The sequence below is a fragment of the Oryzias latipes genome, chromosome 3, assembly GCF_002234675.1.
Source record: "Oryzias latipes chromosome 3, ASM223467v1".
Lineage (NCBI taxonomy): Eukaryota > Metazoa > Chordata > Actinopteri > Beloniformes > Adrianichthyidae > Oryzias > Oryzias latipes.
In genome coordinates this window covers 20,578,742-20,650,830 of record NC_019861.2, presented here as the reverse complement: position 1 = coordinate 20,650,830, position 72,089 = coordinate 20,578,742, and positions in this window count along the sequence as shown.

Below are 72,089 nucleotides of genomic sequence, written 5' to 3'. Positions count from 1 at the left end.
TTTCATATTACCTTACTACTCATTTAGTACTATATGCGATGGATACCTCATGCCACTATCACATATTTTCTGTCTACTTAGTATCTCAGTGTCCCCTTTATCTTCTTTCCCTCTTTTCCCATTCAGCCTTTAAGCATTCAACCCCCAGAGGCTAGTCCTTTTGACAGTTCTTTCATCATCTGTTACTGCTGATTTTAATGGCATCCTTTAGCTCACTTAAAAGACTGATTATAATATTGTGCAGGCTGATTGACAGTTGACCTTCACACCACTTTATGAAGAGACAGCCAGGTACAGTAGATAACTGCAATTGCTTCCACGACAGCATATTAATAAAACCTGATGGAATTACAAGGAATCTTCAGACCTTGTGCAGGACAGCAGTTAAACGCAGAATGCTTTTCTTCCACTTGACCAAGGCAGTTTACACACAGTGTTCAGATTTCTTAGGATTGAAGGGGCTTTTATCACCTGATATGCCTAAAGTTTGAGGGGTAATGGATGTGAAGCGAAGTTATCTTGACCAATTGGGACTTATAACTGACGTAATAATACAAAATGAGGAAAGGAGAGAAACGGTTCCGGTCATTTATCATATAGTCTGTCACTGCTGAAAAATAAAGTATTATACTTTTTGTATATTTCCTTGATATATCTTTGGCCTTTTTACAATGAGGTATTTTTTACTGCAAATAAATATTGCCCAGTAATAATTTCTATTTGAACATTGTTTAAATCACTTATTTTTAAAGGACAAGTGTTTTCCTTAGAATTTAGAGTAGCCTATTCCAACTTTAAAGACCCATGCTAAGGAGAAATGTGTTGTTGGTGTTTTTAACATATTCTTGTTGCCTTTTTCATGGTGGCGGACACAAAGAAAATTAAGCTTAAAATTGCATGTCTGATCATTTCTTTCTTCAAATTGTTGTGAATCAGGAGCAGATTAAAAAATGCAGTTGGAAAAGCTTGTAGATGTGATGTAAGACCTACAATGACAAGCCACAATTCTGAATGCACTTCTAGACAACATGTACGTTTTCTATTTTGTTGACTGAGCTGGTATCTGGCTCAAAACTGTACGCCAATATTGCTCACCAATTTTGTTGCTAATGTTAGGTTGGAGGTGTGAGGGGCTGTAAGCTACCAGGAACATGTGTTAATAAAGCGATGATGGAAAATGAGGGCAGGCTTACTCCACAACAACAATTCTACCCACAATTCAGAGGCAAATTTCAAATAAACTCCTGCCGCTCTGCAGAAACTATGTTCTAGAAACGACACAGGTTTTTTTTATATTTTGGCTAAAAATGACATAATCATAACTAAAAACCCACTGGAATTCCTTTGAAAATAGATCAAAAGATGATCACAGTGGGACTTTAACTATCATTGTAAAATAGGATTCTATTTGACTAATGTTTAATACCCAAAAATAATTCATTCATTTTTTGGTTGTTTTCTGTTGTCTTATAAAAAGCATAGAGCATTTGAGTTTCATTCATAACTTATGTATAGTTATTGACACACAATTTCTTGCATCTGATTTACTGTAAATTCTTACATTATTCACATGACCCTAATGATGATATATGTAAGATAATGCAGATGTCTTTTTGTAAACTGGCATCACTGTCTTTACCTGAAGTAGACCTGTGAGGAATAATTAATTGTATTGGCATATCAACTTTTGTGATTCCTTGCCCTAACGATGGAGGCCGTATTTTCAGATTGCTTGCTCTCATTTTAAATTGAATCGGTTAGTTCAAGTCCAAGAGGTTCGTTTTTCCGGGAAATGATTTTAATTGCATAGCTTAAAGGGAGGCTACACCAAATGATTAATACTTACCCAGATTTAGCACCAGTTCATAGCTTACAAATGCTATAATATGAAGCACCTCACTTTCATCATTTCAGAGGACTAGCAAACTAAAGTCTCTGGACTTGGGCCCTTCTTGAATTAAACAGGGGTGCTGCCATATTGGATAACTAGTGCTGCCATCTATGGGATAAAGCTAAACCCATGCAAGAGAGGCCCAAGTCCAAGAATTTTGCACCTAATAACATTTTAAATGTCAAGCATAGTCAATACATTACAACGGACTTGGGACTTTTTTGCCATAATCAGATAGCTTTGCCCTTGAAGACCATAAAACAAATAATACCTGTATTTTGAAAAATTGTGAACTTTTGCCCCTTTTGAACGAACCGATTCAATTACATTTGTATATTTTCAGCATCAGAAAATTTTCGGAAACGAGTGAGAATATGAGGGCTTTGTTTATTAAAAAGGAACTAACATTGTGGTACAGCAACTAAAGCATGGAAGAGAGAAAAAATGTCAACATTACCTAATACTGAGCTGCTTAAAAGAGGCTCTGCATGTGTACTGATACCAGCAAGCTGTACAATGTCTACATCTTATGACAGGCTCAGAAATACACTGACACACTGGAATTACTTAACCTCTCCTGCTTCGTTATTTGCATCCACAGTCTCATCCTGGGAGAATTCTCCCCCAAACCTTCCTCTCGCCCATGTCAGCTCTTCTGGCCCTGGCTGCCAACCCTCCTTCCTATACTCCACCAGTTTCCTCTCATTAGAAGTGCACAGTGAAGGTAAGTGATGCCAAACGAACTCCTCGTTATCCCCCCCTCCCACAGAGTTAGAAGATGCTTTTGGAAGAACTACAGCGACATCTGCATGTGCCATGATTACAAAGCGTCGCACTCATACCCACTCAACTCGCCAGGCTTCCCCTGCCAGCCTACTACCCATCTGTGCAGCCCCTCCTCCTTGCCCCTGTGGCAATCTTTTCTCAAATTACCAAATATGGCTAATTGTGTGAGGCGTGGAGCTTATTTCATTTGAATAGTCCAGCTTCAGGGGATTGGGGGGTATAGGATGTGGAATGATGGGTGGGAGGGCTAGTGGTATACCTTCCATCAGGGAGGAATTAGATGAGGATATCTCGAAAAAGGGGTGCGGGGGGGTCTCCACAATTACAACCACTAATCTTTTTAAATCACAATTATTTCGGTGACTTTTTTTTACAGTGGCACGTGTCACAGGTCAACTTTTTTAATTTCCTTCTGTAAAATACTTAACTTTGATTTGCTTGTAACTATTAAAATGTAATATTATTCTCAATATTTTGAGAACATTGTTGAAAATACCTTACATTAGAGAAGGCCTCTTTTGTCCCTGAATTTTACATATTTTTAATTTCGATTTTAAATGTTTGATTCCAACAACACTTTCCAGTTATGTGTTTTAGTTACAGCTGAAAGTTGCTGCATGTCCTGTATATAGATAGATAGATAGATAGATAGATAGATAGATAGATAGATAGATAGATAGATAGATAGATAGATAGATAGATAGATAGATAGATAGATAGATAGATAGATAGATAGATAGATAGATAGATAGATAGATAGATAGATAGATAGATAGATAGATAGATAGATAGATAGATAGATAGATATAACTGAGGAGTTTGATTTAGTTTTTTTTTAAGTGTGGATCACACAAAAGTTAATTTCATATGTTAAAGGTTTTGAAAAGTAAATACCGAGACTATTTTAATGACTTAAAAATGTAATCTTCACTTGTAGTTGCTGTGCAACGTTTGCTCGATTACCACTAATAATAAGTTGTTTATACAAGCAAGTTCTTGTATTTATAATGAAGTATTTCATGAGCTACAATTAGGAAGTAATAGCGATATTTTCCGCTTTTAAAAAAACAAATTCCCATAAGCCTTTGCTAAATAAACATTCAACGAATGCCTCTTGTACCCTTTTTTAAAAGAGCTTAATTATAACGTTTTCAATAGGCTGAGAGCGCTGACTTTTTTCATTTAATTAAAATGAAAATAAACGAATTGGCATGTTGCCTAAATCATGCATGCAGCTTTCAAGATAGTCATCGGATAATGAGTCGGGATTTTTTTCTCCTAAAATTAGGCGCTTTTTGTTTCCAGTCCCCCACACTCTGCTGCCATTTGCTAGTATGCCTTAGCCGGTTAATGATATGCAAATGAAATATGCATAAAACCACAGTGCTGTTGGATGATTAAGCACAGGAGACATTAGCCAGTGCCTGCCAGAGTGTCTGTTGTCTTCATTCCGCTTCGAAACAGGCACCAAAATCAGTCTTTGAAATATTCATGTCGCTAATGCACTAATCAGTATAGGAGCAGAATAATATCCAGTTTGATAGAAATTAGATCCCAGGAAGGTTTCTTCTCAGCCCGGTTTTGTAAGATCCAGAACCAGGAAAAGTAGATGTCTTCATATGCCAGAGTTTGAGCTATAGAGAGCAGGCAAAGAGCAAAGAAACTAGATTTTCCAAGAAAGGATTCTCATCAGGTGAAATGCAGAAGCTTTTCTCTCCTTGTTTGTGAGTGCTGTGGTATTATTTGACTACTGGCATACAACGAAGGAAGAAAAATATCTCCCTTCTTGCCTTCTCCCGCTCTTTTCTACTCTCTCTCTCTTTCACTCTGTCAAATACACACACATGTACTCCACCCTTCTATTACATCCTGCTTTCTCATGCGAGCCCTCTTTTTTGTAATCCATTTCTGTAATGAAGATACTCCACAATTAGCATTCCCCATGGAATCAAAGGCTGATCATCCCGAGTTGATTAGTCCCGAAAGATTCGAATATCCACCTGTGTCGCTGTGGTGATTATGGAAAAAAAAAATATACGCTGCTAATTACGCCGTTAATCAAATTTGTTGTAATAGCGATCTTTGCGTTTGAAATGCCCGAAAAGATGCCATCTTTGGGGTCTTGTCTCCTCAGTGGTAAACCTGTGACAGTCACACATTGGCGGTGCCAGTGTTGTGATGCTTGTACAATGCTGTTATAATCCCTCTCTTTGATGACTTCTTTAATTATTCAGCTTGAACAACCATGCTTCTTGCCAGAAGAAATCCAGGAAAAAAATGGTTTAATTACTGGATGCCGTTAGATGAATATCCGCGCGTTGCTAATTTGAGATTTAATTAAAAGAGCAGGCGAAATTAGTGAAATCCATTGTGTCTTTTGCAGCGATGCCCCTCTTTGGCTCCCTGCCCGATGCCCGCAGACCTCAGCTGAACCACAGAAACATCCTTTTTACCCAGAGAGTACCCCGAACAGCTGTTCAAACTGGTTAGTAAGCCTGCCTTGCATCTGTTTATGATAGTTTAGCGCAGGAGGGAAAATCCTTGAAGGGTGGAGTTTGTTCAGTTCTTTTGGACGGTTGGCAGGAAGGGGGCAAAAAAAGGCGAAGCGGTGTGGGATGAAAAGGATGCAGTGATTTCCCATGGCCTCACTACCCCCAATGTGGTGGTGAGTAGGCCAGCCCCTTCCCCTTATTGTCTCCTGAACTTTGGTTTCCTCCTCTCTCCTGTGCTCCCTGTGCCCATTCCACTAAGTTAGTAATGTGCCAACTCTCTCACTCGCCTGTGATGTTCCAGATTCTCTTTAAGCTTATGGAAAATAATGACCACAATGATCACTTTGAACAGACATATATAACTCAAATGCCAGCATTTTTCTATGCTTGTCAATGATTAACTATTGGAGATGTAAAGTTTTTTTTCTTTAACTGAACTTGTCAGAAACCAATTCAAAGTAAAACCAAAGGCTTCATTAGTTTTGATCAACTAAGTTTAAATCAGAAAAGTACTTGTTTTAATCTGTATGCTGATTTTAATTTCTTACGGCAGCTTGTTCCATACATTTATGTGCTGATTCATTTTTCTTTCGTCTATTACTTTGCAAACTAGTCCCCCCCCCCCCCCCCTTTCTGCTGCTATAGGCATGCACTTTAACATTTGGCAGACTGGTGGCGTCTGCTGCAGTGGCAGACATTCAGTGTGACTACCAACTAGCTTGATAAGGATGGGCAGTTGGTAAAAATATAAAGCAAAGGGGAGGGAACTGGCACACAAAGGCGCTCACTCAATTCCCACCCTTTAGTAACAGTTTTATATTCTTTCGCTTTGCCTTGTATGTAAATATAGTGTTGTACTCTAATCCCTTTTATGTATTGTTTTGGTGGAAAACATTAATTATTCTTTTGATTGAGCTGAGTGCACTAATTAAGATCGAGCAATATTGCTTAATTAGTAATGTCTTGCGAGCCTCTCTCCCCCACCCGTTAAGTCTTTTTCCTTTGTTTTTGTCAGTCGATACAGAGCGGGTATCCAGTGATGCTGATTTGGTTAAAATCTGGTAAATCCCCCTAGTCCTTTGCCAGCTCTCATGTCATATTGCCACCAGATTCCCGCTGGCACATCTCTTGGTACTGGCCACTGCAGAGTTATTGTTCCGTTGCCGTCCTCCAACCAGTGGGTTTTGCCCGTGTCCGTAAAAGCCAACTGTGATATCGCATTGTCATTTTCCGAGAGTAGAACCAGCTTACAAATGGATTGGCACCGCGACTCCTGCCCAGATGGCTGATTGCCTTGTTCGGAGAGCTGTGTGCCAAATGGTTGGTGAAAGAATGGAAAGAGCCAGTGGGAGGAGCTTTTCCTTGTGCCACCGCCACAATCTCACCACCAACAAAAGTGTTTCCAGTGGCTGTTGTTATTGCTCCTAAATGTCGTAAACGTAAAGTTGACTCCGTTTTCCAATCTTCTATGCATCCTGTCCTTATTTGAAGAGTCATTTCTTATCTCCCTTCTTTTGTTTTTGATGTGCCGTTGACTGTAGACATTAAAAACTCGTCGGTTTCACTCTCATGGTGGCTGCCCAAAAAAATGCCAGCTCCCAAACTTCTTCCAGGTTTAGTTCATCAGGTCCTGATGGTTAGATGTTCAATAGTCCTCCAAAGCGCCAACAAGGAAAGCACAAGTTTGTTTTTTGAATATCCATATCTTTGTTTTGATGAAGCAGCTATCACAAAATACAAAACAAAAATATTAGAAGAAGCAAAATAAAAGAGAAAAACACAAATCCATTGACGATCCAAAAATGATGGCAGTAGCTGCCTGTTTCCCAGGCTACAACTAACTACATACCCTAGAGAGCGAACATAAGTACGCCTTGGTCCTAGCACTGAATGGATGGCACTGTGCCAACTTCTCTCTGCCATCAACCGCATTCGCTCCTTGTTTCCCTTGTTTGCCCATCCCCTTTCTATCTCTCTCTTACTCACCCTCCTCCTCTCCCTTTGCTTTTTCTTCACCATGCCCAGTACACCCACCTTTACTCGCCCTCTTTCTTTCTGCTAGGTTTTCATTAATTAACATTGGTATCAGTAGATTTTAAATCTAGTGACTTTTCACCACAGCTTTAAATGGGATTTTACTTGTTCATGCTGAGCAATACAACCTTTCATCTGCATCAATTTGACTTTTCATGGCTGATCCCACTTCAAAATAACATTCTGGCATTTTAGATATAATTAAAGGTGTTTTTTAGTTCCCTATTCATTCCAACAAATGACTGTGTGTAACACTCCTCCTTGTCTTGTTTTTCCACAACTGCATTTAAAAAAAAAGCATCTAAGCCATTTTATTCCCTGCCAATTAGGTGGAACATGAATGACAATCAAAAAAAAAAAATGTAGGAACATTCAAATTTTTAAAATAAAGCTCAGTCTCCCACTTTTTGTCTCCGTCCTCACTTCTTTCCTACATTTTGTGAAAATGTATTTCCATGTACGTGTGTGTCTGATTACCTAAACAAAAAAAAAGTTTGTAGTGAACATGTAATGAAACATTTCATAAATTACTTTGCCACCTTCTGTTTTACCAATATCATTTTCTTCTGATTAGTATACAGTTGATTTCCTTTTCAAATCATGAGACAAAGCTTAAACAGTTGCTTAAAATGTTATTTTCCTATCCAAATTACCCTTTACTCCTAACTAAAAATAGATCGTTTCAAGAGGATAGAATTGACTAATTGTGTTTGCCTTAAATGATAATTGTAGTTGAATGATTATATGTAATTTCTGTTTTAGTTATGTATTTTTACATGTACATTTTATGCTATGTTAATAATGTTTGCCTTAGTTGCTAAATTTAGTTTTGGTACAAATTTGCACCAGCTTTGGTTGAAAGGATGAAGCATTAAAGACTGCATGGGGTTCAAACCTGCCTTCGCTTTTTGTTTTTACGATCTTTGTTCATTATTAAATAAAAACAGCAACTGGACAATTGAGGCAACGAGCAGAATTCATTATGTAAAGTGGCCAGGATTTGCATAATGTCTTATGGCAAGAATATGCAAATGAGCCACATAATTTATGAGCGCCTGTGTCTCAGTGTTCCCACAACTTACAAAGAGTTTTTTTTTTTTTCTCTATTTCTCCTCCTATCCAAACTAGCAATTCAGGCACCAGCCTGACTGAATAGACCCACATGTAGCAAGCACACCCATAAAAGAGGTTACTGGCTGGGTACTCTGGCTGGGTGGAGAAGCTCGATAACCAATAGAAAATAGGGACTAAGGGAGAGAAGATGTTTTATACAGAGGGGAAAAATGTAATGGTTTGATAGATTCTTCTGTAAAGCCACAGAAACAGATAATAATGTATTAATTCAACAAATATCAAGGCAACAAAGGGAAAGTAGATTTTGCCAAGGTGGAGCAAGTGTTTTCTGACTTTTCTTTTTCTCTCCTGTTAAGTTAGCTTTTATTTTCTCTGATGTTTTTTTTAAGTGAGCCTCTGTTTTTTCTTGGCATTGGAATTAGCAGCTTTTTTTTCTCGAGGAGTATTTTCTGATGAATCCTTTGGATGATAGCAATTGGCTGGGATAGAGAGAAGAGAAGAACACCGAAGGAGTGAGAGACTAACAGATACCACAAGTGCCATGGGATGCCATCACACACTCCACTCGAGTCCAAAGCAGAACAGCCAAGGTGTATCTATGGAGTTTGGGACCCTTCAAGTCAGATTTAAATTTCATTGCGATCGTTTCTGAATTTTGTTCAGAAACAGAATTTTTTTTACATTTCTTTTATGGGTCTTGTCTAATGATTAGCCTGTCTTGCATATTTAATGTGAAGCTAATGACAAAAAAGACCATTTGATTCCACCTGGGCAAAAGCCACAGAGGACAGCGTTCTCTACGGGACTTTTAACCAAAACAATTTAAGTAGTTATTTTCTGTTTGTTTTTAATCATTCATGTATTGGAAAACTGAATCCATCTTTACAACCCATAATATTTGGTTACTGCTCTATATTGTAAAGTCAAGACCACTTGACTGCTACCAAAGACACTGCATGTCTGGGGATAAGACTCAGAGTGACACGTGTACTTGGCTACTATGTTTAAATGTCTGCATTTGCCTTTAAGTGTGTGCAAGTAGGAAATGACACAATAAGACAATGATTTCTCCATTATGTCAGCACATGGTAGCTTAACACTTTCAGATACACAGTATTACCACCTCTATGTTTGTGTTTCTGTCTAATATTACTCCGCCAGGAGAAAATGGAGCTTAGAGTGAAACATATTTATCTGAAAAGAACCTTGTTTTGGATTATAAACTTTTTTGAGATGTAATAATAGTAGGAATATGTCAACATTCACCTTTAGTTTTCACTGTATTTATGAAGCAACAGTTTTACCATGAATGAAAATCAACATTTTTCAAAACTGAATGACATTGAAATGTAAAAGTTCATCCTTAAAATGTTTTGGAAGATAAATGAGTAAGAAAAAAACATAAATAGTATTGCAAGACAATGTTGACACTTAAATATTGACAGTAAAATGAAGTCATTCTTCTTAAATAAAGTTATATAAAACAAGCAACAAACGGAAATTTAAAATAAAAAATTAAAATGAAACGAAGACAAGCATTACATTCAGCTTTTACTTTTTTTGGCTACAGTTTAAATTAGGGTTTTTTTCTTACTAAAGTTATTGTTTAAAAATAAATAAAAACTCGTCTGAAATCTATCTTCAGGAACAATCCTTTCTATTTCAAAATAATTGAATTTGTTTCATATTTACAAAAATTGTCCTCAATAAATGAAACTTTAACAGCCAGAATATATTTATATAATCAATGCCACATGTAGTAACTAATCATACAAACAGTTGTTAAGGAATATAAAAATGTTTTTTTTTTATTTATTAAAAGTTTTTTTTTAATCATATGTATAATGGACAACTAGTTAGTGTGGGCTACTTCAAACATGTTCGAGGAAGTTTAGACTGGACCTAAAACAAGTTAATATTTTTTTTTAATCTAAGTTATATTAGACGAAGAGAAAACAAAACTGACTTTTTTCTGCTTTAATTAATTTCTGACATATTAACAAAACGATTTTTTTAGGCTCATTTCAAGTAGGTTTATGGCATGCCTTTGAACTTTCGTGATTAAGTTAATTTTCATAGTAAAGAAGGACTATGCAATTTATCTGATCACTCTTCATAACATTTTGGAGTTTATGCAAATTGCTATTATAAAAACTTGAGCAGCAACTTTTCCAATTTCCAATATTCATGTAATTCTTAAAACTTTTGGCCATGACTGTACTATAGACATGGTTCTGCAGAATGTACTCTCTATGTGACCAAAGAAAATAAAAGGATGTTTAAGTTCTATTCTTATTCTAGGGCTGCACGGTGGCGCAGTGGTTAGAGCTCTTGCCTCACAGCAAGAAGGCCCCCAGAACATCAATGGGGGACTTTTCTGTGTGGAGTTTGCATGTTCTCCCAGTGCATGCATGGGTTCTCTCTGGGGTCTCCGGCTTCCTCCCACCATCCAAAAACATGCTTCATAGGTTAATTGGTTAATCTAAATTGTCCCAAGGTGTGAGTGTGAGAGTGAATGGGTGTGTGATTGAGGACATTCTACCCTGCGACAGACTGGCGAACTGTCCAGGGTGTTGCCTGCCTTTGCCCACAAGTGGCCAGGATAGGCTCCGGCAGCCCCGTGACCCCGAAAGGGAAAAACGGAATAGAAAATGAACGTGTTTCTGAAAAGAAATGTTCTTTTTTCTTTGGACGCTTAGGTAGAGAAAATCCTCTGGTTCTGCTGTTTTCTGTGGATTGCTCTTATGTGGGTACTTTTTAACCTCCACAGGAACTACAATGGAGGGAGACTCCCGTGGTATAGAGTAAACCTGATGCAGAAAGGTGTAGAAATCCTCAAAGCCTGCATAAAATTGGTTTAGAGCAATTACATTTCAGCTGAGTAAACAGTCTGCTTCTATTTAATACCCTAAGATAGACTTTGTGACAATCACTAACGGGTTGCTGGAAAAGATATTCTGCACTGCAAGAACATAATGAAAATGTTTCTGAATCTTTAGTCTTTCTTTTCAGAAACGGCTTAAAAATAGATCAATTTAAATCAAATCAGTCTTAAATCAAAGAATGGGTAAGGATGATGTCCAAAATAGTTTTACTTGTTTGATTTATTGTTTCCTTGGTTTAAGTTTGTTTTCTGTTTTCAGATTTTGTGTTCTCCTCAGTCAGTCTGACCTGATTTCATTTGGCAATCATCCACAGCTGGTTCTTGTTTAGATAATTAGCCCTCAGTCTATTTAAGTTTGTGGTTTCCTTGGCATTGATTTGTCAAACTTTTTGTTAGTTTGTGCACTCTTTGCTGCTTATTAATTTTTTTTTTTTTTTTGGCCCAGTTAAGTTTTAATTTTAAACTCTCCAGTCTTCTACATTTGGGCTTTCCACCACCAGTCATTACAAAATGTCACATTGATTTATCAAATCCACATCAAAACCATTTCTTTATTGCGTAAGATTTTCTCATTTTATTCATAAAAAGTGCTTTGCTTACATCAAATCACTAGAATCACTGGGTTTTTAACAACCTTTTAAAGATTGATTTTTGAATGTAAATTTAAAAGCAAACTGACTAGTTTTACACCACGACATGAATTAAGTTGTTTAGATTTTTTATTTTGACAGTAATACCCAGCCCCATTTTCTTTGCAATTACCCCAATGAATCTGATAAATTATCAGGTTTAAATGTATGATTCTGAATGGACTTTAAGGAAAAAGCTGATATTTTTAACTGGTATGGGGGTATCTGATGACTGCAAATGTGCACCTATACTATACTGTTTCCTTAAAAAAACAGCTAGTCTGGACACTCAGTCCTTCAAAATAGTAGCATAACTACGAGCATTACTCAGTCATGCAGGAAAGGATCCCTCACATGTGCTGGCCTGTTGATTTGAACCACTAAACTAGGACTTGCATGAGCGAGACATGTTATGGAGAGACCCATCATGCCTTTTTTCTATGGCTCAAAAGGAGGGGTGCAACTAGGCTCTGTAGATGTTGCATCTGTTTGAGCCCAACTAGTTTTTCAGATTGCCACAAAAATGTTGTAGTGGAACTTCAGCAATATAGCTTTCAAGTGTGCATGGTGAAAAGCCCCTTGAACTGCTAAAATAATCTGGGTGTTTAGTTTTCAGTAGAATTTCTGTGTTAATCTAGCTTCATGAGTGCTGTAATGGGGTTAGCAGGATGGGTCAGTGGTGAGATTTGAAAACTATTGGTGCCCTTCTGAGGCAGACGCTCCAGGTGAAACTGAACATTGAAGAAGTTCTGCAGGCTTTGACCATTGACTGTTAACTACGTCACAGTTTATGCACCAAACACTGTGGAGAAAGAGACTGCCATCTCTTTCTTTCCCTGACACAGGCGGTATGAGGTCCAAAAGGGGTTAGCCCATCGGTCTGGAATGTCGTATCTCACTTGCTGTTTTGCCATGATTTTGTTTGGGAGTAAATGCAACATGTCCCTGTGTCCCTGAGTTGAAGATCAATCTTACTGTTCAGTGAGCAAACATTTGCAACAAAGAGTGAAAGGCTAGTGGGTTTGTTGTTAGCCTTTTAACTTGGCAGCAAGGCAAACAGCCCGACTCCATGCACTGCCTCGTCCTGCCACACTGCCAGTGTCTTTATCATTCTCATTCTTCTCAGTTCCTCTCACTGTTGCTGACAGCGGGAGACCAATACTGCTACGTGTTTTCATTTCAGAGTAGAAGTACATGAGTACAAAATAAAACTAAAAGAAATTGAAACACTGAATGCTTGAGCTGCCCTGTAATTATATTTTTATGAGAATTGTAGGAGTTTTTTTGTTTACACATGTTCTACTTTTACATGCAATTGTGTATATTTCATACTTCACAGCCATTTGCTCCTTTCTTAACAGATGCTTCCAAAGCACCCCCATCTCCTGCTTGATGAAGCAGGCTAGAGCCAGAGGGTAAATATGCCCACTTCCACTTATCTCTTTCCTGACTGTCTTTATTCAGCCTGCCATGTCAGTGAAAGCATCCACATTTGTGTACTCACACATGCATACAAATCTCTAATGTGTCTAAACCTGGATTAACATAGTCCAAAGGGGCCCCAGGATTGCATCCGGTAGTTATGTTAACTTCTGCATCCTGAACGTTCTGAAAGGGGAATGAGCATGTTGCTGCATAATTCAGATTGGTTGTAGCAAGTAATTAAGGCGTTGAAGTCCTTTCATGATTTATTTGCTTTAGAACTTCTAAATTTAACTGGAAGAAACCAAATTAGCATTTGCTGTAAGTGAAGAGAGCATTGCATTATGTTGAATAACCTTTGCGATCTGCTTGGCAGAAACGGCTAGTTTAAAGATACAATAGCTGTCCTGTGCCTCAAATTAAAGACGTTTAAAAAAAAAGAAGCACTTTTTTTTTTTTAATTAAAAGACAGATTTGAGATCTGATACTTTTTTTGGAGACATCCTTTTAGCATTTATTCTAAAAACCCTGATCAACAGACTTTTAACTCTTTATTACATATTCATAAAAAATGTATTAATGCATTCACCATGTATTTTATGCAAACTCTGTTTTTGTTTATTCAGACTTTAATGACATGACCTTTCAGTACACCTCTGAGAAGCAAAATCAAGCTACTGTACAGGCTTATGCTCTAATATGACTTCTCTTTAGTACTGTACTTGTTAAAAAATGACATGTGTATATTACCATGTTTGATCTAGTCAGAGTGACATTGAAAAATGTCATAGAAAACACCAGATGGGGCATGTTTTCATGTGACTAATTGGGAGGCACAACATGTCTGAAAGGGCATCATGTTGCAAAGAAAATGGGTTATGTTTTCTGTCACTTCTTCTAAGGTAAGGTATGGTTTAAGTTGCTACAATGATGTCATTATTTTTTATATTGATTTAAATACAATAAAATAGCTACAAAATAAAGGCATGAACCAAAAACATCAAAACTGTTTTAAAAAAAATGATGGCAATCCAAATAAAACAAAAATAAATAAATTGATACATGCCTGAACGCTTTAGTTGCATGACTTGAAAAAAACAACACAATTTTGGCAAGATGTTGTCAGGAGTTGCCTAAAATTTATTGAACAACAGTCCATGAAGTAAAGCTGCACTTAATTGGATCTTTTAACAGCATCAATTTTCTGTCTAAACCTGTATTAGAGATGTTTGAGTGATTTTTCATGTACCAATGTGCTCGTCTAGCTGTGGTTTTATGTGCGAGATAGGAGAGAGGGGAAGTATTTGTTAGGTTTATGTTGATTTTAAGCACAAAACAATGTAAAGGTTTAGAGTAAGTTGTCTAAAATCCTTTCAGTGTAAGTTCTATTCATTTCTCATTTATTTCTTCCGTTAGGTCACCCTATAAACTCAAAGTCCTCAGCTTACCTCTTCTGTCTTGAGCCGTGTGTGTAGCATGCGCTGGTGGCTAAAGGTGCTTGTTAAAGTCCATAACTTATCTCACGTTAGAAGCTAATGGGAAGAATACTGGCTGCAGTGAAAAATAAATTACATTTTTCCCCCTCTCCTTTCCCGCCCTCATAACCTATCACGTAATATAGAAGCGCTGAGTGTATGCATTACAGATCTTAAGCATCAAAATTTATCTGTGCTGCACAACGCTGACTGATGCATTTGGAAATAATGTACTGGAGTTGGGCATTACAGGAACCTGTGCAACTAATGGACAGCGTTTGCCTGTGGCTGGCAATGTATATCATTCGGCTAGACAAGCTCATCAAAAACAGCAGTTCTTTACAGGCCTTCATACATAGACCAGTCATTCCGACTTTTTTTTTGAAAATTTACTCCCTTCCATTGAAAATATGTTCATCTTTTTATTGCATCATGTAGCTTTAGTTCTAATTAAATTTTTTCACTTTTTTATGTAAAAATGACGGTGGCCGACAGGGCTCACACATACAAAAGAAAAAACGCAACAGCGTTATCCGAAGCACAACAAAATTACCCGCAACACAATGACATAACCGCAGCAATAGCATTAACCTCAGCACAACAGAAATTAGGACTTTTTTTCCTACCGGTGGGAAAAAAAATTTCAGTTTCAAACTATTCGGTGCGACGGAGTTTTAGAATTCTGAGAAAAAAGTCAGAATTTTCTATGTCCTTTTTTTTTCTTTCTCCATGGCTCTAATCCTCTACCGTAAGTAAGTGTACAGAAAAAAAAACTTGTGATTTTACGCGATTAAAGTGGAGGTGAGCATACAGTGCAGCAGCAAGTGAACGCCGCGCAGCAGAGCAGACCGACTAAACTTGGTTGAACAGGTGAGCTGAATGTTTATTGATAACGTTCCTAATGTTTGGAAGCTCATTTGTTTGATTTACGATTTATTAATGTCTTATTTATTGATGGGTGGTTTGCAGGATCTCTGCAGCCCGATGAAGCTGTCGCCGACGATGTCGGTATTTCTGCACCTGTCCACAATCCTTTCTTCTTCTATAAGACAAGATCTCTACGTCTGTGTGATGCTTCCATCTGAGGAGGAACATTTTTTGGGATTGTCAACGTTTTAATGCTAAATAACAGACTATTTTCATTCATCTTTGTTCCTTTCTGTTGAAACGGGACGTTTCATCTGGAGGAAGGGGCGTATGTAACACTGTTTACTTCCGCATTGGTGTTCGGATGACAGGTTCATGACGTAATGTGACAAATGAACTTCAGGATATGTGAATGAAAAGGAGAATAAAGGCTGCAGCAGTCCTCTACACCCAAACGTTTCTCTGAGCTCCTTATCATATGAAACTCCGCTTTACCGACACCGAACCCCGGACAGCCAGCTCCACTCAAAATAATCTGATTTTGAGTCGCCAAAAGGTTCAGAATCTCTGTTTTTTAAACCTATCCGAAAATAAAGCTTCACAAAAGGCTCCACATATTTCAATCTTCTAGCTTGGCTCCAAAAAAAGGAAAATTTTGGTGTTTTTTCCTCATTAATCTGACTTTTTTTCTAGTAAATTTACGAGATTTTAAGTCGTAAATTTAGCACAAGGCTAGGCTGAGGACAGCGGTGCTGGTATTTTCACAGCCAATGGCGACATTGTCAAGAAATACAAGGATTACCAACATAATTATTTCTTGTGACTGTAAAAATACAACAAATAATTTAAAAAGCAACATCTTTTAGATTCTTGGACAAATCTGTCCTTTATTAGGACGGGCAAACAAAAATACTAGACAATCCTTACTGCATATGAAATGTTTTCACACAATCCAGCTGTTCATTATAATGTGCTCTATTTTAGGTAACACCTATTTACTGTTTATTAGAGAAAAACATTCCAGTCAAGCACTGAAGTATGAGGACAAGGTCACGGCATTCTATTAAGGATTTTTACTGAGCATCAGAATAGGAAGCTTTGAATAAGATCCCAAGATGAAAATTAATGCTAAAAATTAGCTAACATTGTTTCCACATATGACAAGATACACAAAGATTTGTCGTTTTTCCCCTTAATTAAACATTTGAAAGTATTGGGCAAACTCCCTCGTTTGTCTGTCTTTGATTCTGTCTGAATGCATCCCTTCATGTTTTAATTTTAATGGTCTTTATGTTTTAGTTATGGCACCAGATAACAGCTGCCTGTCTAGTGCGACTTACGGAACAAGGGATGGCCAGATAAAAACTACCTACATTAAGGTCAAAGTTTCAGAAAATTAACAGCACTGTGGATCCCCAGCAGGCAGCAGAAAGACCGAGTTATAAGAGCATAATAGAAAGGGAGAAGGCGGCTTATGGGATCCAGGAGACAGGTTTTCAGTATATTTTTAAAAGAAATTGGTGTGAAAAAATAATGATGCTTACTTTGAAATGCATTAGTAATAAAGATAAGAATTTGTCTTAGGATACAATACAGGATTTAAAATTCCTTATTTGTGATGAACAATACGGATTTGGAGTAGAAGATAGGTCAAAGGGGGAAACAGGAGTGAGTGTGGAATGAATAATGTGTCCGTTGAAAATAGATAATTTTTCTCCCTATGCGCTTTTCTTTCAAATGCGTATTGCATGGAATAAAGGAGAAAGTTTTCATTGTAAGGATTTTACTGTAATTGATAGGTTCTTCTTAGAATAATTTATAAACACACTTAAATTAAATAAACACTTTTTCTGAAAGCACTTAAAGGATTTTTTTTTTTTAAGTTTTGATGTTTATAGAAACTGCACAATAATTTCTAATTGGGTATGCGAAACAACGTCCAGTCAAATAAAAATCCCCCAAATAACTATGCTGTGATTCTCTATTTTCAAAAATTTCTTATAACAAGCTATGGTCCGTCAGAGCAACTGTCCTGAAGGATCATCTTTTTGTCTTAAAGACCCACTCAAAACGTGTGTTTCTGGTGTTTTTTAACATGTTCTTGTGGCATGGAGGACATGAAATTAAGAAAAAAATTCTATTTCTGAGAATTTCTCTATTCAAAGCAGACAGGAAAAAAAATGCAGCTGGAAAAAGCTTGTATGTGTGACGTAGACGCTACTACAGCAAGCCGCAAGCTTCCTGCTGAGCTCCATTCTGATGAATCCACTTGTAGGAAAACAGATCCATATACAATTTGTTGTTCTTGTCTGAGCAGATCTATGGCTTAACACGGTACGGCTGGATAGCATTATCGGTCACCATTTGTGTTGCTGCTGTAATTTCAGGTTTGGGTTGAGGGGGGACTATAAACTAGCAGGAGAGCATACAAACAAAGGGATGATAGGAAATGCGGGCAGGCTTACTCCACGCCAACGTTCCTGGCCTCACCTCTGAGTTGAGGGCAACATTCCTGCCCTTTACTTAGAGGTGAATTTCCACTGAACTCCTGCACTCTGCAGAAACTGTCCTAGCTAAAAGTGGTAAAATCATAATTAAAAGACCACTGGGAACATTTTACAATAGATCGAAAGGTGATCAAAGTGGGACTTTACAGTTATGTCAGCCCTGCTTACTGCTGATCACCAGGGTCAGGTGGGTTCAGTGAATCAGAATCAATCGCCCAATGTGATTATAGGTTATGAAAGTAAATATTCAGAACCATGTCATGCTTGAAAGCCCATGAACAAACCTGCAACCTTAATATGTATATTACAACAGTAATCCATTGATTGATTATTTGATAATTGAACACATAATTACTGAAATAGCAAATGTTATGAATGATAAATGGCTCATCATAAACCTGGATGCTTTTTATTCTAGATTCAGTTATTCAAAGGAATTCAGAAAAAAGATTCTTCATGATCTACTAAATCTTCCTACTCTAATTGTGGTTTTTGTCATTGCAATATTTTTTGTTTTTCCGTCGATAAGAATGCTTTTCAATGACTACATTCATGACTTTTTATTTTTTTATTTTTTGTTCTTAGTTAAAAGAGTTAATGAGAGGATAAGTTCTGGACAACTCACTGACATGTCTGTCTTTTTGAAGACAACTTTGACTTGTCATGCTTCAGAATGAAATTTTTTAAATTCCACAAAACTGAAGCAGCTGTATAGCATCACCATTTCACGTTGATGGATTTGATAAACGATTTGTTGGTAGCTAAACCCAGAGGCCGGACAGACAGATGGCTATTGCCTAAAAGCCTACCATTAAAAGGTTGATTGTGCCGGTGTCAGAATAGAAATGTCCCATATCTAGCCCAATTTCCCATAATTGCATCATTTCATACTGAAATGCACAATTCAGCCGTGCAGTCATCATGGTCCCACTCTGTGTTGTACTTTATTTACTGTACAGCTATCATTTCTAATCTGCCCAACTATTCTGGCATTCCTTAAACTGGACCTGTCAGACCCCCCCCCCCCCCCCCATTCACACACACCAAAGTGCTCTTCCCTTTTTGTAATGGATATCAATAATATATTTCAATTTCAGAGCAGAGAATGATCCCAACTATAACATTTCTATTTCCCTGTATTTACTCTCTTGCTGGACATGCTACAGTCCCTGATCCCCAGTGGATGTCCTCAAGGAGCTTCTGCTTTGATGTGAATCATCACTGAACCCCATCATTTCCCTCAGTCACCCTGTCGGGACCTTTTGATGTTTTCTGTGTGCATTCCCAGATGGAATTTCTAATACGACGTCATTATCATATTGATTTTTGCTGAATGACAATAGTGACCTCTGACAATTAGCCTTGAGTGTTTGTTTTGAAGAGGAAGTATTTTCCAGTGTTGAATGAAGGTCTAGTGGATTTGGAAGCTTAGACAAAGAAACGTTTAATTTCAACTGCCAAAAAAACAAGGTAGTTGTGTATCTTCAACTAAGGGAGCAAGTGACATAAAGAATAAATCAAATACAGACAAGAACATTTGTTTTTTTGACATAATTTTGTCTAAAGTTGGAGGGGAATAAACCTGGTTACAGATTATAACTCCCTCATCTAGAAGTGCATTTTTCTAAGATGTAAAATTTAAATTATAGCCTTCAATAATGAAGCTTTTGAGCTTGACTTATTAAGGATCACCTGCACCATTGCATCTTTTGTGAGTTTTGCTTTCCAGGGTTTGTTTATTTTTAAACAAAACCTTTTTTTTTTACCTATATGAATTTCTTTCATGACTACGAGAGAACAAAGGGAGCCTGCTTTTTGCATTCTTTTTATTCCAAGTCTTGAAAGTCATTTGTGATTAGCATGCAAATGATTGGCACTGAAACCTGCAAAGATCAAGGCGATGTAAACAGGGGTTCTGGGTTCTCAAATAACCTTTGACAAAAGGAGCGTTGTGCATCTGTTAAAGTCGTGATTTTGGGAGTAATTTGTGAAAGATGAAGGCAGACGACTTTACTTTAGTGCTTTAGAGTCATACATCTGCCTGTATCTCATAAAAGTAATTACTCAAAAGACTCGGTGTTTTTTATCTTTTGTGTGTTACTATAGGATCTACATACTTTCTCCCTAGCTGTACTTGATGTTGTTTCCATCTCCTTGAGTTCTATGCTGTCACAAAGGAGGCCTTCTGGTTTTGACACAATGAAGAAACATCAAAGAAGCTACTCAGTGCTGAGCTTTAGGGAGAACTGGAATACCCAGTTAAGCAGTGTAGTAGATCCGCTGCAGATAATACCAGGTCAAAGATAACGAGCACTGTATAATGGCCATATCGAGAAACTCAAATGTGGATAATTATATCCTGGAAATACTGTTTTACTGAGTTATCTGTGTGAGGAGTTGTAGCATTTTTGTTTTGTTGTCTTGGTTTCCTTTGACTGTTTGTGCTTCCAGCATTGATGACCTCCACTATGACAGTTCTTGACAATTAGAGGAAAACCAGGAAATTTAAGAAAAGCAGGGAGGATTTGTCTAGTTTTGAGTCAAATGAAAACACGTTTTAATTAATATTAAGTAGCTCTCCACGGGTTATGTGCATTCTTTTAGTTTGTATGAAAAATGTAACCTTCAAAGTTATCGTCTTTTTGTTTATTTTGTACAGTAGTAGTTATTTCCACGCAATGAATCTATTGGTAATAATAGCAATTATATTTCCTTGAAGGCTTATGGAGAATGAAAATCTGTTTCCAAAGAAACAAACACAAAAAAATAGTATTTTAAAAGCTGTGAGATTATTTGAAGTGTTCTGTTGAAACAGTATTGTTTTTCCCTATTTCTATCAACTATGAAAGGTTCTTTTTATACTTGTATGTATTAATGTTCCACTTATCTCATTATTGGACAGACGTAATGGCTGTAGCTCTGCATCAGGGCTTTCACAAAGACCACTTGTCAAATGGGTTTCTAAAAGTGGTGCATGTTGGACCCAGCATTGGAGCCAAGGCCAGGCTGAATAACAGTCTGTCTTTCTAAACTCTCAGCCTTTGGGCTTCACAGAAGACCCACTATCTCTTGACATCCGCACACATCTGGCAGCCAGCCCAGCGACTGTGACACTTAATTACCTCTAATGAATTGTAATATTTTAATCACCTCCTTATTCTAAATAATTAAAACATAATTTCTGAATTGGTTTGAATGCAATTATACCAACAACCAAAAGGTCAAGAATTCAGTGTAAACAGATCAGTCTTTTTTTTCCTTTTTTCTCATTTTTGTTTTCATTAGGAAAGTGTATGAAAATGATGGGACATCTATTTTTATGTGCTTATTAAATTTGCAAGGTCAGACACATGGTGCAGTGTGCAGTAGTAACTGCTGAGACCTCAATTAGATGAGGTTCTTCCTGTGATAAGCTGCTCTGTATTAAGCCACTGTGCCCTTGAAATCAATGCAATTAGCTTGAGCTGTCCTGACTAACATAGCTGTTCTAAAGTTTTAGAAATATCAAATATAAGGAAGGAATACTGTTTGGCTTAATACATGCTCAGAAATGTTTGACTTTGTCAACAAGTAAAGGGCAATTATGTAAAATGTGACGGGATTCCTCCCATACTCTTGTCCTTTTGGCTCCATCTTCCCTTCTCCTTCCTCTCGATGATGGTAATACATTGGAAAGGAGAACCAAAGTCACACTACATTAGTTTGGTGGTGACTGTTGCTGCAGAGAGCCATTACTCTTCCCTGACAGTATCAAAGGGAGCGACAACCGGGCTGCAGCTAGCCCTGTATTTTCTCTTTCACCAAGCGCCACTCACAGGAAATTGCCTCATACTTCAGTAGACAGGAGTTGGAACGGCAGCGACACCCATGCATGTCACTCTGTGGGCTCAGGGCTTGGGTGGGAGTGGGGCTCTGGTGTCACATACAAAGAGTGCCAGGGGAGCAATGGAGAAGCACTGCTTCGGGTTAGAAAAGCAAAGCGGTTCAGTTGAATGGGAGATGTATATATGCACTGAAGACAACTGTTAATAGGACCTGACTCTCCCCTAAATAAAAACTACTTCTAAAAGTTGTGTTACTACACAAAACATTTCACTTCTGCTCATGTTTATTTGCGATGAACTTACACAGCTCCATGTCTCACGTACTTTGGGCTCGTCACCTTCTTCTGTTTTTACTATTTATTCTAAACATCAGCAATATGTTCATTATTATGGAAATGACTGTAAAGAGATGTGAATTTGCATTAGATTGTTTGAATCTAAATCTATTTTTATACTATTATACATGGTATTTTTTATAATTTTTTCACGGTATATTTATTTTTTTATTAAGTAGATGCATAGGATTGTACCTAAGTCACTGTATACAACACCAGTTTTTAGGTCTGAGTTCTATTATATACAATACTGTTACTTGAATCCTACTTTAGGCCACTCTGCCCGGCTCTTTCAAAAACATCTGGCAACATAAGTCATGTTTAAAGAAAAAACAAATCCTGTTCCACTTTTGAAGGAAACTATCAGCAGTTGCTTCCTGATTATCATTTTTCTGCATTGTGGAGGACTGTTGAATGCAAGATGCAAAGTCAGCAGCTGAATTTCTCTGAAGCCAAGGTAGATTTTTTTTTACCTTGAAGGGTGAAAAAGAATGTGCGATTCAATGTGTGGGGAGCACCAGACTATATGTAGTTTGTCACAATAATATTAGGTATGAGAAAAAAGAACCTCTTTCAAAGTTTTAGTTGGGGGTGGAAATTTGTTGATGCCATTCCAGCTTCTCGCACATCTTATCACTGCACACCCATCATTCTGTGCAGATGTCTTGAGAGGACAAGTGTTATTGCTATTATAAAGCAGCCTTTGTTGTGATTGTGTGTACTTGCTGTGCCCTTCTACTTGTTTCTTCTCTCTTTTCATTTGTGCTGGGCTGGGGGGGGAATGGTGCAGCCAGCCGCCTCTGCGGCTGTGTGATTAGAATTGGAGGGAGGGAGAGTGCTTCTCAGCAGGACTCTGTGTTTTATATTCATCAAAAGAGCTGCCTTTGATTTGCTCCCTCTTTGACATGTGACAGCATGGACTGCAGCACCACACTGCTGCTAAGGAAATTGTGCACTTACCTACCCCTCTTGCACACCACCCCAACCACCCCACCCTTTTCTCCCTGCAGGTCCTTTGCTGCCAGCCATGCCCCCCTCCCCCCGTTCTGACTGTTAAAGACCCTCCCCCATCCCTTTTCGTCTACTCCTTGGGCAATTGCACCAGCTTATTAATTTCTTAATTATTATCGATATCACACTTGCCAAGGTCATTTTTGCTTATGCTGAGGCCCGGCTCCAGTCTTGAACCTGTTAAAAAGAAACGCAAAACATTGAGTCTTTTAGCAGAGATTCATGCTGTAACAATGAAAAACAAGAAACTGATCACATTAATACCCACAACAGTTGGTTCGGAGCCTTACAGCTTTTTGCGTTTTGCCTGAAACTATCACAGATTGCTTTGAATGCATTGTAATCAACGTCCTTAACTACTGAGTGCTGTCAGACAGTTCAGTGTATGACCTCCAGCTCTGTCATTGTTGTAAGGAATTTGTGATTTCCCCTGTGTTGACACAAGAGCCCCCTCTTTGACCACCCTCAGCCATCACATCAGTCAATCCTTCCTAGTCTGTGATAACTCATGCTGCAATCACATACACATTCATACATATACCTTCCCCATCACCGTTCAAACACTGTTCCATTTTCACTTTTCTGTGCGGACACAAGTGCACACACAGACATGCATTCAAGTTATATTTGAACAGGACTGCTCTGTGCCTGGGAGACCGGGCTGGTTATTAACAGAATAAATTATTTAAGAAATTTCCAACCCTGCAAACACTGGTAGGGAGAGACAAGATGCAAGATAGGGGGAAAGAGAGAGTGTCTGTGTGTGTGTTGTGCATGTTAAATTCATGATGCATAAAATGAGGCAATTCACTTGCCTGATTCCTTATTCCTGCACCAATGTTGCTAACATGATTGAAAATGCCCAATTATAAATTCTGGAGAAGAGATCAGGTTTGTGCTATCTATGAAGCAATTCATGTTTATTCCAGCAAATACTTACAGTAGAGCTGACATTATTGCTGTAGCTATCATGGGATGTTCATTCACTCGTTCAGATTTTCACGTGTAGCACAACATTGTGTTATGCATTATGTATACGTCATAAACACTGCAATGACATGTTTTTCTCCAGTTTTGTAAAATATATGTTAATTTTCCTCTCTGCTTTACGTATTGTGATAGCCTTGAGATCAAAAAACATATTTAAAATGTTGTTTTATTTTTTAAGTGTAACAAAAATTGTATCCATCCAGGGTTAAAATTGAGAATATCAAAGCTGAGAAGAACATACATAATATTTTGCCATGTGTTATATTTCACTTGATAAAAATTAGCTGAAAGTGCAGGTAGAAGGATGAAAACATTCATGTGCCTTTGCCCTTTCAAAGAAATTAATAGGAAAATGAGCACCCAGCTAATTATACAATTAAATGGTCAATCAACAGTTTTGGCGCTTTGGCTGCTCTGGAACGTTTAAGTACCTGTTAGGATAATTCTGGAGAGAAAAATGTCGCTGTCATGAAAGTAAATTGAAATTGAAAATATCCTTCCTGAAGCAAACATACTTCCAGAAAAACCATTGTTGTAAACACAAAAAAAACCTTATGGCATAACTTGCAGTATTTATTTTGCAAGCTACCAAGCTAAACAAAGAAAAGGAAGGGTTTCATTTTATTAATAATGAGCTTTGAATAAGGACATTTTCTAAACTGTTTATGCTGAGCGTTTTTGTTACCATGTGCTTTTGTTGGTTTAGTTTTAGCTTGAAAAATGTTTATGCTGTGTTCTATTTTGTGATTTATTTAATGGTTTTTATCAAATTATAAGATCAGAGAAGAAAAATGTGTTTATTTTGATAATTAAACTATGAAAACTTTCAGGACTGAAAAGTTTCTCTGTTATGAACCGTAAACTTCAATTCAACAGTCGAGCAACTCCTAAAGGTTTTTGTTCCTCACCACTGGGAATGCCCACCAAAAATAATATGGCATCAGAGTAAAAGCCACTGGCTGTGCATGAATAACAGGGTGTGAGGGTCACAACACCTTTCAGTGTGTGCATACATCAGTTTGATTTTACTGTCAGCTTTGATGGAGTTTGATTGGAGTTTGATGCTGCACTCTCACAGTTTGATAGCTCCACTCACCAGAGGACACCTAACTGTTCAAGGTGAACATTGTGTAGCCCTGTCTACATGCATGCATCTTATCACTGTCTCTCTAATGGTTCCTCACTTAGCTCTAAGGCATCTTCTCCAGCACTCAAGCCAGCATCTCCTTCTGTCACTTTAAATGTTCACTTGCCTCAATAGGCAGGCATGGGCGTTTGGCTCTGTCTCTTCTGTATCACTTGACATAAAGGACTTGCATGAGAAACTAGAAGAGTTTAGAAGAAAATAAAAGTAGAAAAAGAGTGTATAAGGATGCAATCCTACACTTTGTGTCAAAAATGGCACATCTTGCCTCCTGTAGTCTGTATAGCCATGGTGTAACTTACCAGTGTTAAGCTAACACCTAGCTTTGGGACTCTTTAAACTTATGAATCTCAAGCCCCAGTGTAACAAAAAACCCATAATCCAAAGCGGCTAAGTGTCTATGAATTTAAAATTCAACACTTTTTTTTCTGAACAAAGTAGTCTTGCTTTTTTTTTTGTTCTTCTCATTTCAATGTCAGCCTGGCTCCACAGGTCCACTGAGACCCCAAGGAGATTCTGTCAGTTTTCTTTCCCATCTCCACGACTCAAAAACGGATACAAAAAAGTATTTTATTTTGCCACATTGCTACAGATTCAATGATGTCATGCTACAGAACAGTGAAAATGTTGACTTAGAAATTCATTTAGTTGACCCTGAGATGCTGGACAGACATAATTTCATAAAAAATATATAGTCTATACACAGCCAGTCATTAATGAAACCTTTCAAGATAAGTCGTATTTCTAAGCGATATGCAATCTATCTGTAGGAGTGTCAAAAGTCGAACAAAAAAGCCCCTCAAGAAGTCTGTTTTTGCAACTGAGTTGACTTTTTTCTTCACTATCTGACAGATCCACTTATCAGTGTAACTGCAGTGAAGAAAATCCTGTCAGGAGAAATGTGCGGAAGGGGTGCTTTCTTTGCTTTCTTTTCTTAAGGACATACTGTGTTTTATTTATTGTGTTTGCGTATTGTGAAGTCAGGTTTTATTCATTTATTTATTCATTTTCAGTGCATCGCTATCATGTCAGTCATTGGTTTATCAGCGTGCTTCTCCATTGTCAGTTTGCCTGCTGCTGAAGTCAAGAGTTGTTGATGGGCTCTTGACACAGCTGAGCCTTGGCAACTCGCCTCCTTTGTTCTCTCAAGAAAAGATGCCAAATCAATGCAAGGTACTCAATGGGAAAATGCTTTAAAGTTCGCTTTGTATCCGTTAAAGCAAAAACATATTTGTGCACTTGGTACAGTGAAAGTATTTTGTTTCCGGATAGAATAGAAAACGAAACAACAAATTCCAGATAGATTTAGAACCTTACATTCAATAGAGCGCACCATAGCAGATCTTACAAAAAACATCTGCCCAAAGGAAAATGCTTAAGAAAAGGATAATTCTTTTATGCTCAACAGTCTGTTCCCACATTGCTGCAGCTCTGGAAAAGCTCACGCCAAGCACTTTTGTTAGTAGTGGTCAGCTTTTGGCCTTTCTGTGTGAATGAATGGTGAGAATGCTGACCGGTTGGCTGCGATTCTGTCACACCTGTGGATGGAGACTGAGCACACAGGGAAATGAAAAGGCTGTCTCATGGGATGGAGAAATGGCCAGAAAGGTTAAACTAAGATGGAGAAGAATTCAGACTTTTCTTTTCATGAAACAGGATTTTTTGTGGACTAGTACTTCTCCCACCAACACAAATCAGGTCTTTAGATGTCCCTCTGCATAACAGAGATTAACTATAGTTACAGGGTCAAACAATCATTTTCAAATGTCAGGGACTTGTGTGCATTTTGCCGCTTTCCGACAGTAGCTGTGTTAAAAAGACAAAAAAACTTGACATTATGTGACATGTGTCAAAAAGTTGTTTACGGTGAACCAACTAATAATGTTGTAGTGCAACGTACAAATTAATTAGATAGTATATCCACCTCAAAAGGAAGATTGTCATAGAAAATTTTTAAAACATTTTTTTTTAATCAAAGTAATAGTCACCTTAAGGATAACAGTTTAAAAAAAAAAAGTGTAACATCTTGCGCAAAAGGCTACATAAAACTATCATGGTAATTACCTTCAATTTACCTTCAGAATTCCTTAAATTTTGATTTGGACAAACTTATTTATATCAATTGAGGGCAGTTATGTGTGTAGATGCGAGTCTGTTAGTTGTTTTTGTTATGACAATCTCTTTGACCATTTACACAGTTAACTAAATTCTAGCGAATTCTGAACATTCAACCCTTTACTACCTTAAAAATGTTATGCATATTGGTGCAAAGCTGCTTTTCTCTGCATCAGAATAACTTGGTTTATGTTAACTGTGCAAACTCTGCGTAAAGTTTTACACATCAGTGCAAAGAATGTTAGAATTACTTTAATTGCGTAAAATATCAAACAGTTATGGGGATTCAAAAAACATCATGACTGGAGCTAAAGCTCTTGCGTTGAAGGATTAAGATGTAGAAAAATGTAAAATATTTTCCTAAATCGATCATTCTTGTTTTTCTTTTTCCCCTCTTGAACGAATGTGGGTCACAGAGACACGGAAGTAGCGGCAGAAAGCGTTTTTTGCAGCAGGATGGACGGAGAGGGTACCAGGATGTGAATGAACCCAGACATGAAAACGTGATTACCGATGCGTGATTACCGATGCCTAAATAAATAAGTTTAACCTCTAAACATCTTCCGTGTCTTCCGGGCAATGTAATGAGACACACACAGACAGAAATGTGAAGGTATCTGCTGTAAATCCAAATATTGCTCACATCTGTGTTTATGAATGACTTATCACGTGAATGATTGCAACTGTGGTGCGTTCATGTACAACAGGTTAATGATGGGCTAGGTAGCATGTAGCCTACTAGCCTCTGGATGTAAAGTGACTGCTAAAGAGTATGTTAATAAAAGACAAGTCCTGAATATTATTATTCCTATTCAACCCTAAACTACAGTATCCCATACCGCAGCTGGCTGGCCGGTAGATGGCCAGCCAGCTGCCCGAATGCCGGCATGACGATCAAAAGAGCTCTGTGGCAGAGCTAGGTGCTATGTCCATGGAATCGCTGCGGTATGGCAAAGCAGCAAGCTTGGGGATCCTAAATCTTATGATATTTTTCTTATTTTCATTAAGACAATGATAAATTGATCATTCTTGTTTTTGCTTTCCCTTTCTTGAACGAATGTGGGTCACAGAGACACGGAAGTTACCGCTTTCAGCGACTTTTGCGGCAGGACGGAGAGATATCCGTGCTTATGAATGACTTATGACGTGAATAATTATTTTGTTCGCACAACTTAGTTATTGCATGGGAACGAGATATTAATTTGTGGGAACAAGATATTATTCCATTCGCACAACTTCATTATTTTGTGGGAGTGAGATATTATTTTGCGGGAACAAGATATTAATGTGTGGGAACAAGATATTTTTTATGTTATCCATGTCAGGACACGGGCTCCGTATATTTCAGATTTTTTTTCTAGATTCTTTAGTTTCACCTAATTAAGTTTAGCATACTTTTTGCTTTGAGTTTCAGTCAATATGTACAAACCTTATTTAATGTAACCTGACCTCTCTCAATAAAACCAGAATTCTAATATATTTAAACTTTTATTACTTCTCGAGTATTTAATGTCTTATGACTCTTTTACAACTTTCTAAGTTTTAGTTAAGACTTAATTCAGATGATTCAGACTTTTATAAAACTTTTAAAGGTTTCCATCCAAAAGAAAACTTAATTGAGGTTATTCAGACTTCTTTCAAGTCCATCAACAGAACACCTATGGGGATCAGTGGATCAGTGAGGACATTTTTTAATACTTGCCTTGTTTCTGACTATAGAGGTAAATATACTAAACATGTTTATTTAGGAGCACATACATTATATTAAGCACCATGAAAGTAAAAGCAAACTATAGTCTCATAAGAAAAATTTTATATTAAAACGTCGCCTTATGATGAAAACAAAGTTTGGCAGAGGTTGCCACAGGTCATTATATTGGTCTAAAACTTTTATCCCATTATGATAGCATAATGCACAACATCCCACAATAGCATTTGGTTTATGTTATTAGATATGAGAATCCAGTCTCGCTCTATTCAGAATGGAAAAGCTTGTTGGAGGTGGTTCCTTTAGGAAGCATAAAGAATTTTCCCAGGTTAGTTATTGGTTGATTGTGCCAATTTGACACCTTCAAAGCTAGAGGTTGCATGTGGTTCAACTTGAATTGTGAGGAAGAATTTAAGAGAAAATCATGTAGCAGTGGAGTACATGATAAAAGCAGGCGAGGATGGGCTGGAATGATGAGGTGGACAGAAAATCTGAGAGTAGCAGAGGGACACAGCAGTAAAGGATGCATTGCACAATTAAAGTTAGAGAGCAGCAGAATGAAGTGACGCAGTGATTTTTCTCGTATTTGCTGTGACTATTGCAGATCATTGGAGTAGAAGAGATGTCTAAAAGTAAAAATGTGACACATGGCAGCTTGCTGCTTTGACAGATTTTCTGGCATCGAAGTCTACTGAATACACACAGATAAAACTCACACATAAAACATACCATATGCACGGTGCTGTGTTATGACAACATAATTATATGCATCGCCCCCTTCCTTATATAACCTCATATTAGGGTGAGGGGGTGGGGGGTCTAGCCTGCGATGCGCCTTGGGGGGGGGCTACTTGGGAGTGGCCCCCCTCCTATGGTTGCCGTATGGAGTGGGCCCCCCCTCTTTCGGTTTTATTTGCACCTTAGACATGTAGGGTCCTTGGTAGGGGGGGTGCTTGGACATCACTGCAAGCAAGCAGCAGATGTCCTCCTGGCACCCTACCCGCCAATTTTAACCGCACCTTAGACATTTAGGGCCCCTTGGTGTGGAGGGTGAGGGGACATCACTGTGAGTAATCAGGAGATGTCCCCTTAGTGCCCTACTCGCCAATTTTAACTGCACCCCCCTTAGTACACACACCCCTCCCCCTTCAATATATACATTCAAACATAAACACACACACATGCACACAAACACCCTCTCAAGCACCCATACACGCATTTTACAAGGAAGGTGGGACCTGGGTCCATCTGTCCCCTACCCCTTCCCTGGTGGGGGGTGTGGGCCCCTTGGCGATGGCGGCCGTGTCCCTTGGGTGCCGGCTCCCTGGGCCCGGCGGTGCTCTCTCCGCGCGGTGGTGGGGTTCATATTACACCTGAGCCGGGGGTGTTCGTGTCCCTGGGGGGTGGGTCCTGGTCCTTGCCCCTGGGCGCTGGGCCCCGCCAAACTTCCAACATGGCCGAGCCTGGTCGGGCCATATTTATAACACCCCTTGTGGGCCGCCCTTTTTTCCCCGGGGTTCCCCCCTCCTGGGCGGGGGCGGCGGGCCCCTGCCTTGCTCCTACCTGGACCAACCGTGGGCCGGGTGGGTGGCTGCCTGGAGTGCGGAGCGGGTCTCCCTTGGGGGGTCCTGGCTCGTACCTGGGGTCGGGGCGGGGGGATGCCCGGAACTCCTGGGTGGTGGTGGGGTGCTCGTCTGGGGCTGTGGGCGTCCCTCTCCGGTGGGGCCCTGCGTTGGGCTCTTCCGGCACGGCGGGGGGCTGCTTTCCTGGCTGGGCTGGGGCGGCGCTCTCTTTCCCTCTGCGCCTCCCTGCTCTCTGGCTCTGGGGGCCTCGCGGCGGTCCTGCTGGCCCTGGCCTGGGTGGCGGTCTTGGTCGCCCGGGGGGCGGTTGTTCCCTGCCTGTTCCCGTGTGGCGTTGGGGGAATTCCGGCTGCCGCTGCTGCTGCGGCGGGGGTATGGGTGTGGGGGTGGCTGGGCGCTCCTCCTCCTTCTTTTCACATTCCACCATCCATTTTAGAAGAACATAAACACTCACCTGAGCACAGGTGTTAGCTCACCTTTGCACTAATAGTTTGCATGATTGAATGAATGAAAGATTTCACACTAGTTGGTTTAAAGGCATAGGTATGCGTTCGTGAACACTATCTGTTTTGTGTGCATGTTGACATGTGGACATTTTTGCAGCTAGCAGGTGTGTTGATAATATTTGAGTGTGTGTGAACAGGCCCCGCCCTTTTTGTACTACATTTGAACCGTACCGTAACGATAAACAACCAGTAAGCCTGTCTGCTCTATGCTGCTTCATGGTCTTACCCCCTTTCCCCTCCGATTATCACCCTCCTACCCCCCCCTCTCTCTAACGTCCCTCTCTCTTCTTCCCCTCTTTCCTTTTCCGTCCGGTCCAACACCAAAGATTTTCAAACATGATTGAAATTAATAAAGTTTGGCCTCAATTACAAAAGGGGTTTATTCAGACATACCTTTGGTTTGTCTGAAGATGAATAACCCCTCTTGTTAAAATAAAATATGTCCAACACAAGAGGCCCTCAGCTCTCATCTGTTTGCCTAGCTGTTGGACAGGACAAGTTAAAAAAAATAAAAAATAAAAAAAATGAAAAAAAAATAATTATATGCATCGCTCATGTAATGAAGCCTATTAGCATCTGGAAAAACACAGTTGTAAAATTACCTCCATACTTATCACTATTTCAACAACATAAATTCTTGAACATATTTCCTTTAAGTTTAAACATTGAGACATTTTAAAATATCCCCCATATTCACCAGTTAATATTTTATCATCTTTCTTGCCTCATACTGGTTTGTTAAATCCGTCTGTGAGGGGATAACGAACAAAGCCTTGAGTTAGAAATGGCAAATTAGATGGTGGGACTTAATGGAAAAAAATGGGAAGATGACGGAGAAATGTAACCTTTCGTGGGTGTTCGGTTTAAAGCTGCCGTTCTGTCTCCTGATCAGTCCTCTTCTGCCCTTTTCTGCAGGTCTTTCCAGCTCTCATTAATGCTAATTTATGCAACTTGGCTGCCACAAAACTAGCAGGGAGGGTCTTCTCCCTTGATTACAGACAGTGAGAGTGGGGAAGGGGGTTGTGTGGAAGCTAGGGTGAGGGTGACCTGGACAGACACCTCATTTAATTTAATTCATTGGAGCATGCAGCAACGAGGGAGTTGGGGCGAGGGAGTGAGATAATCAAGAGACTGGGCCCTTAAAAAATGTGCTTTGAGATGACATAGGAGAGATTGGATTTGGAAACGAAGAGCAAAGAAGAGCAAAGCCAAGCGGAACACAATTGATTGATTTCATTCATCTCACCCACCGATGAAGAATGAGCTGTGTTTGTTTATTTGTTGTTGGTTTTCTTATGGACAAAAATCTGATGAGCTTCTTTATTATCCTAATATGTTTTTACAGCCTGTACCTTGATCGTTTTTATTCTACAATGTAGTTGCAGCAAGAGTTCCAGAAAGAGAAGATAATTTACATAGTACCAACTTAATTGTTACATGAATGCCTGAATTGTTTGAAAACAACTACTGTATTTTTCGGACTATCACTTCATAGAATTAGTTGCAGCAGCCAAAAAATGCATGATAATGAGGACGAAAAATCGAATATAAGTCGCACTTTTGAGAGCAAAGTTTTTGAACAACTCCAATAAGCCCAGCGTAATGCTGCCAATGAGTTATATTGCTCGAGGAGACACACACGCTTGGGAAGCCTGGCCAACGGTGGCGGAGCGCAACACCATCTTGGTGAGATAGTCGGCGCCCACATGACAATGCTCTCTATTGCCTTTAGTGGCATCTATATAATTTAATATTATCTATATAATTTATATATATATATATATATATATATATATATATCATTTGTTGTTGTTAAATAAGAGAAACCCGCAGCCTTAAAAGCTCAAACTTTAATGAAAAATTCATAGTTGCAGGACTTCTTGCAAAAAAAAAATATTAGATATTATATTATTAGATAATAATAAATCAATAGTAAGTCAATAATAATAATATTAATAATAATATTAATGACAATAAATAAATAATAATAAATAAATAATAAGTCAACAAAAAGTCATAAAGTTAACAATGGATTTACCCTTAAAAAAAAACAATAGATTGACCCTACTGATTCATGTGAGTGATCAATTGGTGTGACATAGATGGTATGGTGCCGGGTTTCAAGCGAACAGTCTGGCCAGTCTTATCAAAATCTGTTTCCACAAAATATTTTGAACATAGCCAGGCTGTATTGCTAGTTGGTAACCACAGTGAACCATCTAAGTTAGCTCTTTTTATTGCTAAGGCCCACTTTTTCCTCAAGTCTGAATCCATTGGAAACCTGCAAGAAAAGTTCAGTCACTGAGTCAGAAATTTATAAATCTATATCACTACAATATCCTAGTCCTAGTATACTGTAAATAGGTTTAACACAATAAAGTTTACATTTATGTCGACAGCAAATTATAGGTACATCATACAGCATGTTGATAATAGCCCTGCAGCATCATGCATGTCAACATGCGTACTATTAATGAAGCCCCTGCAGCATTATAAGGAAAACATTATAGTACTTACCAGTCAAATGTTATGCTTTCCTCCTTTGTGGACTACTTTCTCCGATTTTGGCAGTTGAAACCCCCACAATGAACTAGCATTTTGCAAAACATGTGCTCACATGCATACACTGGAGCAGTGACTTGACCTCACCAAGATGGCGGTGCTTTCCTCCCATAAGGAATCATGGGATGTGTCCTCTAGGGATATAACTCTAAATGTGATTCATACGTCAAGTTTGCACCCACTGCCTCTCTTTTGACATGAGTCAAATTTGCTGCTCAACAGCTGTCCAAAAATGTGTTCATTAACTTGACGCTTGACGTGGGAGGAGCTAGCATCAAAGATTTTTGGCCTCATCGAAACATGAAGGCTTTGTCTGCAAACATCATTTACAATGCATGAAAGACATGGATGATGTTAAGTGATCAGGTTTATTTATTTTGAAGAGCTCTACAAAAGCATCTGTTCGCATGTCTGTATATCTGAGTTCATGAGGTCATTCAGAGATTCTCCCAGTACTATGAGCTTCACAGTCAACTGCAGGAGTTGCATCTGAATGACAACGCTTTCAGTGATACTTCGGTCTCTTTGTAACCCAGTTTAGTGCTGTCCTGCATTAGCTTGAGCAAGGAAAAAATAAAAACAAGAATAATAATGTCTAAATGCAAATTGAGACAACATTCATGAGAATGATCAGGTGTTGTTTTTGGACTCCATGCGCTGATATGACTGAGCAAAACTTCTTCTGCATTGCTGTGAGTAGCAAACACTGAAACACACGTCTACAGTGGCAGATTAGGAGGTGTTAGTGGGACAATAACGAACATATGAGCCTGTTTATTTATGTATTTTTCATCATATGTAAGTCACACCTAAGTTTAAGTCCCACCCTGGGCCAAACTATGCCAAAACCAGTGGCTTACACCCAGAAAAATACAGTCAAGTCGCAATTGATACCAAGAACCTAGCATAATTAGGCACCAATTTAAATACCCTCTGATAAAATTGTCTTAATTTTTTCAACAATATCTACAATCTTTTTTTAAAGAACTCCACAGGAATAGTTTAAAAATGTTGACTGGTACTGCTAGCGTATAGTTTTGTGCTCCAATGCTTTAAAGAATAAAGATATCTTGCAATCTGTTTTCCAGTTTAACAGCAACATTATAACTGCCTTTGATGTACAATATGACGCCTGTAAAACCAGAAAGGATTATTTTTTTTGCAATGGGATTGTGAATAGGGTAAGTAGTGCGTATCTTGTTTTGGGATTACAACAGCCAAAAATGGCAAACTAACTACAGAAAAAACAACACCTTACAGATGTTGTTTTTTAGGATCAGTGCTGTGACTCTTTCAAATAAAGTCACTTCTCTGCCTTCTCTATCAAAGATGAGCTGTCCCATCCTGAGGCTAGTACAACTTTTAAGACGTCAGCTGAGCGACCAAACACATCTATTCAACCTTCTATACACACTGTGACAAATGGCAGGAAATCAGATGGTGGCCAAGACAGGCAGATTATGAAACCCCTCTGTCGACACGACTTAGCTCTGTCTCTGCTTCTTAATCGTTAAATGTGATTAAAGCAAACAAACGAAGCATTATTAGATTAGTCAGAAGGACATGGAGTCTTTTTTTGCTGATTATCCTCTCCTTTTTTAATGAAATGCTGCTTGAAATTAACATGGCTTTTCCTAATTTGATTTAGCATCTCTCAAACAAATGCCAGACAGCTCTCATTTGCTGGCAGCCAGTTTGAGATCTTTGTCAGGGGAATGAGATTGAATGTGAGAGCTAGGTAAACATTTCTGTTTTCCTGCAGTGTTCAGAGCTTGACTGACTTCAGTTGTATTACTCAGTTGAAATCTGAAAATAAAAAAATAAAAAAATAAAAAAAATGGTTGAGTGAGTATTGAAGTGTTTTAATGGGATATTGTTCTGAAAATGGTATTGTAGTGGTCATGTAAGTGGGCATCTGACTACTTTACAACCAAGCATTTGTGTTCCTTAGAAAGCTTTTGTGTGCTTGGATTAAAGGGAGCAAGTGTTTACCTAAATGGCCCAAGTGTGTGTGTGGCTTGCAGCAGGTGCTGCACTGATGGTAAATATAATCCCATCAGCATAATCACCACCTTCATGAGGTTCATTAACCACATTTCAGACAGTATGCTGTCTAGCTGATTCAGGCCTCGTGTGTGAGCCCTTTCAGCTCTTGTTGCACAATTCTTCTGTCTCTTCAGAGGCTAAATGTTTGGGTAAATAGTCTTTTTAGATCCTTATTTAAATGTCCATTTGTTTTTATTACTTTACCTGAATGTGGTTGCACAGTGTGCAAAGAAACCTTATATGTAACCCCTCCTAATTTCCTTGTTTGTTGCTGAGTTGGGGAAATCAAAATTAAACCTCAACACAGATTACACATGTTTTCAGTAAGTATCCCAAGTTAAAAAAAAAAAGTTTTTACTTGACTACCAACTTCACTGGCTGTAATTTGAAACCAATTTTTAAAAACTATTGAAACAATCCCTATGATTTTTTATTCATTCTATATTTAAAAATAAAGTCTTGCATTGTTTATTTTTCTTTAAGGGAAGTCTGTCCTAAACACATAATTATCTATACACTCACATTATCAACAAATGTAAAAATTGAAAATCTGCACTTACGTATGTAGAGAAAACCTAAAAGTCTACAGGTAAATGTCCCCCATAAAAGATTTGTTTTTTATTTTCCTAAAGTAACCTATAGTAGGTCCATCTAAAGTGGCTTCTATTTCTTTGACTGTTAGATATATGGGCTACTGCATTCAAAGGTCACATCTACACTTGTTTAATAGCCACTCAGAGCACTTTGGTTAGTATGTTTTTGCCCTGACTGGTGATAAATACTTCTAAAAATGGTTGAGTTTGTCTTTTATTACTGCTATATAAATAGCTCTGTAATAAAAGGAAACTATATCAAACATTCATACTCTGGCTGAACAGGGGTGCAAAGATGACAATTAATGTACAGAGATTGTAACCCCTATTCTAAAACCATTCTCAGACAAGTGTTCACTACTTGTCCATTTACGCTCTTCAAATTATTTTGAACATAATGGACATTATTAAAACTGCCATACCTTGACCCATTTTCCTCATTTTCATTGGTGATATGACCATTTTCACATGAAGTTGGCGATCAAGGGGCAAGACAATAAAATGATAGGTCCCTGTTTGGGAAGACAAGTCACCTTGTTGAGATGACAAAATAGCCTTACAGTAAGTACTTTCATACTCATCATTTTTGCATTCTTTAGAGATTAGACTGAGAAACTGCCATTTTTAGGTCACACTTTTAAAAATATCAAATGTAAAAAAAATGTTTAAAAAAATCAAACAAAGAATAACATTTTTATTCAAGGGCACTTTGAAGTATCAAATGCAGCTCGGCAGCAAAGAATATGACCATTTTTTTCAAATGTAACAAACATAAATAGACAAATAGGCATGAAGCCATTGTTACATTGTCAATATTCCTAAAAAATACTGTAGTATATTAAACTGCCTTTCCCCATTCTTTACTCCAACAGCATCATGGTTTTTAAGATACATTTATTTTTAAGAATAAGTTGCAAAAATGCTTGAGACCAGTTTGTATTCCCAGTTGCTGCCAGATTTGCTTACTAGAATGAACTTGCCACAAGGAGGGGGGGTTATTGCCATTGGAAATTTTTTTGCTGATGGCTGAGATTAGGCTGCTTTGGACTGCATCACTGCCAAGCCGCCACATTCCACTTCTAATTAAGCCTGCATGGAATTGCAGTTCCTACGATGACCACTAAATATTGGTTTCAGAAGATACCAATATCAATTTCATCCACTCACTTTACAAAATGTGACCTTGCGCTAAAAAACACTGTGTTAATGTCCAATAAACTCTGACTTAACTCTGTCTCTCCTTATTGTCCATTGTCAGACCAAAAAAGTTGTTCGGAGTTAACTAAACTTTAATACTTTTGCTATCCTAGGCACTTTAACATTGGGAGTTGGGTCATCTAGACCCACTAGACAGTGCTCTGAACCTTTTTTCTTCAATGATTTGTGATCTTCACTGGTGTCCATGGATTACATGAAATCTTTCCATATTTATCCACCTTTGTCATGGTAGGGAGAACACGTCAATGTAAGGGTGGGGTCATCTGAGATGGCACAAGGGATAAACCAGAACTACTTTAGACCTGGGTTTGGCCTGCAGAGACCTGTAAGTGACCCCAGAGGGTCTTGGCTCATTTTGTGTCAAAATTTTTTTTTAAATTGTGTCAAACTGGTTGCAGTTGTGGAATCTATAATTCATATAGTTTGACAAAGACAGATCTATGCATGCAAAAACATCAACTGACTTCATGATTCAGACTTTGAAAGAAACCTCAGATTTATTATTTTGTGCTATAATTTTCTACAAGCTTTTACATTTTTGGATTTTTTGTTCATATAGTTTGTCAAATAATATTATGTGGGATCTTTGTCATGTGTTACACAATTTCCCATAAAGTTCTAGAAGAACTCAATTTGTTTTTATCGTCAATGTAAAAAAGCAAGTAAATCAGGGGCAAAAAAAAGAAAAAACTATAAATCCCACACCAGATAAAATGGGACAACATTTTGCTTCCTCCCCACCACCTTAATGGTTTTATTTAGATTTCTTCATGGTTGCACTCAAAACCTGCCACCAGGTGGGCATACATGTTTCCACGCACTACCTTGTTTTGGCGCGACTGTGTCACGATTGAGGCGAGAGTTCAGAATGACGCAGACGCTGGAACCCGGAATAAGGCTTGGACACAACGGTAAGTTTTACGAGTTTTAATGGAAGACAGAAGTTGACGGGGTTCTTGCTAGGTGAGGAGCGGCGGCTGGCTGGAGGGATCTTGAAGCGGATTTCTAGAGGAGGGACTGTGGCGTCCATGGACTGCGACCAGGTGAGTTTCCAACAGGGTTTCTTTCCTGAAGCAGAGCGAGAGACACAATAAGCAATGCGTAAAGAGACAAGAGTCATGAGCATGAGTTGACCAGACTATGCACCATAGGAGGAACAACGAACTGGCACTGGCTGAAGATCCAGGAGGAACTTAAGAAAGCAGAGAAGATGAGGTAAGTGGATCCAGCTGGTCGCATCCAAAACAGGAAGGAGGGGGGACGAGGGAGTAGCTGCCAGGACATGACAAACTGGCTGTTGTTGGCAGCAGTCTCAGAGAGTTTTGTAAAATTTCTGATGAGCTTGAGGACTGTCCAGGGGTAAAAATAAACCTAAACAGCTTCAATTATATGGCGATGTCCCGTCTATTTGTTACGACAATCGTAAATTCCATTTTCCATGATGGCCGTGCAAGCATTATGGGAACTTCAAGACACACCTAAAACCCAAAGACCTGCAGCAAATGAATGGCTGGATATGACTATACCTTTAGCTACACAAAACACAGCTGGATGAATTGAGCTTCTTTATTGTTTTTTTAACAAAAAATTGACTTTTTTGCAGCAAACAAACTGGTCTTTATATGCGATGTAAGTTTGATCACAGATATTAAGAGCAGAGTTTGATATGGACCTTTCACTCTATTGGATATGTATGAAGTACTGTCATAGATAGATAGATAGATAGATAGATAGATAGATAGATAGATAGATAGATAGATAGATAGATAGATAGATAGATAGATAGATAGATAGATAGATAGATAGATAGATAGATAGATAGATAGATAGATAGATAGATAGATAGATAGATAGATAGATAGATAGATAGATAGATAGATATACATATAGATATAGATGGATATGATATATATAGATAGATAGATATATGTGTGGGTGTGTGTGTGTGCGTGTTTGTGTGTAATGATGCCACAGCTACTTCTCTTTGAAGTATTTGCTACGCATGTACAGAATAGCTAGAGGAAAGGGTTCCTACTTCCCTGTAACCACTCAGATGTGTTTGAAATGATTTGTAATGTGATTTGTGTGTCTCATTTAGATATGTCTTACTATTCAAAAATAAACCAGAGGTTTGGTGTGTATTGTCAGTTTCCACCCAATGTGTTGTCTCCTTCTTGTGGTTCCTTTCTCGCTCTTATTTTCCTCTTGCTGGTGGCAGGGGTTACTTACCATGCATTTCACGTTGAGCTCTGAATATGTTGCTATGGTGGTTGCTAGGGATTTAGCCATGAGTGACGTTGAAAGTCCAAATATTAAAGGTGTCCTTCTGATGCTGACACAATGGAAGCTGTGAGGAATGAGCATTCACATAAGATGGTTCTGTCTGCCCTTTTATTATCATGCCTCTTTTTAACATAGCCATATCGATTTTCATACCACAAGAAAAGGCTGTAAATAAAGGCAAAAGCCAAAGAAAAGAAGAACCATTGTCTTGTTCATGCTTTTTTCTTCTGAATATATATTTTTTCTTTTAGGTGTTTTAAATGTTCTTTTTCCCTGTTTTATAAATCCTGAGTCCAGTTGTGATAGCTATCCAAGATGGAGAACAAAAATGAAATGATGATGATCCTTTCTGTGTGGAGTTTGCGTATTCTCAAGTGTTAGCTTTCACTGAGAAAGTGTAGAGGCTATGTATTTCAATTTAATGAAATCCCTCTCATTTTTTCTTTTTAAGGTTCCAATCCAATCATCATTTCATCTGTTTTAAAACTGTACCCATGTACCCATGCATTGACTATCCCGTGTTTAGTTAAAATCCAGAAACATATTGTTGACATTATTGATGCAACAAAACTCGCAACTGCAGTAAACAGGAAGTCTGACTGAGAGGAGAAGAAGGTGGAGGGGCAGGGAAGGAGGGGATTAGACTTACCCTTTATGATTCCAGCCGGCACAACACACAAACTGCTGCTTTCTAATAAATACATAAATAGTTTTTAATTCGTAAAATTAACATTCTTGATTCGGTTTACTAGATTATTTAAAAGTGAAAAAGAAAAAAAAATACAAAAGATTTTTCATCAAAGTGACTTTGTTTTCATTATCTCTCTATCTTAATTCTAAATGTTTGACGAATGGAAAATTCTATTGAAGGTTTTAAGGTTGTGGATAATGGGAAAAAGACCAAAGGAAGCATCAGGTTTCCAGTTAAGAAAGAAAAGAAAAAAAGAGGAAAAATACAGTACAAAGATAAAGCTATGCAGAAAGTGTCCAAAAATAACACTCACTAGGCGCCAAATGTGACCAAATTTGACATTTGGTGAGTACAATTTTGAGGACACTATCATACGGTAGATGTTTGCACCTAGTCTTGTTAATTAGCCTTTTTTCTTTTTTTTATTAATTTTTATGTGGTACTTCAGCACACATTACAAGAGAAAACATCCTTTAGTTTCCGTTGACGTCCATTCAAGAAGCCAGTTGAAATTACCAGAATGAAAAGTGCTATATAAATACATTTCTTCTTATGCTCAAGGGGAGAAAAAGAAAAAAAAGAAAATGTAACAATTTTTACCAGGAGCCAGCCAGCTTGAATAGAAAGCGTGAATCGATGCATGTTTGAACTAACTTACATACTATATCTTGACTATGAATTTATCTATATCAGTAAATTTACTTATATAGTAAAATAGATAATGTATTTTTTGCCATTGTGTTTGTATTTAAGCAGGTTTTGCTTTTGTTTTTTGGGGTGGGGCTTGGAAGGTGAGGGGGGTGCCGTCCAGTGTTTCACCCAGGGCACCAAGCACTGCTGGTCTTCCTTCTCAAAATGAAATCCACATGTATACAAGCCATCCTACTACCATAAGCAAGCTATTTAACAGAAAACAGGCTGAATCTCTGTTTGTTAACATCTGCATCAGACTAAATATGTCATATTTCCCTTTCTGATTAACCTTTGTTCCAGAAACCTCGACCTTATCATATTCTCTTCAGACCCCCCCCCCCCCCCCCCCCCCCCACACACACACACACACAAACACACGCACACACACACACACCCACGCACACACACATACAAGAGGAAAAATGCTCTGTTACTAGGCCTGTCACTCCAAGACTGACCAGGTACATTTTCTGTTCAACAGGAAGTTTAGCTACAGCAACTATCCCAATTAGTAATTTCCATTAGGACCAAGAAATTAGCCAGTCTTGTTATGGGATCTCTGAATTGCTTATTTTATAATTTAAGACACACTTTATGAGAGTTGTAAGAACATGAGGAGGGCAGTATTGATTTGGATTTATTGTGAAATATGTGAATAGATAAAAGTGTGAGAGTGCATATAAATTAGGCAATTATGAGCTGTGGTGCTAATGTAGAAATTCTGCTGAATAAATATAAAATATGCTTCTATCAGCATCGAACTCGTGTCCCCATGGTGCTAGTCATTTGAGCTGATAATTAGGTTTGTGTGTTTGTCTTTTCCTTATGAGACGAGATATTGTGATGGTGCTCTTCAGTCTCAATTTAAATGAGTATTGATTTCTGTGAGGCATAGATGCTCAAATCAAAAGACAAGTATAACACAGCCCACTTTGCTATTTGTTTTTTCTTGTGATATTCTTTTTTTTTCTCAAGATGTTGCCATGTTAAAATATTTACATTCTCTACTTTGTGCCTTCGCTCGTTTACTATCGTTACAATCCCTTTGTTCCTTCTTTTAGTTGTAGTGTGCTAATGTCACGATTTAAATGAAGTATTGATCAGTTTTAGGAGGGGAGAACAGAGAGAGAGGGAGCGATTGAGAGGGAAAGAAAGCAAGACCAGGGTTATCGGTGTGGATCGCACACAGAAACAGAGTGCTAACGGATGGGAGATGTTTTAGATGATTCTATGAAATGGATTTCTACATAATCTGAATTTTTTCAAAAGCAAAAAGAACGACCACGCTCCTCTATTAGTTCCATTTTAAGAGGAAAACATGGACAAGGGGAGGACAGCAGTAGCTTGAGCAGACCATGAATGGGAAGACATTTATTTTTACTTCTGTTTTTTTGTTGGATTCATGGAGGTGGACGCTCCATCCTGTCTGACTGTGATTCCTTCTCATCAGTGTCACTGCAGGAGCGTCAAGAACACTGGACTGAATCAGAAGCTAGGTCTGTTTGTCTTCTGCTCTCTGTCCTTCCTCACTTTCACCCAACCTCTCTTCTCTTTCTCACTCACTGTTGCTTTCTCTCTCCGCCTCCAGTCCTTTCTTCTGATTTACACCATGAGATGTCAACTAATTAATGACCGGTTTTATATTGGCAGCATTACAGAGGGGTCCAGTTGTTTGATGGAAACACTATTATCTATCTATCTATCTATCTATCTATCTATCTATCTATCTATCTATCTATCTATCTATCTATCTATCTATCTATCTATCTATCTATCTATCTATCTATCTATCTATCTATCTATCTATCTATCTATCTATCTATCTAATCATTTGCAACTTTGAAAGCAAAAGTGTCATATTTGTGCAAATACTTTATACAATACGCGTTCAGTTACTTCCTCTTTAAATTCACTAAGAAGAAGCCACTTTTCATTCAAAGACAGAAGTCTACCTTCTTTTTTGACTATCGGAACAGGGGGGTTAAAGGACTGTGGTGCAGTTTAACCGCTGCTTCCAACTGAATCTGGCCTCTATGCATGGGATTGATTTTTCTCCTTATTTTAGCCTCCTGTATTCTTTGTCGTCAAGTGGTTGGAAACCAAACAGACGTTGCATGTCACTTTCGGATCTGGAGGATGGCTGACTGAACCATGAGGGTGCAGCCAAATATAGAAGAGTGTCAAAGTCAGACTCAGTAGGCCAAGAAGCTTTTGAGAAAGGTATTGCATTTACTGCTAATCTGGCAGGTCTTACATGACTGAGACGTTTCCGTGCTAAATTTCATCTAAAAATCTATGCTTGTTTTATATGTAGACCATAAAAAAAAGCGGTTTATCTATTTGGCAAAAGGACTTTCCCTACTCTTCTCTATAATGTATGGCTGAGTTCTGGGCAAAAGGTTCATTAAGTAGCAGTTCTGTTTGACTTGATTCCAGGCCTGTTTTGTACTGCATAGTACATTAATGTCTTCGTCTGAGTTTATATGTTTTCTCACTGTCCTATAGTAAGACACAACACATTTTAATTTGTACAAATTTAAAGTATAATGTTTATTAGTTTAATGATAATGTCAAGCAGCTGAATCAAAACCATGGCAGAATGTGGATTCCCCCCAAAATTGGCATTCTTATGTAGAAAATTAGGGAACACTCATGCACCTGCGACCTGCTGCTCTTTGCCTGTAGCAAGTTAGTTACCTTAATTTTACAATGTATGTATGTATGTATGTATGAATGTTGTTTTTTGCTGCCACAGATATATGAAATTTCCCCATTGTGGGATTAATAAAGTCATCATCTATCATCTATCTATCTATCTTAATTTTACAAGCATGGTTTAAATAGGCCAATATTTTTTACAAAACCATTAAACCATGTCTTTACGCCTATTAGTAATTGTGGTTTCTAATCTTGCAAAATTTATGAAAAACTTCTTTTTATTTTGACCAATTTGAGATGCATTAATATCTTAAGTTAGAATTGACAAAATCAAATTTAATTCAATGAAGTAAATGTTAACATATTGTGTTTTTATTTTGATATTGTTTATTACATTCATTTTATAAAGCCCTGACATTAAAACATTTGTTGTATATCAAGACAAACTTACATAACTACAAGAATAACAGAACTATGTTATGAACAGAATATTTTGGTTATAACTTTTATGGACTATTTCTTCTCTTAGGAAAGGTTTGGCTTTGGGATCCTTGGAATTCCACCTCTGTTTGCAGATAATGTGGTCTTTTTAGCTTCTCCAAGCCATATCCTCCAGTTCTCACTAGATTGGTTTGCAGCTGACAGAGAAGCTCCTAGGATAAGAATCAACACTTCCAAGTGTGAGACCATAGTTCAAAGTCAGATAAAGATTGAATGCCTCTTTAAGGTTTGCAGTTAGTCACTTCCCCTGGCGGAGGAGTAAAAGTATCTGGGCATTTTGTTTCCAAATGAAGAAAGAGCATGAGATAAATAGGCAGATTGTGCACATTTGCAGTAATAAGGCTTTGTTCCAATCTGTTGTGGTGAATGTAAAAGTTGAGTCAAAAGACAAAGCTCTCAATTCACCAGCCAATCTAAGTTCCTGCTCTCACCTACGGTTATATGAGCTATGGGTTGTGAACAAGCAGTTAGGCACACTAATACAGGCTTCTGAAATGAGATTCCTTCATGGGGTGGCTGAGATATTTCTTAGAGATGGGGTGTATAATTTAACCACTCCTGGGCAGCTCAGTAAAGTAAGTGCTTGTGCTTTTTGACTACAGCCAGAGAGAGGAAGTTCTGGTGTTACTTGCTGAAGCTGCTGCCACTGCAACCACACACGCACATATGTAGAAGATAACAAATAAATAAATGGGAAGAAGACAGACAAAAACAAAGACACTGGAATATTTGTTTTATCAAAAAAGAGCCAGGTTAGTAAATGAAACAATAGGAGAGCGGAAATAGACGGATCTCAAAAATACGTTATTAAACAATATAAGTCTGTATCTGCAGCAATAAGAAAACAGGAAGAAGATAGACAAACACTGAGGAAAATGTCTTAAAAGGATTCCCAACACTCCAAGCTCAAAGGAGCACAACTAAAGGCATTGTTCAAGGCTCCTTGGGCCAACTTTTAGTATGCGCTTTGTCAAAAAAGAAAGTTTTAGGGCTAGCCTAAAAGATGTAATGATAAAAGATAAAAAGAAGTTATATGAGCAGTTTTCTTGTCTCCTTTTCTTCAATAGGTCCTGATAATGATTGTATGGCACAGACGGAAGCAGAGATGGAAGCACTAATGGAGTGTAAGCCAGTGGAGCCCTCAGGTCAGTCTACAGTAAAAATTCACCACCATGGATAATGACCATCACATCTCCGCACAAATGCCCAATTTTCATGCATAATGGCATAGAGGCAGGGTCAGAAAAGACCAACCACACAGAGAAAGAAGGCAACTGTGAACAAAGAAATGGCATCCACAGGTCACTTGACTCTTGTATGGTGTTCATGTTTTACAGTCTAAGAAGAAGGGTCTGATAGATCCAGGGAATTATTTTCTTTATATATCAACAAAACAGAAAGATATATGAAAAAAAAGAAATCTTCACAAGTGCCTCCTTTATGTAAGTTATAAAAAACAGTTTTTGTAGTTGAAATGGGTATTTTCTGGGATCTCTCTATCACAAACCTAGATATAAATTATTTTGCAGTGAAAACTCTAAAAAAAACCTAACCCTAACCCAGAAAATTTTCAATTTAAACAAGGTTCTTGTGACCACTTAATTTAACATTTCACTCATTCTTCAAGTTTACAAAGCTTGTGTAATCCTTGATCGATGTGTGCTGTTGTCTTCCTGTTGTTTCATCCATAATATTCTACCTCCAGTGTTGCTGATGATTGCAACATTAAATAATAAAAATATTTCAATGTGTGGCTTGATATCCAAATGCGTGGTATTTCAGTCATTATGCTGCTTTCAGGAGTTTCAGTTCCAGCTGATCCCTCTATACATGTTTTTACTATACTGAAGCCCTGTTACAAAGATCTTGGTTTTATTGTTTGTAATTTTTTCAAGAGATTTAACGCCAGTCATCAGCTGTAATAATTTTTTATTACAACAATAATGGTAACAATATTTTTTTTTACCATTATTGTGGTAACTTATTTAATAATGATAGTATCCATTATTGTGGATTTTTCTTTAGAACTACTAAGATGTGGAGATACTTTTCAATGTCTTTCTGCCATATATGTACATTACAGACCAAAAGTTTTAACAAACCCTCTCACTCAAAGAGTTTTCTTTATTTTCACGACTGTGACAATTGTAAAGTCACACTGAAGGCATCAAAACTGTGAATTAACACATGTGGAATTATATACATAACGAAAAATTATGAAACAACTGAAAATATGTCATATTCTAGGTTCTTCAAAGTAGCCACCTTTTGCTTTGATTACTGCTTTGCACACTCTTGGCATTCTCTTGATGAGCTTCAAGAGGTAGTCAGCTGGAATTGTCTTCCAACAGTCTTAAAGGAGTTCCCAGAGATGCTTGACACTTGTTGGCCCTTTTGCCTTCACTCTGCAGTCCAGCTCACCCCAAACCATCTTGATTGAGTTGAGGTCCAGTGACTGTGGAGGCCAGGTCATCTGGCGCAGCATCCTATCGCTCTCCTTCTTGGTCAAATAGCCCTTACACAGACTGGAGGTGTGTTTGGGGTCATTGTCCTGTTGAAAAATAAATCATGGTCCAACTAAACGGAAACCGGATGGAATAGAATGCCGCTGCAAGATGCTGTGGTAGCCATGCTGGTTCAGTATGTCTTCAATTTTGAATAAATCCTCAACAGTGTCACCAGCAAAGCACCATCACACCTCCTCCTCCATGCTTCTTGTTGGGAACCAGGCATGTAGAGTCCATCTGTTCACCTTTTCTTTTCGCACAAAGACACGGTAGTTGGAACCAAAATCTCAAATTTGGACTCCTCAGACCAAAGCATCGACTTCCACTGGTCTAATGTCCATTCCTTGTGTTCTTTAGCCTGAACAAGTCTCTTCTGCTTGTTGCCTTTCTTTAGCAGTGGTTTCCTAGCAGATATTTTACCATGAAGGCCTGATTCACACAGTCTCCTTTTAACAGTTGTTGTAGAGGTGTGTCTGCTGCTAGAATTCTGTGTGCCATTGACCTGGGGCCTCATTTATAAAACTTTGCGTAGGATTTGCGTCAGAAGTGGCGTACGGATGAAACATAGGATGTGCGTACGCACAGAAATATTCGGAGTTATAAAACCGTGCGCACGCACATCCTACGCATCTTTCTCTTAATAAATCACAACCAATTCTAAATGCTGCGCAGCTTTTGCGGCCTCGTGACACGCCTATAGTTGCCCATAAATAGTCCGTGAAACGCCCACAAATGAATATTCATTGATTGCGAAACCATGCCAAACACGGAGAGAAAATCAAAAAAACGTAACTTCACTCAATGTGAAGTAGAAGTTATCGTTGGCGAGGTGGAAAAGAGGAGAATACTGTTGTTTGGAGGGCACAGTGTGGGCATTACTAATGCCAAAAAGGCACGTGAGTGGCAAACGGCGGCAGACGCCGAAAATGCTGCAGCCTCACATCCTCGGACCGTGGCCGAAATAAAAAAGAAAAGGTCGGACATCAAAGTCGAGGCAAAAAAACGTCTAGCGGTGACCCCCCCCCACCCCCCACCCCCACCTCCACACACACACACACACCCGTGTCTGCCACGGGTGTGGGGGGGGGGACACCGGAGCTGACCCCTCCTGATGAGAGACTGGCGGCAATAATTGGGGAATCCCTTTTAAGTGGAGTGGTGACTGAGGCGCAGGGGGACACCGACGAGCCAGATGCACCGGGTGACACACCCCCAAAAGCCCGCAGAGGAAGTCGGAACCGGCTCATAAGCCACTCGTCCTCGTTTGCCAACAAGTCTCCTTGCTGTCTAAAGATGCGTTCACTCCGAATTCTTCCATTTGCCACATCTTCTAAGAGCGCAAGATCAGCCATTGTGCGTCATTACGCATTGTGATGGGGCATTTTATTTCCCTCCATTTAATTACATCTGACAAGCTACAGATGTCGGGAATAATCGACGTGGAAATGGGAAATTGATCAGCGCAAATGTAATTTCTTGTTGCTTTCTGAATGGTCGAGACATACGCCATACATTGTTTCATCAAAAATAAAACAAACTAAAGGCATATGCATGAATACCATAATTCTGTAGCTTATGAAGAAATGTTTTACTATGAAAACAACTTTCCCTAGTGGACAATTAATGCATCTCTCTCGATCTATCCATCTGTCTGTCTGATTGCACCTATATCTGCTCCGCCAGACGGACACATTGACGGGAATATCAGTTTTGTACATTATTTCGTTCTGTTAAATATATTATTTATGAGGATGAATTGCACAACATGCCAATATTGCAGAAAATATTTCACTTTTCTTTTTGCAAATATGTGTTCATTTGAATTTCTGTTGTAATTTTCGTTTGATTTTTTTTTTGTTTGTTTCACTGCTGATCGGTCCAACGGGTGTTCGTGTAGGCTGTTAATTGTAAGACTTGCTTTGTGAAGTCTTCATGTTATTTATGAGAGGCAGTATTTTCATTTTCACTTTCACGTGTTTCTTCCATCTGCCGACGGCGTCGCCGTTTCTCATTTCACCCGTTTTTGTGCGTACGCCTGGGTCAGAGCTTGCGTGAAGGACCGCACATTTTCCCGTCAAGTTTACTTTTTATAAATCTCAACTATTGCGTAGAGAGTGGCGTACGCCTTCTTTTGTGCGTACGCAACGTTTATAAATGAGGCCCCTGGTCTCTAATATGAGCTGCTGTTAACCTGCGATTTTTGAGGCTGGGGCGGTCCGCATGTGAGCCAGTTTCTTTTTAGCGCTTGATGGTTTTTGTGACTGCAGTTGGGGACACTTTCAAAGTTTTCCCAATTTTTCGGACTGACTGACCTTCATTTCTTAAAGTAATGATGGCCACTCATTTTTCTGTACTTGGCTGCTTTTTCTCTTACCATAATACAAATTCTAACAGTCTATTCAGTAGGACTATCAGCTGTGTATCCACCTGACTTCTGCACAACACAACTGATGGTCCCCACCCCATTTATAAGGCAAGAAATCACACTTATTAAACCTGACAGGGCACACCTGTGAAGTGAAAAACATTTCAGGTGACTACCTCTTGAAGCTCATCAAGAGAATGCCAAGAGCCAAGGCCCCAACTGATGGTGTGCTCAGTGAATGTCTCAGGCAATGGAGAGCAGAGGATACAGTGCTAGAGGACAGATCCTCATGGGAGGACAATACAAACCCCTGTATGGGATGTGCCACCGGACCATAACAGAAGTGGCTGATATCAAGAAGTCCTACCAATGTCTTGAGAGGGCTGGCCTACAGGATAGTACTGAAGCACTCATCCGGGCAGCTCAGGAACAAGCCCTTAGCACCAGAGAGATAGAGGCTCAGATCTACCACACCAGACAAGACCCAAGGTGTAGGCTGCGCAAAGAGGCGCCTGAAACAATCCAGCACATAAGTGCAGGCTGTAAGATGCTGGTAGGTAAAGCATAAATGGAGCGCCACAATCAAGTGGCTGGAATAATATACAGGAACATCTGTGCAGAATATGGACTGGAAACCCTAAGGTCAAAATGGGAAACACCTCCGAAAGGTGGTAGAGAATGAGAGAGCAAAGACCCTGTGGGACTTCCTGATCCAGACTGATAGGATGGTAATGGTGAACCAACCAGACATTGTAGTGGTGGATAAAGAATAGAGGAAAGCCGTTGTGGTGGATGTGGCAGTGCCAAGCGATGGGAACATCAGGAAGAAGGAACACGAGTCCCACTCTGTCACACACCTGGGTGTGCGAAATTTGTTCTCCTATCCCCATCCCCTGGGGGAGCGGTGAGCTTCAGACGAGCCCCGCTCAGGGAGGCAGCAGCATTAGTCTTGCCCAAGGGCCCTCACTGGGTGATGTTGATTGCTCGCCAATGATATGCTAATTGCCCCATGACCATTGTTCCTTCCCCTCCGGGAATGGAACCCTGGATTCCTGCTTGGCAACCTTACCAACCGAGCTACCCAGCCTCTTCCAACCGAGCTACCCAGCCGCTATATATATATAAAAAAAACTTGCCCCTTTCACCCTTTCGTGGGTGGTTTCTCACTCAAGCTCGGGTCCTCTACCAGAGGCCTGGGAACTTGAGGGTTCTGCGCAGTATCTTAGCTGTTCCTGGCACTGCGCTTTTCTGGATTGAGATGTCTGAGATCTTTCCAGGTATCTGTTGTAGCCACTCCTCCAGCTTGGGGGTTACTGCCCCGAGTGCTCCAATTACCACAGGCACCACTGTCACCTTCATTTTCCAGGCTTTCTCCAGTTCTTCTCTGAGTCCCTGGTATTTCTCCAGTTTCTCATGTTCCTTCTTCCTGATGTTCCCATCGCTTGGCACTGCCACATCCACCACAATGGCTTTCCTCTGTTCTTTATCCACCACTACAATGTCTGGTTGGTTCGCCATTACCATCCTATCAGTCTGGATCTGGAAGTCCCACAGGATTTTTGCCCTTTCATTCTCTACCACCTTCGGGGGTGTTTCCCATTTTGACCTTGGGGTTTCCAGTCCATATTCTGCACACATGTTCCTGTATATTATTCCAGCCACTTGATTGTGGCGCTCCATGTATGCTTTACCTGCCAGTATCTTACACCCTGCAGTTATGTGCTGGATTGTTTCAGGTGCCTCTTTGCACAGCCTACACCTTGGGTCTTGTCTGGTGTGGTAGATCTGAGCCTCTATTGCTCTGGTGCTCAGGGCTTGTTCCTGAGCTGCCAAGATGAGTGCCTCAGTACTGTCCTGTAGGCCAGCCCTCTCTAGCCATTGGTAGGACTTCTTCATATCAGCCACTTCAGTTATGGTCCGGTGGCACATCCCATGCAGGGGTTTGTCCTCCCATGAGGATCTGTCCTCCAGCACTGTATCCTCTGCTCTCCATTGCCTGAGACATTCACTGAGCACACTGTCAGTTGGGGCCTTGAGCTTGATGTACTCATGCATCTTGGATGTTTCATCCTGGATAGTGGCTTCTACGCTCACTAGTCCTCGGCCTCCTTCCTTGCGGCTAGCATACAGTCTCAGGGTGCTGGATTTGGGATGGAACCCTCCATGCATGGTGAGGAGCTTTCGTGTCTTAACATCCGTGGTCTGTACCTCTTCCTTTGGCCATCTTATTATTCCTGCAGGGTATCTGATAACTGGGAGTGCGTAGCTGTTTATTGCCCGGGTCTTATTTTTGCCATTGAGCTGGCTTCTCAGGACTTGCCTTACCCGTTGGAGGTATTTAGCTGTTGCAGCTTTCCTTGTTGCCTGCTCCAGGTTGCCATTTGCTTGTGGAATTCCGAGGTACTTGTAACTGTCCTCGATGTCTGCTATTGTTCCTTCTGGGAGTGAGACCCCTCCTGTATGGACTACCTTGCCTCTCTTTGTCACCATCCGGCTGCATTTCTCGAGCCCGAATGACATCCCAATGTCAGTACTGTAGATCCTGGTGGTGTGGATCAGGGAGTCAATGTCACGCTCGCTCTTAGCATATAGCTTGATGTCATCCATGTAGAGGAGGTGACTGATGTTGGCCCCATTTCTGAGTCGGTATCCATAGCCAGTCTTGTTGATTATTTGGCTGAGGGGGTTCAGACCTATGCAGAACAGCAGTGGAGACAGAGCATCACCTTGGTATATCCCACATTTGATGGACACTTGTGCAAGTGGCTTCCCATTGGCTTCAAGGGTGGTTTTCCACAGCTTCATTGAGTTTCCTATGAAGGCTCTTAGAGTCCTGTTTATGTTGTACAGCTCCAAGCATTCAGTGATCCACGTGTGTGGCATTGAGTCATAGGCTTTCTTGTAATCAATCCAGGCTGTGCACAGGTTGGTGTGTCGTGACTTGCAGTCTTGAGCGACTGTTCTGTCAACCAGGAGTTGGTGTTTCGCTCCTCTGGAGTCTCTACCAATGCCTTTCTGTGTGTTACTCATGAATTGATCCATGTGCCTATCTATCTATCTATCTATCTATCTATCTATCTATCTATCTATCTATCTATCTATCTATCTATCTATCTATCTATCTATCTATCTATCTATCTATCTATCTATCTATCTATCTATCTATCTATCTATCTATCTATCTATCTATCTATCTATCTATCTATCTATCTATCTATCTATATATATATATATATATATATATATATATATATATATATATATATATATATATACACACAATTTATCAGGAAAAATGACATGGATTAAGTGTGCAAGCAAATACCTGGTTCATTTCATTTTCAATCTCTTCAAATACATGCTTTTTTTTGACAAATTACTGTAGCCCAAAATTACTTTTCTGATGACATATGGACATATGGGTTGAAAAATTCAAAGCTAGTTAGACTTTGTGGTTTACACATGAGTAACCGTCACCTGTTTTCCCCAGGATGCAATGATAATGTGGCTTTGACAACCTTGTGAACTGGCTAAGTCCTATATCTAAAAAAATAAATAAATAAATAAAACAGACGAAACATAGCCCCATTCATTCAGTCGTCCTGGTTGCAGCTTAGCATTCTTTCTCTTCCAAACACGACAAGTAGAATTTTTACCAAAAAGGTTTTTTTTGTGTTTGTTTATTTCATCTGACCAAAGGACATTCTCCCAATCCTCTTTTGCTCTATAGAAAACTTTAGACGGGCCTGCAAATGCACTGGTTTTAGCAAGGGGACACACCTGGCACTGCAGGATTTGAGTCCCTTGCGTTGTGTGTTAGTGATAGTAGCCTTTGTTACTCTCTGTAGGTCATTCACTAGGTCCTCTCGTGTGGTTCTGGGATTTTTGCTTACAGTTCTTGTGTTCGTTTTGACCACACGGAGTAAGATCTTGCGGGGAGCGTCAGATGGAGGGAGACTATCAGTGGTCTTGTATCTTCCATTTCCACAGTTGATTTCTGCACATCAACCTGCTTACCTTTGGCAGATTAAGCCCCCCCCCCCCGCACTTTAAATGTATGCTCCTACTTTTTTAATATAAACTACAGTTAATGCATGCATCCTACTTTCTTTAGGATTTGTCCAGATCATTTAGGTATCCTTAATTTTTTTCCCAGAAAAACAAGTTTTCAACTGTGCTTTTTTTATAATAGAAAGGTACTACTTAAATTAACAGCAATAATCTCCAAAACTCAGATAACTAGACTGCTGTGGTTTACCACTGATTCTATTTCCATAAGAACTTTAGAAAACATTTTGCAGCAACATAGTTTGCATATTTTTTTAATTCATCAATTCAGACAATGCAAACGGAAATAAAACTCTCTCAGATGGGAGAAAATTTACACATTTCAAAAAACCTTGTTATTTCCAAAATGAAATAAACATAAAGATTTGCTGTCCCATCATTATGTCACTGCATAGGCATACATTTAAGGAAAATTCTCAGTGTGTCAAATGTAGATCAACGATGTGCAAAGATAATACTATACATTTTTATTGTGTGTTATTTAATGACAAAAATATGAGTATCATGTTAACTTATATTTTTCTTTTGTTTTGATCCATAATTAAAATCTCTGAACAGGAAATACTTTGAAGTTTTGGAGACCTGCTATCAGTGAGACCTGAGGCTGAGGTGAACATTGGGACACAATGGAATTGTGGTGCTGGGTGGGACTTAATGGTAAGTCTCAGCGCAAAGTTAACATTAAATATTTAAAATTATTTTGATTTAATGTATCTTATTAAAGGATTCCCAAGGTAATAAATTGCTCAAGTGATGTTGATGAATAAGAGTTTGATACAATGGTATTCAAGGGACAAGACATTGCTGGTGTCCTTTAGGAATGTATGTGCCTTTGTCATTTATACCTGAACGGCCTTCAGATTTCTTTAATGTTTTATTGTATGAGAAAATTGTGGATTTCTTCAAAACTGCTTTCAGAAAAAATGTTTCTTAAAAAAAGACACAATGTTCACTGTTACTCCAACTCTTGACTTACCTGTACTTGAATCAAACTTGTTACTATTATCTGTTTCTTATGCCATTATTGACTCAGGGTTTTTTCAGTGCTGCTTTTTCTTTTTTAGGATTTTATTGCAACAAGCCTGGTTTTTGTTCAATCTGAAGTCTGCAGAGTCCTTTTTGTAGAAAAATTCATTAAAGCATAATCCAAACAACGGAAAAAATATTTACAAAAGTAACTTTTCTGAAGTTGTCTTCAAACATGAAGAATGTCTCTTTTTCATACAACTTAAAATGTCCCACTCCAATCAAATTACAATTTACCTTAAAAGCGTTCCCAGTGGTCTTTTAATTATGATTATGTCGTTTTTAGTCAAAATAAAAAAACTGATGTTTTCTAGGACATAGTTTCTGCAGAGTGGCAGCAGTTCTCTTGACAAGTCTGAATTGGGGGCAGAACAGTTGGCGCGTAGTTTGCCTGAGATTATTTCCAATCGTACCTTTGCTTACGTGTTCTCCTGCTAGCCAACAGCACCTCACAACCAAAACCTAACATACAGTAAGTGGTGCAACAAAAATGGTGAGTGATAATATAGCTATACAGCCCTACAGTTTTGAGGCAGAGTATGTACGGTCATATGAGGAATACGAAGATGGACACGGATGTATTTGTCTGCAATTGGATGTATCATAATGGAGCAGAGCAGGGAGCTTGTGACTTGCCAACTGTACTGCTGTGTCACTGCTACACTGCTGCTTTTACCAACTGTATTTTTTTGTTTGCCACTGTTTCTACATGATTTGAATAAAGAAATACTTAGAAATGCAGTTTTAATCTTTACTTTATTTAACCCTAGAACACTTTCGCCATAAAAAGTTACACCATCACTTTTTCAGAGTAATTTTTACCCGATATAATATACCCAAGAAAAAGTACTTGTCATAAAAATCTATCCAAACATGACAATACACGATACATTTAAGTGTTTTCTTTTATTTTCAACTGTGGTATGTGTAACAAAATGAAAAAGAAAAACACAGGAAGTTCCTAAAAATATCCCCAAAGATTTATTGAATAATCAGGAATTTTAGAACAAAAAATCCAAAAAAATAATAAAATTATACTAGAAACTTGGTCTTTGGTCCACCCATTCCTGAGACATGCAAAACTTCCCTGGTGAAGGCACAGACTCCTTGACAAGTGACATATTGAAATACATGTAAATAGTTTGGCTTAGGTGAAAATCACAGATAGTGCTCTAGGGTTATATATTTCCTCCATCATGAGAGAAATGTTACAAAAACATGTTAAAAAACCCAAAACAAGATTTTCATACAGTAGAGTGGATCTTTAATATTTTTGTCCTTTCTGTGTTTTTTATCTTGCTTTACTGGAGAGGTTCCGCTGAAATTTGGTACCACCAGATCAAAGACTTCTTAAATTGTTTTTTTTAGTTAATTTACAGGCTGTTTACATTCAAATTTTCCCTTTTTTTATGTATGTTTTGCCAGCCTATTAAATGATCTGCAACAACTCATGTGTGGAGTTTCTCCTCCTTGCTTATTGAACTGTTCAAAAAGATAATTACCTGTTGGTCAGATAGCACCTTTAGCTCATTTTAATTGATGACCTAAAGGTGCTAACTTACAACCCTTTAATGTGGCATGTTAAACACATTTAATAACACCTTCTGCTTCTATAGAAATGTTTCACAGGAAATTTACTGAAAACAATAGATAATCACATTTATGTGGTTTTACGTTTCATAATTGGACTAGAAAAAGGTGAGAAAAGAACCTGTCTAACTGATAAAAATGCATGCAGTCAAGAGGAAAATACAGTTTCTTTGCTTCATCAGTCACTTTGCAGGTTGTTAAATTTAGCCCCCATACTTATTATGGCTGGCTTTGAAGAATAAATATGCTAAACTTTTCTGGGAAAAGTGGGGTGCATCTGGAGCATTGTGAACCAGCAAAAGCATCAGATTGATGTTGCCAAGTGTTGGTTGGTGTTTGGTGTTGTATGTGTACAGCATCTTTCCTTTTTTTTTGCATCAGTGCCTTCACTCTAATGCATCTTCCCTCTCTGAGACATCCATTAAAGCAAGACCAAAAATTTTTTTCTCTCAAGAGGTTTGTGAAATAGTGTGCGTGAGAAAAGAGGATTATATCTGTGTGCGCTGACGTAGGCAGACATGTATACTGGCCAAGCTTACGCTGTGTGATTTGTTTTTGTATTATTCATGCACATATGCATTCATTTCAGTGTTGGCACATGAGGGTTTCTGTTATTTGTTTCCTCCATCCCTGCCTTACCTTTGTTGACTTTGTTTCTCCTCCTGCGACACTGTGCCCTCTGTTTTAATGACGCATATATCCTATCTTCAGTCACTGCCTAATCCCAGCAGCACTAGCTCAGAAACAGATTACTGCTTGCAGACACCAGAGGAGAGAACAGAAGAGAGGGGTGGGGGTTGCAAGGTAGAAATAGATGCCTCGATGATACAATATACAGAGGAAACAAGGATGTGTGCATGCGTAGACCACGTATGTAAGTTTACTTGTTCATAGCACACTTCAGGTCCTTTCAAAAAATTCTTATTATGATTATCCTCTTGTCCTGTTAGCCAAAGCATGGATTTATCCCTTACAAACTGATAATTAAAAAAAAAAAAATTCGTTTAGGTTGATTATGTGTACAAATAATGACATTAATATAACCCAATAGACTGTGAAAAATGTCAAAGAAATGTATCCAGTGAGATAACAAAAACACTTTTTGAATAACGAAAATATAATTGAATTTTGTTTTTGTTTTTGTAAAAGGAAAAACAAGGAGTTTTTCATGACTGCAACCCTTGGCAGGCACAGTTCCACCTGTTTAGACATCCATCGTCGACATTTAAAGCAATTTTGACAAGGAAGTTCACTATTTAGTCATACAGAGCAGTTTTATGGCAGCCTTTTATTGATATCCTTCTTCCTGTTGCAGGGTCACAGCTTCCTGTTTGTTCTTTTGTAACAAGTTGTGTTAAAACAACTTGTTGAAAAACTTCTGTGTGTTTTTTAACCCACTCTACATGCTGATGGCAAAGCAGGACACAAAGTATTCAAGTGTGAAGTGGACTGGTGTAGAAAACACATGGTTAATTAGAGCTTCTTGCTCCCCTCTAGTGCAGGTGTAAATCATTGGGAGAGGTTGGTGGTGAAATGGTGTTGTCTGTCCAGCAGTTGCCATCATCATGCCAGTTGGCTCTCAAGAACATGACTTTTAGGGGCAAATGATTGCCAATAAAACATTTGATTGAGAGACGAAGGTAGTGAGAACCATAAACAAGAAGGATTCTGCCCTTTAATTTCACCATCTACAGAGAATTGCTTTTGCTGGGCTGTGGAGTAGGTCCAACACACATGCGTCTTAGTTGCCTGCCCAGGGACTGAAATTTAATTTAGCCTGTGTGTAGCGAGTGTGTGGGTGTGCATGTCTGCATGAATGTGTTCACGTGTGTGCATTTGTCTTTGTCTGTGCCTTTGTATCCATTTATACTAAAGACTTTGGACTGATTTATTGTTTTGAAAAACCCTATAAATGATACAAATAGATAGCAGATGTTACATTTTTTACTATTAAATATTTTATCTGATATTTTCATGATTTTTATCCTCTAAACAGAAAGAGTCTATCTTTTTTTTTAATCTATAGAAATTGTTTTTATTTTGGTTGAGTGTACACTCAATAAGTTTAGAAAATCATCGTTTAGTTGTTGTTAATGTTTTTTTTTTACAGAAGCTTTTGTAACAACATGTGAGACCCTGTGTATGTGTTTTGATACAGGTTTTTCTGATGAAAGCCTTGAGCGGAGGAATATATCAGAGCTCCAGCTCCAATAAAAGGTTAGCAAGCAGTGTTACTCTCCTTGTGGGAGCAGTGCTGGTTTTTACAGCCTCTATGACAGCAAGACAAAGTGCCCTTCCAATTAAAAAATATATTTGGTCCCATACTTACCAATTGGGATCCTAGGTTTTTGTTTCCAAGTCATTTTGCCTTATTTTGTTGTGCAAAAAAAATGCATGGTTTGATTTCTATTTGTCTTTAATTTAGCTTTTTTTGCGAGGTGCAGTTATGTTTTTGGCAAAGTTGTGTTTTAGCATTTTGCATGAGAGGATTCATGCAGCGGTGTGTGTTTTGGTTGATGTCATGCTTCTTACCTCTGTCATTCATCTTTACCTCAAACAGGAATGTGTGCATATAAACTCAGCTGCTGATGCTAGTCCCCATTTCATTCTCTAGATATTTTTCCCCTTCCTTCCAGTGAGTGCATTAAAATTAAATTCTCTCTTGTTGTTGTGAAAAGAGGCACACGTAAAAAATAATTGGCTGTAGGAGAGAACAAAGGGCCGGCTCCTCTCTCCTCCCTGCACACCACAACCAGGCATTAATACCAAGTCTGCCACATTGTTCTGCTGTCTGCAGCCATCCCCCTAGCCAGACACTCGGCTCTGAAGAAGTCACTTTTAATGTCTGATAATCAAGGTGAATTTTCGAAAAGCTGCCATTTTCAAATGATGGTGTATATATTATGTGGAGATGGAAGCTCAGCAGTGGAGGATCCCCAGTTGGTGAGGGAGCAGATTGTGGCTATTCAAAGTGAAAGAGAGACACCTAAAGTTTGAAGGAGGAACTGCTGGCTCTGTTTATGGTCTAATGAAAAGTCGGTGAAGGACAGAAGCCAGCAAGAATATCAAGAGGATCTGCTGAAAATTCTGACCACTTAATTTGCCACATTGGTCTCGTATGTTTTTTCACGCATGCATTTTAACATAGCTGTGTGTGCATGTGCTCTGTGACTAACAGTCTTAAGTGTTTGTAGAGTAAAGATGCGGCGTGGTGTTTCTGAACAGAGGTCTTGTGCAGTGTCATTGGGGAATCAGGAATCAAGCAGTGGAGCAGCAAAGCTCCATTTCCTTACTGCAGGGCACAGACTCATCTTCCCCTCGCTCCTCCCATCCCCCATTCCCCCACCACGAGGTATGATTATTTTTCCTCCGATCCACTGCACCATTATATTCCAGGTCTGCAGTTACCCCTCCCTACTGTCATTTTTCATGGCATGTTTTTACCCATGTGCAGGGCTGCACATTTACGTTGTGTCTGTGCAATATGTTAAGGTGCTCAGCGTATGCAGTGTGCAAAAAAGTAATAAGAATATATTTATTTTCTTTGCCGGTGATTTACAGTGGGGTTTTTTTCTTCTTTTGCTTGTGAAGAGCGACCAGCTCAAGCCATGTATCTTAACAAACATGACTGCTGTGTATGCACTCCCCTCCAAGGCGTTTTACTCACCAGGGGAACAAAATTATACATCAGAAGGGGACTGCTTGTTTTTCCTGTTATGACTCTTAAAAGCCATCTTGTATTTTTAGGTGTGAGCTTTTGCAAGCTCTAGCTGGTAAAACTTCTGCCTCATTTATACTTTTATATGTAGCAAATCATAAAATCGTTTTGGGCTAATAAGTCGTTTTGGCCTCAAATATTATAGAAATAACTGAGCATTCATGTGTATTTCCTTCCATCCTGCTCAGAGCTCTTACCAAAAACAGAACAAAATTTGAGTAAGTCTTCACAGTTTAAAATCATAAACGAGAAACATTTATGCACATACACACACACACACAGGTTGACACACAGATAAAAGAACAATTTTTTCATCAGAGAAACCTGAGATCCAACTCTGATAACAGCGGGGTTAAAATGTTGAGCTGGTGTTGGAAACAGCACGGTCTGCTCTGCTTAGGTCTTACCCCGCAAGGCTGTCATAGTGGGGTTCTTGCAGATGTGCAGCACAAAGAAAAAAAAATACTCTTAATGATGGATGACATAATTTGGTTACTGTGGCCAAGACCCTCCTATAAATCCTAACTGTGACGCACACTAAAGATGAGACATAAAAGTCTGATCTAATGTGAATCTGAAGACAAGTGTGAGGCTCATTTCCTGTTCTCTGTGAAATAATATCAAACTTTAATATTTGCATGTAAGTTGTTTTTCTTGTCAATAGTTTAAAATGATGTCTTACTTTAACATAATGTCATTGGGGTTTGATTTTGCATGAAGTATTATTATGTTTTATCTATGCAATGTTTTTTTTCTTTGATTGTAAGCATCACTGTGCATAATATCCAAGCCCTCTTCTATTATAAACAACCCTGACAATGTAGGCATTTGAAAGCAATATTTTCATATCAGTCATGCTGCAGACAGACACACGAGAGCTGAATTCCACTTTTTGCGTCAATTCATAAAAATATGTAAAACAACACATAATATCTCTCTTACTCATTTTTCTATTACACACCTGATACCTGTTTCAATGTACTGATGTAACCTTATTTATAGGCCACTCACTTTTGCTGTCAGTTATTGCATAATAGCCAAGCATTCAAATGCGCGAGTGCTTTATTTGTACCCTGGCAGTACTTGCGGTAGCATTATTTTTCTCTGGCTGGTTTGAGGGCATACTTTCAAAGTGTTGATCTCAGCTGTGGAGCAGAATAAAGACGGAGGAGAGGGCCGCAGGCATTCCGATGAAAGGATGCGTTGGGAATTTGGAGTGTGGAGAGAGGGAGGGAGCATTTGGCCAGTCCAGAGTGGCAGAGAAGGCCTGGCTCTGTGCCAGGCTGGGCAGCATGCCCACGAGGAGGCGGTGTGTGGCTAACATTAACTGTAGCACACAGAGAGGAGCCCAGATAGATGCTGGGAAATATAAGTGTGTCAGTAGGGAGGAAGTGTGTCTTAAGCTGACGTGCAAAAAAGGTTCAGCCTGAGTTTGTAGGTGAAGTGTATAGGTTGTGATACAGCAGAACTGGAGACACCAGCGCTATTGCCGTATTTTTTGGACTTTAAGTAATACTGGAGTATAAGTCGCACTTTTGCGAGAAAAGTTGAACGCTTCTGAACAACTGACGTGTGTCAAATTTGCCACTAAGTACTTGTCCAAAAATGTGTTCTTAAACTAGACGCTCCAGATGCGAGTGGGAGAACCCCAAAGGTTTTTAGCCTCATCGCTACATAGAAGCATTGACTGCATATGTCATTTACTTTGCATGGAAGACATGGATGATGTTGAGAGATCAGAGCTCTACAGAAACATTGATAAGGACTCTCCATGTCTGAGTTCATGAAATCATTCAGCTTTGTCTGGATGACAGTGCTTTCAGCGGTACTTCCATCGCTCTGTAACTCAGTTTGATTACAGTGTCCAGCAGATGTCTAAGGAAGGAAAAAACAAAAATAATAATGTATTGATGTAAATTAGAAAAATCACATGAAATTCTGGAGAACAATCAGATTCTCCTCCTTGTTTGTTTTGGACAGCACTTCTTCTACTGTGTTGCTGTCCATACAAAAAAAAAGATACACCTACAGTGCCCTCTAGCGGTTGTTAGTATGAAACATCTGGGTGTTGGTGGGAAAACTGCATACATGCAAACCAATATTTATTTTTTTGAAAATCACATAAAAGTCACTCCTTTGTATAAGTCACAACCCTGGCCAAAATATGCAAAAAACTGTGACTTATTCTCCCCAAAAAATATGGTACTAATCAGTTATTGTCAGTCAAACTTGCAACTTAGTTTGAATCCTGTTTTAAAAGATGAGGAGTCAATAAAAGAGCTCATTTAATAATGTACTGGATTGGTGCTATTTAGTTTGTTGCCTGCTTCTTCATGCAGTACCTGAGTAAATACTTTCTCTGTGGAACACAAATGTTATCTCTCTGCTTTGTATGCATTTACATATTGTTTGTCTTTCGACGTATTGTCTCCCTCTCACTCCCTCCGTCTCTGTTCAACTCTTTGTATCCTTAAAATATTCCGTGCACCCCTCAGCAGTTCCGCATGGCAGACAGCCCTAATATAATCTGTGTGCCTGAATTCTAATTTATACCGTCAGGATAAAATAAATAGTCTGCAGTTAATTATGGGGAGCCCGCTCCTGGCTTTGCCCAGTTGATTTATGAAGTGCATGTAGGTATTCTGCAATGCATTTTTCTTAATTTATTTTTAATCCGTCTTTCAATTAATTTCACTGCAAATGTCTTAATGGTGGCAGGGGGGCTGTGTTAATGAGCCCTGTGAGGTGAAATGAACAGGCACAACCCACTTTAGGCTAGAAGTTAGAGGTTTTCAAGACAGGGTTGCGTAAAAGGTCTTGTGTCGCCATTAAAGTTCAGTCTGTTCTGTATAGCCTATCTATCTATGTTTGTCTTTATCTTTACTGCTTCTTTGGACCAAAATAATGTAGCATTTAATTCCAGTTTTTACATTTAAATTGTTGGGAAGGATATTCCATTATCTTCCTTATGTACTCCCAATGTTCTATGGCTAATTGTCCACTTCAAGCATCTTGTGCCTCACTTAAAACTGTAGCTTTGAGTAAACTTCATGTTGTGTCTTTACTGTTGTTGTCATGAAATGGTGCAATGTTTGTGTTTCGGCTCTTGCTGGTTAACTTCAGTCTGATATCAGAGATTGGGGCTCAGACTTTATAGACCCACTCTGGTGAAAATGGCATTTTTAACATGTTCTTGTAGCATTTTTCTCATGATGGAGGACATATTTAAAGAAAATGAATCATAAAATTGCATTTCAAAGTAGGGGTGGGCGGATGGATCTGAGTATCATAGTATCGATACAAAGGTGAAGTATTGATACTAACATGATGAAATCAACACTTTTGATACTTTCATTGTTTTTTCTTAAATACGTACAGTAACGAGCTTAAATCTATTCACTGAGTTCATGCAAGTGTCTGTCTTCAGTGTTGCCAGATTGGGTGAAAAACAATGCAATTTGAGCCAAAACCCGCTCGATTGAGCAATACTTTCTATGTAAACAGCGCATCCCCTGTTGCTGCTCACACCTTGCCCCTCCCCTCCCTGTTTCACCAGGCAGTGGAGAGATCCATTAAAAAGCCACATATTTGCACTAATGGCAAGGTTGTTTGTTGTGTAATTTACAGTTTTTTTCATTTCCAAGATTTAAGCCACGAAATGTTTCCTGAACGGCTGTGTCTGCACCTCACTACTCCCCCAGTTATCAAATGCAGAGAACAAATTTCGCACACTTGTTTAAAAATGTTGCATTAGTTACTGTTTCCTTCTTCATACTATTGTAATATGCCATTATTAATATACATGCTCTATATTTGATGCATGTTCAGTTAATGTTCTTTTGATCAGTTAACATTTGTATTTGCCGAAAGTCTCTGTCCTGTGTTACATTATGGTCTTGATAAACAAGAAAAAGGTTATTTCCAAAGATTTTCTGTAGTCAAATATCTCAAGAAAAAGTATCTCTCAATATCAGTGACACTAGCCCCCTACTCTGCTCCATTCTGATGCATTTGCTTTGAGATGATTAGATCCAGAATGTCTTATTTTTTCTCATCTGAGCTGGCATCTGGCTCAGAATTGTACTGCAGAATAGCTCCAATATTGCTCACAATTTTTGTTTCACAGATAATGTTAGGTTGGGGTCGTGGGGGGCTATAAACCCACGGAGAAGCACTTCAACAGATGGATGATGGGAAAGGGTCAGGCTCACTCCACGCCAACAGTCCTCCCAACAACTTTCAAATTTCTGATGAACTACTGTCGCTCGACAGAAACTTTGTTCTAGGAAACAACAGCTTTTTTTTGTTTTGTTTGTTTTTTGGCTAGAAATGGTACAGTCAAAATTAAAAGACCACTGGGAGCGATTTCACAATAGATCAAAAGATGATTGGAGTTGTCCTTTAAACTTGGATTTGAGTTTTACTCTTAGTGAGGGGGACTTGGGGTTTGAAATAACACTTGAATTTTAGGACTTTGTGACATTTTCAATTTTCATTTTTATTTTTGGGGCTGAAAAATCAAATCTAACAGACAGACCAGACAACAACATCCAAGACCTTTAACAAGAGGAGGTTCAAAGTAGTTGACCAATCTCTGCAAGTTAACAGAGAAGAGACCACCACTGTTCAGATCAAAAAGTAAGTAAACTTCAAATAATACAACTTTTCTATGAAAAAAAATATAGCAGCAAGCTAGTGTCACCACGGGAACCAGAGATGACATGCTCTGGAGAGAGACAGACTCTTAGTCAAAACATTTGATTAGACCAGTTTCAGGGTTGTGGTTCGATGTTTTTCTTCACAGCAATTCATACTGAGCCACAAGTATTTCTCGTGTCAACCTCATGCTGAGAAATGTGCGTTTGATATACTGGAAAGAATAAAATCCTGGCTCATTGCTCAAGTCTTTGTATGCCTCGACTCTGTTACTCTGGGAAAAAGAAACGGCTGCAATCTCAAATACTAGGAGATGCCTTATAATTTTGAGCTTATTTTCCATTGTTTTATTCTCAGATCAGACCATTAGGCTATCCTTTTTCTAATTAAGCTCTATCATTTTTCGCCACTTAACACAGAACGTAGTTACGTTTTTGAACCATACATGGCATACCCCACCTCCAGCAGTAGCTGTGATAGGCTCCAGCAACCCCATGAACCTGAAGGGGGTAAAGCGGGTTGGGAAAATGGATGGATGGCATAGTTCTGCTCTGGAGAGGCTAGTGCTTTGGTGGGCAGTTCCTGGAGTGGTCATAACCAGGAGGCTGACATCAGCCCACCCCTGGAGACATTCGCACATCTCTGCATCAGGATGCTCTCATTTACCGCCTCTGGGTCCAACCATTGATCTCCCTCCCCTCTGTTTGCAATCTCACTTTCCTCTCTTACTTTTTAATTTTCCTCTTCAAAACAAATCCCACATTAGGCAGTCAGGAATAGCTTGATGCGGTGATTCTCCTGAAAGAGCAACAGATTTATGTAATTTCTTTTCCTCCGTGGCTTCTCCTACATGTCCATGCGCAGATCATTGCACACAAAGGCCTCGTTTTTATCTTCCTGTGAGGACACATGCAGGGCTTTAACTAGTCAGTCACGCTTTAGCCATTGCTGACGATCAATACCTGTGGTCAGGACTGTGCATGCAGCGCACCCTAAATGGACCTCATAGGTCTAACCATAAAACACCTTTGAGGCCTTGCATGCTGTCTCGTAAATCCATTCTTTTCCCTTTATTTCTGTGTGGGAATGGCCAGATCCAAGTCTACATACCCACAGATTTGTGGTAATGATGATTAGAAGGTCACGACACCATCCAGAAAATGCGACGAACTGATGGTAGGGTTAAGAGTCAAGTTCACTTTATGTGGCGGTTGTAGGTGTAAGCATGGGGTCAGTTTGAGACCCCATCTCTCTAAGGGACATAAGAGCCAATTCATTTAAAAACACAGTACACTTCAATTCTTTGTGGTCTGATAGACATCTTGCTTATGTCAGCATTGCTGTGCGAGCTATAACACATTGTTTGCATTAAATATTATTACATTTACTGCCCTTCTCAAAGCAATAGGAGTATCTTATGCATAATACTTTTACATCTTGAAAAATTCAGTTTCTCTTCATGAGAAGTTGATTAAAAAAACTTTTTATCAGTACATATACAGTATGAAAACTTTTGTTAGTGTTATTTTGGGACACAACAATTTGAAGTCCCAATAGGATTTCTGCAAAACAAAAATGTTGATTCAGAATTCCTTACTGAATAATGTTTTGGTAATTCTTTATACCATAGTGTCTGAATAAATTATTCTAGAATTTGTTTAGCGAATTGTGCTGATTAGCCTTACAACCTTCTTTATTCCTGTGTTCGTTTAGCTCAAAAGTGTTCAGCAGTTTTTAGAGAAATCAGATGGCAATTTTCTACTCTGAGCTTCATTGATTCCTGAATACTGGAAAGTCAGGATTTGCCTCATATCTGCTGGGAAGTATTTGAGGTTATTTGGTGTCGCAGGTTGTTTTGATTTTGATTTCGCCTTTAACCTTTAGGAAGTAAATGGACTTTAGCACAAATACAATTTGTATATATTTAGATGATACATATGTACAGTTTTTTTTTATTACTAACTCAGAATCTCCACTTATTTTTCTTAACAGCAAAACATGCGGTTAACCATTTTGAAATGCTGTCTTCAATTTGAAAAAGAGAAAATACTCAATCAAAACTTGAGGGAAAGTAGAAAAGTATGTTTCTTCTCTGTGGGTTTCTTGTTTAGTAGGTGGATTACTAAACTGGAAAAGGTGATTTATGAAGCAGATGTAAAAAGCCTGCAGGAATGAGGAGAAAATAGATGTGTTTTTCATCCTGTCTTTTCCTCCAGGCTCTTAACTGGCTTTCTACATTAACCAAACAGATAACCAACAACTTTAATTACCTTTGCATCTATTCGCTCTTCCCATCCACCACTTCCTACTTAGCTTTCCCAAAGCCAAAGAAAGACGAAGAGGGGAAAAATAGCATAATTACTTATTTTACTAGAGCCCCACGGAATGCATTTTGCTAAATGGCTCTAATCCCAAATAGTTAACACTTCTTTCTTTAAATGGAACTGAACACGTGTGACATCAAATTGCTTTCGTGTTTGGGGCTTTAATGTCTTTCATTGGCAATATGCTGAATGGGTAGTAAAATTGAAAATTAAAATTGCTCGCTGTTTTATGCAAATGGTGGCAAAACGGGAAGGTACTGGTATTATTCATAAACTATCAGTTTGATCCATAATTGACAATAATAGTAATTGTTTACTTTTGTTTGAGCATATTATTTTCGTTGGTCTTTTTGGAGATCTGTATGTCTGCAGATTAGTAGCTACGGACAGACTATACCTAGTGACTGAAATGATATATTTGTCTTAGGGGGTTCTCAATTAACTTTTGAAGTCTTTATATTTCCAATTTTAATCTCACAATTTCTCAAATGTTATCTTATAAGTTCATTAAATATTGTATTTTATAAAGGAACTGTTGAGTTCAATGTCTTTCTTTCGGCATCTATATGTATAGATATGACAACTCATTGTTTTGCCTCTACCAATTTAAATTCCACTTCTGTTTTATGGAGTCTTACATTTTTTTAAATAAATTTATCTCGCAGCTTTTTGCTGATGACATTCATACATTGGGAGTTTGTCAGATTGACTCTTAAATTGTAAATGCCTTGCTAAGCTCGTTGCTCTGCACCCAGAGAGTCCTGGAAAAGAGGGTCTAAGGAGGTCTGTGACTTATTTGCAGTTGGTCTGTCAAACATTTAGTTCATACAACTGCAGATGGAGCCAGGAAGAGCACATTATAATCACAGCCACTGGTTGTGGTCAAGTGTTTTTTGTCATACAGATCTCAACTATAGTAGCATTTTTGCCAAATGCCACATGACTCAGTCCCATATCACCATGGCAACTGCTCATTTCTCTTCACAACCCTTTCACCTGTCACTCTAATAATTGGCTCTTTTTTTGGTCTCTTTGCATAACTATAAAAAATCCCCATGATCAAATTAGGGCAATATTTATAAAGTGAGCTGTGTAAAGTAATTGCGAGGGGGAAAATAAGCTTTCATTAGACTAGAATATTTATGTAGCAACGAGCCTTTTTAGGGACCAATCAAGCTCGCTCTCATTGTTTTCACAGGTTCCTTTCAGTCTGTAGGAGCCACACCGTAGAGTGAATCAGAGTTTCTATTTAATTGGGTCACCCTCTCTTTCCCCTGTTCCCTTCTTGCTCTGCCTCTCTGCTGAAATCAACTTAATTAGACCGACAAGATTGTGACACTAGCAGAAACATACTGTACTAGCTCTACCTCTGTTTCCCTTGATGTTCTGTTTTTAGAAGTATTGATGATACAGGCTATATAATAACATTTATTATAATGCTCCAGTCATTAATGGCCCAGCTGGCTTCAGACTATGGCAGCACAGACAGAAATGGATAAAAGGTTTTATGGAAATAAAAGATAGCTCCTGAAGGCGGAAAAAGTAAGGCCTAATGAATGTTATACCAGCTGCTCCTCATTACCAAGGTCGCTGGCATCAGGGCCAGCTGAGACTTGCTAAGTGGTCTGTGCCTTTAAAATGGCCACGAGGCCTTTCCATTAGTATTGCACTCACTGGCACCATAAACTCTCTGAAATACATGGTAAACTCAAATTTTCTTTAATTATAATAATTTTATCTGGTTTTCTGCAGGAGCGCTTTCAGAAAATGTGTGCACTTGTGCTGTATTTACATGACAGCTGCATGTTAATAGTACAGTTTGCCATAGAATGCATTTTTAAGCTAGGTCACAGTTCCCTGAGTGGTAATTATGGCAAGAGACATGTCAAACTTCTCCTATTAATTTTATGAAAAATATTTCTTTTCTTACGAAGGAGCAGCAGTGAGCCGTGCACGGTTATATTTCTAATTTGCGCGCTCCCTCCAGACCTCATTAGATTGTCAAACATCAAAATCTAAGTTATGTTATGGTGTTCTGTAACAACAACCAATTTCCCTGCACTGTATAGTTTTGGCTCAGATTAGCAGCTAAAAAACGAAACCTTTCAGTCCTGTTTTGGGGACCAAAAAGCAAACCAATCACACTGTGGGACTTCTATAAGTCCTGTGGGGTGCAGGGGACATCAGAAGAAGTAACTCATTTGCCTGAATTTATCAGAATAAACACCTAATCCCAGCTTGCATTATTAAAGATGATAGCGCAAGGGTTTCTGCAAAACCACCTCACTGAATCAAAGTCTTACAAGGGCTGATGATGTATGGATATTTTATTCAGAGCATCACATATTCAGAAAAAAAGGCTGCTCTTTTATCTGCCCTCCCAGCTCACTGCCTCCACACACACAAAGATGAGCATGCAAAAGCTGCTCATCAACCCCTGGGGGGCACCTGTGTTTTCAGAGTAAAGACCACTTAGAGAATAGCCCCAGGCTTCTGAATGCTGATGTGCCTTGTGTTCCATGTTAAAAGCCAACATATACACCAGGAACATAAACACTTGGTAGCCCTTGTCTCCTGTTAAGAATATGCCAGATTCTTTAAAAAGGTTAGAAAACTGCTCTCAGAAGGTGGGATAAGGAAGACACAGTCAACAGGGATATCAGCAAATTAAAAAACAGTCATTTGAAAACCTGGATACCTATTAAAAAAATGTAAAGTATAAAGTTTAAAAACCATAGTTATCCATGTAGCTTTGATTTTCTGATTCTGGATGATCTGATTGGTTTGCTTGTTTGAAAAGTTGACATGAAAAATATTTTTCAAATTAAATTAGTCATGCACAGTCATAGCAACCAGTCTAAAAGGGTCGTACCCAACCTTGCATCCAACCTAATACGTCTACATGTTTGTTTTTGATCAGTATCTCTGACTTCATTGATGCTCCCAGCATAAAAACAGAGGTGCACCAGAAGATAAAATGCGTAGGAGGTAAACACTCACCCCTCCCTCAGAAGCAGACAAGGGGTTAATGATCAGACGTTTCTTTCGTTCCTTACGGTTGACTTAATGAGGTTTGATCCGATGCCAGCAGAAAGAACAAAAAGCAGGCTTCATAGTCAGCCTTCTCTGTCATAATAAACTGTTAAATATTGCAAACAATCAGAAGAACACGCAAATAAAGACAAGTTTTCTGGAAAAGCAAGGAAAGTGTAATATAAATTTTTAATGGCTGCTCTTACAACGATGGGTTTTTAATTCCAATTTTGGGGAAAGAAGTATGTCAGAGCTGTTACTGGTAATCTAAGGTACCATCTTCTGTTTGATTAAAGAGCTTTGAAGGACATTTGAATCCTACCCTGGATTTTGCAGCTGTTCCGTCTCTAAAGGTGTGTTGAAATGGAGCAGTGGGAAATGGCATCATTTAGATAATGTGTTCAAGAAACCAATAACTTGTGCTCTAACCTTTGCTGCTTAAGATACTGTAAGTGCAGTCTAAGGTCACCTCTTAATGAAAGAGAGGGAGCACTTGAAGGGAAACTCACTCAACGTTTTACTGATAGTATTTTTGTTTTTTTAATAAACTGTTCATGTATTTGAGTGTTTATTTGTCAGTTATGGCAGCAAATGTGGCAGCATTTGTGGAATTTGCTTGTGCACTTTTAGTGTTCAGCTATCAAGCTTGTTTCACTGTTGTGGTTTGTGAAAAACTGTAATAAATCTTCATAAGACAATAGCAGATAACAATTTGTGGCCAAATGAGCTGAGGAGCTCCACAGTTTCTCTGTAAACCTACAGGAACAAGGACAACAGAAGATGGATGTGGGCAATGCCCACATTTTTACCTGAGACAATGTTGCCATGGATCACACAGCGAAGCCTCATATTTCCATCTCACTATTTTATTTTTCATTGTCAATCCTGGAGCAAGAGCCAGAAGTCATATTCAATTTTTTTTCTTACAAAGGAATCTCCTATAAAGCATCTTCTCATCAAGTTTGGAGGCAGTGATTATTGTAATGTCTGGGCGTTCTCATCTCATTTTGATCTCCAGCATTTGTTTTTCTTGGATAGAAGAGCTTTCTGTGATGAATTTCACCTATCATTCTCTCCACTGTGGTTGACCAATGAGTTCTGTGACTGCATGGCCCGTGGTGTTTTTCTTTAATAAGTCCAGAGGTGAGGCAAAGCCAGCAGGCCATCAGTCATCCTGTCAGGATTCCACACTCCTATTGCCATACTTGAATACATCATGGAACAGTCTACTCCTTCAAGTCTCACATCCGTCAGCTAAAAACCCTACCCTATTTCTTCTGTTTCCTTGTAATATCTAGTCTCTTTTTTTTCTCAACAGATTTTTTAAGCACTAAAAAATAAAAATTGCAACTGGTGACATTTGTTGATGATGAAACCATGTGTCTGTAAACGTCCTCAGTCATTCAGGGTATGTTCTCATATTTCTGTTCTTTGGGACAACTGGACTTTAAAGTTTGGTCCAGAAGACCTTTCACTGTTCATCCAAGTTCCTTCTTCAGACCATTTATTCAGGGAATTTAGCTAATTTATGTGCTTACTACTTCAGAGGTGTGGCAGAAAGTGAAACAACTAGTTGTGATGTTAGCAGATAATATCAATGATCCACGGATGATCAAAATGGCCGGCTGATGTCAGATTACTTGTTGGGGGTTTAGGTGTGGCTAAGAAGTTTTGAGACTGGTCAGTGGTCTATTTTTCATGTCTCCCAGGCAAAGATCTGAAAGCATGACCACACAGCAGGCTGGAGATGTCTCAGAAAGGGAAGAAATCTCAATTTTGACGTAGATGTCTGCCTTTACTCTTTGAAACCTTCTGTCCTCTCTCTAGAAGATGCACTTTACTATCTTTAAAGGAGTGTTCCCTGTTTTTCAAATACAGTAGACCTGATGATCCCTGTCCTGATGCTTAGTTCTTCTTTGCTTTGTCCTTATTTTGAGGAGGGGTTGTTTGGTACAGATCAGAACATTCCTGATTACACTGGATAACATAGATTACATTGTTCTGCTTTTCTCTCTGTGCTTTGCTGATGAGATGGGCAAGTTTTTGTTTTGGTCTATTTCTCGGGTTAAAACTAACAGACGCTGTAAGTCTCGAATATCCTTCTGAAGGAGGAAAATATTTTTCTGTCGTTTTCCTTTTTTCTTGCAGTCTGTCCAGCATGTTCTCCTTTGCTTGTCTTTCATCAAAGTCTGGCTGGATGAACTGCAGTTCCTGAGGACAGTGTTAATAATGTTCTTGTCTTTGTTGCCTCCAAAGATAAGAAGTGTATGAAGCAGTATAACA